We start from the raw sequence: 72,089 nt of genomic DNA on the forward strand, positions 1-72,089 counted from the left end.
GGGGAAAAGTATGCGTTTTTGTGACTCATACACTAGTGATGTCCAAATGAAGCTTCATGAACCACCAGTTGTATTTGCTGAACCCACTAGATGGCGCTCTTGGTGTAATGAAAAAGGCTCAAGGGATGGCAATGCAGTTTGGTTTCACCCCTTTGTTGAGCAAAGAGTGCCAGAGTGGACCCAAAACATAAAGAAAATGGTTCATGAAGCTTCATTTGGCCATCACTAGTTGAAACCAAACTGCATTGCCATCCCTTGAGCCTTTTTCATTACACCAAGAGCGCCATCTAGTGGGTTCAGCAAATACAACTGGTGGTTCATGAAGCTTCATTTGAACATCACTAGTTTCAACTAGCAACGGCCAAATGAAGCTTCATGAACCATATTCTTTATTTTTTGGGTCCACTGTGGCACTCTTTCTTCAGCGAACCCACAAGTTCCATCACTTATATCAAATTACATTAATTAAGTTCAGCCCACTGAGCAGCAGCAGGAGCTCTGATTGGCCAGCTGTTAAGTAGTAGCAGGGTCTGGCCTATCAGAGCTCCTGCTGCTCCTGCTGCTGGGTTGGACTTAATTGTCTTTATAAGTGGTTCATTTTAAGATTCAATTAACGTGTAACCTGGGTTCATGAAGCTTCATTTGGACATCACTACTCACTAGATGGCGCTCTTGGTGTAATGAAAAAGGCTCAAGGGATGGCAGTGCAGTTTGGTTTCAGCCCTTTGTTCAGCAAAGAGTGCCAGAGTGAACCCAAAAAATAAAGACAAAGGTTCATGAAGCTTCATTTGGACATCACTAGTTGAAACCAAACTGCATTGCCATCCCTTGAGCCTGTTTCATTACACCAAGAGCGCCATCTAGTGGGTTCGGCAAATACAACTGGTGGTTCATGAAGCTTCATTTGGGCATCACTACCATCCACCACCCCAACCTGCCTCCTTACAAGAACACTCTAGGTGCTTCCTGGATTACTCCAGTCAGCGCATTGGTCATATGATCTTTCAAAACATGTGGGATATGTACGAATTTACGTATTAACGCTTTTTGAGAACAGCCTGGTTTAGTTGCCATGTCATATCCCGCCTAAGGTAAGAGTCAAACGAACCACAGTCATATCGCTCAGTGTGTTTTCTCCTCTGTGAGGCAACAGTAAGCATATAGCATATGTTTGCTCTCTACACTATATCCAAGATTATGAGGGCTAAAATATAAAAATCTCTCCCAACTGTCTTGAATCTTAAAAAGCCAATGTGAGATCAGTGCTGCTGCCAGACAGATAATAGCACACTGGAAACGTATTTGATTTCTATGATTGGCTCAGAGTGTTCCTTTTTCATTTGGCTTGAGTTTATCTCCACTTTATTTTAATGTCATCGGCGGATTAAAATCAGACATGGACTCATGAGAGCTGTTGCATCATAGTCAGTTTTTTATGTGATTGTCTTCACTTTGGCCTCTAAACCTAACCTTTAAAACCCAACATAAGTCGATGTCCCAGACATGAGATGTGGTTGAGAGTGTGAAACAATATATTTTTTTGATATTCAGATTTTGATTTCAAAAGGGAACGCTCCAAATTGAGTTTATTGCCTTCATTAAGCGTGTCACCTCTCCAGCCAGAGCGAGTCAATGAGAACTGAGAATGTGGGCCTTAATTTCTCTCTGGCCTGTGGCCTCATTGCGAAAGCACTAATTATGTGTGCCCCATTCACAGCTTCAGTTTACACGCCGAGTTCGGGAGGAGTTCATTTGGTGTGGCAGGACCTCATCTGTGTGGACGCTGCTTATTATTATGTTGTTGCTGTTTCAGTGAAATGTGAGATTATGGGAAGCACGTTATTCATCTGAGAAACTACTACAGAATAATTAAAACATCATCGACAGTAACTCCAGCTTATTGGCTTTAATTCTGTACCAACTCAAATAAGACTTGTGTTTGTCGACAGGTTAATGTGCTCTCTGCAAGTCGGAAAGTAATATCAAGATAATTAGATTCACTCAGGAATTCAAAAAGATTCACATCTTATAAACGCTTTTCTCTGCTCGTCTAGTCAAAGTAGACTTTTGCCAGGATGTGCTGATAGAAGAGAGTGAGAAATAAATTACAGCTTGTCTGGAAAGCTGACACATGTTGATGTTTGGAAATAGGACAGTGGCGTATCTTGATGCATTGACGCGTGTCATCCTGGGCTCGACATAGAAAACAATGGGCGTGGGTGTTTTGACACATGTCAGACATCTAAAAAAAAATAAAGCTGCATTAACATCTTTCGGAACAACAGAATAAGCCAGTATCTTGCATCGTGACCGTAAAGATGTATTGCTAAACAGTTTGCTCCTGTCTGGCACAAGGTGATGAGAGCAGAGTTTGTGGGCCACAAGCCAAAACAAGGAGCTCAAAGAGGCTAAAACGTTGCAGACCAAGGACCCCCCCCTCATTTTTTTCTCAAATTTCCCAACAGTACTCCCCAATGGCAGTGGCCCAAAAACTGTTTAGAAATGCCCTGTGGAGCGTGACAAAAAGCTCAAGGTGTCGACCTGGCTTCTAAATTTCCCAGGTCCCAATCTGCTCAAGGATTCTTGTGATGTGCTGGTACCCCAGATGTACCCCTAATCCAAGGTGGGGCCTCTTTGGATGGGACTTGACCCTTGACACAGGATCTCTGGGAGTGTCCTGCTGTGTCTGGCACCAGTGCACTGGCGGCAGATCCATTTAGTCCAGTGGGTTGTGAGGTGGGTTAATGGCACGTGCCACAGATGCTCATTCAGATTGGGATCTGGGGACTTTGGAGGCCAGGTTGACACTTTGAGGTCCAAGTCACATTTCTTGGGCCATTCCTGAGCGATGTTTGCAGTGTGGGGGGGTACTTGGTCTGTAGAAAATCCACATACTATACAGCTGGGACAGACAATATACTCAATTTTTATGTCATACTTAGTATCAGCAGTGTGTAGTATATGATTTTGAGCAGAGCCTGAGACTTTTTCTTACCTCCTGATTGTGCGCATTTCCTGTCACAGAGGCCTTCTGGGAAGTATCCCCCCATATTACCATCATGTCTCTGCCGCCACTCCTGCAAATCCACCTTGAAAGCACTTCATGAGGCATTCATTAGCTGACTATTGGAGCCGTGCAGCTCCACAGTCCTAACTGTCATCACTTAGAGCCAGACTTGCAGGGACTCCAGACAAAACATGACTCACTTCTCCACTGTAAACACAATAACTCGCCATGAAACACAACGCTCAGCACATTCACACCAGTCCCACCTCTGGATTCCGGAAATTGATGGAGGAAATAAAAGCTCATAGGGTTTACCAAAATCCATGCAAATTACCGCATTAAATTGTGATTAGACTTAAAGAGATACAGATGAAAACAGCCACACCTCTGTTGGAAAATAACTGGGAAGTGCCACGTCAGGGGTTTCCACATGAGGTGGTTAACCAAAGAGAAACCACCAACACCTTGCTGTTGTCGAAGAGCTTAATTATTACCAAGCATTCTTAATATCAACCATCTGAGCATTTTTTTTTAAATCACCAAAAAGACAATGTCACACTTTGGCAGCCCCACAAGGCAATGAGAGGAACTGCAGCACACTGGAGGATGGCTGTCATGTCTCAGTCTTTTCAAATATGAACAGCTCATGGTGACCTCCCCATCGACCACATGCAGAGGCGTTCTGTGGTGGATGCCATTCCTGAGGAACTTATTCACTAATGAAGTGTCTCCTTATTCATGCAAGAGGAAAAACAGTGACCTCCTGGAGTCGTCGGTGAGTCACGCCCACTCACAAGTTCTGGGAACTGAATACTTTCTTTAAAGGTCAAATGTGCAGGATTTAGGGGGATATATAGTCACAGATGGAATATAATATAAGTAGTGATGGCCAAATGAAGCTTCATGAACCACCAGTTGTATTTGCTGAACCCACTAGATGGCGCTCTTGGTGTAACGAAAAAGGCTCAAGGGATGGCAATGCAGTTTGGTTTCAACTAGCAATGGCCAAATGAAGCTTCATGAATCTTTATTTTTTGGGTCCACTCTGGCACTCTTTGTTCAACAAAGGGTTGAAACCAAACTGCATTGCCATCCCTTGAGCCTTTTTCATTACACCAAGAGCGCCATCTAGTGGGTTCAGCAAATACAACTGGTGCTTCATGAAGCTTCATTTGGCCATTGCTAGTTGAAACCAAACTGCATTGCCATCCCTTGAGCCTTTTTCACTACACCAAGAGCGCCATCTAGTGGGTTCAGCAAATACAACTGGTGCTTCATGAAGCTTCATTTGGCCATCACTAATAATAAGTATAAAAATAATCATTGTTTTGGATAAGAAGAGGCCTCTGTGGATAATGCAGATAAAAATCTCCTCAACAATGAACACTGAAGGAATTCTAACCAGGAGCAGTTTCAGCTGGTTGCAATTTCCAGTTCTCACCACTAGATGCCACTAAATTCCCCAAAATCTTACACTGAATCTTACTTTTTTACCTCTTCCACAGAACTGACTGAAGTTTATATGAATTCTCAACTTGAGACATCATATATTTTCATGGAAACAGAAACACTACATAACCTGTCAATCAGCACGACTAATTAATCACGGCAGTATATTTTATTTCGGTGGCTGGCAATGAAGATCCTGTGTTAACTGCAGTTTGTCACATACAGTTACATTCACAGTGACTGGACCTGTGTCTTGGCCCTGTGACTCGCCTACTCTGCCTCTTGCCCAGTGCATGCTGGGATACTTTCCAGTCACCTGTGACCCTGAACAGGAAAGGCTTGATTACCAAGTGGGTGGACCCCTGGCCAGTAAAGCTTTATTTTATGGCTCTGTAATGTCCAAATTATTTTCAACAAGTTTCCTGGAAAGAAGTCTGTAATTTGGTATGAAATATGTACGGGGAATAAGAAACTGTTCATTAACTCCATGAATCTGTCGTGTTGCTTCAACAGTGCAGTGAGCACAGCAGGTCAGCTGAACGTGCAACATGACGTACAAGTCAACACGTATGAAGAATCAAGTGTCCAATAACACTTAAGACTCATTAACAGGCTTCAAATCTTTCAAAACTCTGCTGCCTGGATCATCACCTGCACCAAATCATCCCACCACATCGCCACCACTCTCATCTAGCTACACTGGCTCCCTGTTGATTACAAAAACCTTCAAAGCCCTCCACAACCAAGCCCCCAGCTATCTCTCTGACCTCCTCCAGGACCATTCCCACCTTATGCCTCAGCACCATGGGCGCCAGGGCTCCCAGCTGCACTGCCCTCAGGCTCTGGAACTCCCTACCTTGACACATTCGACAGTCCGACAGCAAAACATCCTTCAAATCCCATCCCAAAACCCACCTTTAACATGTACCCTCTGGTTTGAATACTTCAGCACTCTAACATGATGTTTGCTGCTCCAATAAAAAATGCTGATGTGATCATTCCATGGTCACTTCGTATCAATAGAGATAAAAAGGACTGTGCAGCCACACAAAGTTGTGTGCAGAGAGAACCAGTGCATGTTGTCATGAAAACCTGAACTAGCTTTAAACATCACAGAAATGAAGAGCTCATTTCCTAAATGTCAGATTTCCATTTTTATAAATGTGACAGTTTCGCGTGACCACACAGGCCCGCAGCTGGCCTTCAGAGTGACACCTGCCAGCAGCTGTTGAGTGATGGGAGGATGCAGAAAGTGTGAGGAGGACAGGAAGGACCAGGCAGGACAAGAGAAGAGAAAAGAGAATTTTTATCACTTTCAGACATTTCCAAAGACTCTTCGGTCTTGGCATCAACATGTGCCATTGCCTAAAGTTTCGTGACTAAGGATATACACCGATCAGGCAAAACATTAAAACCACTGACAGGTGAAGTGAACAACATTAATTATCTTGTTACAATGCAATGTTCTGTTGGGAAACCTTTGGGTTCTGAAACGCTTCACCCACCTGAGCACCAGTGCAAATCTCTCTGTCTGTGGACAGATTTTGCCACCGTGATAGTATCACAACTGTGCAAGATGCAGTCATGAAATCTCACAGGTGTGTACTTAAGATCAAAATAAAGGGTTCGAAGACGGGTGTGGTCTGAGGAAGGGGGACAGAAGTATGGGGGTAGGAAGTCAGACTATCACAGGGCTGACACAGAGACAGACAACCATTCACACTCACATTCACACCTACGGACAATTTAAAGTCACCAATTAAGCTGCATGTCTTTGGACTGTGGGAGGAAGCTGGAGCACCTGGAGAAAACCCATGCTGACACAGGGAGAACATGCAAACTCCACACAGAAGGGCTCCCCCACAATAAGATGAACCAGGAATACCAATTGAATTGCCAGTAAGATCCAAAGTTTGTGTTTGTGTTGTTCTGGACAAGTTTATTTCAGCTGTAAAGTATCCCACTTAGCACATATCTTTGTACAACCCAATTTACATGATCCTACTTCAAACATCATGTCATGGGTGTCTGTGTTACAAGATACTGGTCAATGTGTCACATAGTGACACTGCCCTGAAATATGCAGTGTCGACCCTGCTGTTCAGAGGGATTCACTCCTCCTCTAGAACACTTTGTCTGCCACGTGAACGCAAATGCATCTGTAGGAGAGCCTTTGTTTTTCACTTGGTGGTGATGAATGAGGTTAAAATGTGTGAATGAGGATGAACATGGTGTGATGGGGGTAGAGTTTACTTCTGTACAGTCAGACAACACACAAAGGACAGATAAGACAGCGAACTGTGAGTTGCGCTGATGTGAACTGTGTATCGAAACAATACTCAGGCTGAAACCAGTGAGAGACTCGCAGTTACAAAATGTCCTCAAACCTTGCTGAAAATAACAGTAGTGATCTGTTCAGTGACAAAATGCAGCTTCCTCATTATTAAGTGTGAAGGCAAAGCGGGGGTCGTGACGCAGGGTTGTCTGGCAAGAAAGCTGGAACGAGATCAAATTGCCATTGCCATTGCCATTGTTAACCAAGGCGATGCCTTGGCCAGTCGTTACCTGCAGGGAGTCCATACCTGGGGCCTGTTTCACCAACTTTCCAAAATGAGATCATCTCCCTCTCACACATCTTAAAGTTTTACCAAAACTGCCTTGTGGCTATATGCCTCGGCAAACCAGTCAAGACGCAGCTCCTTGTCTGTGCAAACGTGAAAGCTTTACACACACCTTGACCTGACCGTTGACCACCAAACTCTCACCAGTTCATCCTTGAGTCAAAATGGAAATGTGTGCCAAATTTAATGCAGTTCCCTCTAGGTGTTCTTGAGATATTGTGTTAAGGAGAAAGCAATGGACAAGGTCACAGTGACAATGACCTTTGACCACCGAAATCTACTCAGTTCATCCTTGAGTCCAACAACATTGGTGCCATTATTTTTAAAATTCCCCTCGAGGCATTTTTAACATATGGTGTTCATGAGAATGAGACAGACAAGTGACCTTGACCTTTGATCACCAAAATCCAAGCAGTTCATTTTTGAGTGAAAGTAAACATTTGTGCCAAATTTAAAATATAAATACATATTCTCATAAGACTTTTTGAGATATTGTTTTCATGAGAAGCAACAGAAGAGGTCACAGTGACATTGACCTTTGACCAAAGAAATCCAATCAGTAATTCACTGAGTCCAAGTGAACATTGGTGCCAAATTTTAAGAAATTCCTTTAAGGTGTTCACAGACAGCATTGGACGAGGTCACACTGACCTTGATCTTTGACCAACAAAATCTACTCAGTTCATCCTTCAATCCAAGTAGACGTTGTGCCAAATTTTTCAAAAATTCCCTCAAGGCATTCTTAAGATATCTTGTACATGCAAATGAGACCAACAAGATCACAGTGACCTTGACATTTGGCCATGAAAATCTATGCAGTTCATCCTTATGTCCAAGTGGACCTTTCTGCCATTTTCAAACATTCCCTTGAGGGATTCTTGAGATATCGTGTTTATGAGAATGAGACAGACAAGGTCACAGTGACCTTGACCTTTGACCTATGTACACCAAAATCCAATCACAACTGTGCCAAATTTGAAGAAATTCCTTCAAGGTGTTCTTGAGATATTGAATTCACGGAAAGCAGTGGACAAGGTCACACTGACTACCAAAATCTACTCAGTTCATCCTTGAGTCCAAATACATGTTGTGCCAAATTTTTAAAAAATTTCCTCATGGCATTCTTAAGATATCTTGTACATGAGAATGAGACCAACAAGGTCACAGTGACCTTGACCCTTGACCAACAAAATCTATGCAGTTCATCCTTAAGTCCAAGTGGACCTATTTATGCCCAATTGTTCAAACATTCCCTCAAGGGATTCTTGAGAAATTGGGTTTATGAGATTGAGAAAAACAAGGTCACAGTGACCTTGACCTTTAACCTATGACCACTAATTTATCTACAATCTGAGCATTTGTAAACATGACAAAGAGCAACAAAAGATGTATTCTAGTAAACCCTAATTTTATTCTCTGCCTTGTATTTCATTGCCTAGCATTCTGTATACACAGGCCCAAGCAAACAGCTAACGGTAATGACGACCTTGAAGCATCTTGTCATGCTTTAAAGGTATGTCTTCGTTGCATGTTACTACAGTGTATTATTCTCTGATCGCTGCCAGTAATACTGGGCCTGTGTAGACAGTGATGAGGACAGAAGCTGCTGTGGTGCTGACACGGGGCGACCAGCACCTGCAGCTAGTGATGGCCAAATGAAGCTTCATGAAGCACCAGTTGAATTTGCTGAACCCAGTAGATGGCGATCTTGGTGTAATGAAAAAGGCTCAAGGGATGGGAATGCAGTTTGGTTTCAACTAGCAATGGCCAAATGAAGCTTCATGAAGCATTTTCTTTATTTTTTGGGTCCACTCTGGCACTCTTTGTTCAACAAAGGGTTGAAACCAAACTGCATTGCCATCCCTTGAGCCTTTTTGATCACACCAAGAGCGCCATCTAGTGGGTTCAGCAAATACATTCATTTGGACATCACTACCGGCAGCAACACAGCTCCTTTAGCTTTTTGACCCACAGAACATGAAGGGTGAGGCACACAGACCACATCATCACTTGGATTTTAATGGTAGCGAACAAAATCACACGGAGTTCATTTTAAAGGCCAGTGTTGTCCCAAAATACTAACTAAAGCCTTGTGCACATTAAACTGAGCCACTGATGAATACTGACCGGGTCAACTTAGATGTAGCTCTACAGAGTGACAGGTTAAACATTGATACCTCACAACCCAGCACCTTTTTACCGCACACGACTCGGTTTTAAAAGCATGACAACAATGATAATGATAATAATGATAAGTGTAGTGAATGAGCACAAAGTGCCATGGGAAAGTCCGCGACTGTTGGGTAATAACAAAGTCATTTGGCTGTGAATAAACCATCAACAGGGAGCTGGGAGAAGGAAACTTTACAGTGGGACACATGGCAGCCCATTCTCACATGTTCTGAGAGTCCTATCGTTACTGCACGGAGCGCTGACAGCTGACACAAGCATTATTTCAAGTGACCTTTCTGTAATTATGAGACATCATGCCCATCAAACTGTGATGTAAGGCACCTTTTTACAAGTGCTACGCATTTTGAAATAAAGTGGCTGACTCATGATTACATACGATATAATAAGTTTAAAACCGCACAGTAATGACTACTGGCCAGCTGACAGTTACAGCACCAGTCTGGAGTCACATTAAGTATAACTACATAAACATTTTTAAAAAGAGGTAAAATATAAAACATGATAATATAAAAAAAGACCTGATTATTTTTTTCTTTTAAAACCTAGAAAGTAACAGTCTTTTGGTTTCAAACGAACCACTTTTTTTTTGCATATGAGCAGGCTCAGAGAAAAAACTGATAAAAAAAATGAAAACAGCAAAAAGGTTTGACTTTAGTCAGATAAATAAAAATATAAAAAGCAACTCATCTCTGTGGTGTGATACATGTCACAGCATCGATCATTTGGAGGCTGTCTTCAGGGAGGCCACAATGACACTCCCGGCTTTGATAAATAAGCTTTTTCTCCATGATCGTACCTGTGACAGGAACTTTACAATATGTTGTGTCAAATCTCAGGATATTCCATCAATAAATAAGCCGGGCTCAGTGATCAGAAGTTCTTGAAGATCTCTAAGTCCTTCTGAGGCACAGGAGGGTCTTTCTTCCAGTCATCCTCTGGATAAACATCAAAGTTAGAGGTGTCGCCTTCATGGGAAACTTTAGGAAGTATGGGAGGCTGTGGAGACAATGGGACATTCAGTACAAGTTCAAGTGCAGGTCTGAAACAATCAAGCTAACTGAGCTACGGCGTAAGCTCCACGTTGACGTAGAGCTTAGAAGTACAGATGTTTTGAATGGACGATGTAACTGGTGTTTGACATGAACTGTTGTGTTCATTTCCAATCACAAACTACGGCAAGAGAAACAGAGCGAGTCAAATGGAAGCAGCTCTCACCTTGAGTTTCCTCAGAGGAACCGCCTCCCAGTCGACTGTCTTAAACCATCGATGCTTCTTCACATCGTCTGCTCCGTTCTGAAACACGAAACATGGCTGTAAGCAGTTGTACTGTACAACACAGCTGGACATCCTCTGAAACCATTGCTTTTATTTTAAATTCTTACATGTACTGTGACTTCTGAAGGATGGTAGTGATCATCCATAATGATACACGTTAATTGAATCTTAAAATCAACCACTTCTAAAGACAATTAAGTCCAACCCAGCAGCAGGAGCAGCAGGGGCTCTGATAGGCCAGACCCTGCTACTACTTAACAGCTGGCCAATCAGAGCCCCTGCTGCTGCTCAGTGGGCTGAACTTAATTAATGTCATTTGATGTAAGTGAAGGAAGCTGTGGGTTTGTTGAACAAAGAGTGGCAGAGTGGACCCAAAAAATAAAGAAAATGGTTCATGAAGCTTCATTTGGCCGTTGATAGTTGCAACCAAACTGCATTGCCATCCCTTGAGCCTTTTTCATTACACCAAGAGCGCCATCTAGTGGGTTCAGCAAATACAACTGGTGGTTCATGAAGCTTCATTTGGCCATCACTATGAGCAAGCTCACGCTAAAGCTGAGTACACGCTACACGATATCAGCCCAATCATAGCCCGAGACAGCGACGTACGGTGTCAGCTCGGATTGTGAACGACAATGAGTATCGTACGTGATAATCCATTGTTTCATCTCGCGTAGTGTGTCATAAGCTATGTTTCCATCCAAAAGTTATTCGAATCATTGGGAAATGCGCATTAAAAGAAATATGAATCCTGTGTGTTTCCATTAAATGTACGGACTTTGATGAAAACTACGAACTCGTGTGAGTTTTCCGCAGAACTGGAAACAAAACAAGTCTCGCATTCTTCTTCTTCTACGTTTTCTGGTGGTTGGCAACCAGCTTGTAAATGCATTACCGCCTTCCCGACCCAAAGTGTGGATATCACCATGGAGAGAGGTGCGCTACGTCAGACGTAATTAGAACATAACTGTTTCCATCCCCTGTTTTGCGAATCAACGTTTTTTCGAATCAACCAAAACCCGGCTAAAGCGAGCGTATTTTAGTTTGTACGAATCAGGGGATTTAAATTTGAATTTTGGCGTTTCCATCACAATTTTCTGATGCGATACTTCTAGATGCGCATCTAAACACGCTGATGGAAACATGGCTATAGTCGACGACAACCGACGTTTCAACGGAAAGTCTAGCATGTTTTATTTTCTTTTTGTCATTCAACTGCTCCTGTCACAGTTGTCACTTTAACCAATAGGAACACAGAGCGATCTGCTGCCGTGGACAACTGTACGACAAAAACACCCCAGGGTTTTTGTTATTTCCTCTTGGGATGTTACCACACAGAGTAAAAAAGGAAAATGATGGCGTGAAACAGGAGAAGCACTTCAGTAACACGCTGAGTACTGCCGTTAGCATCAAGCTAGCAAACAATGTTATTTCTTCATAATGGAGACGGACATAAAGTAAGAAACATTTGAAAGAGACTACATTATAAACGGGCCGTTATTTATTATTCCCTCTGTATCTTTATATTTTTACTTTTTATCCGCTCCTGTTTGCCTTGATAAAGTTAATGCATCGTGCCGTCATTTCAAACTCAACACTTCCTGTATCTGTTTCAAATTAAAAGCCTTCATCATCCCTTCATTTTCTAAACAGGCTTTTATTGTGAAACATTTGCAGGAACTTGTTGTGGAGGCTTCAGTGACTTGCATGTTTGCGTACGGTACTTCAAATGTAGCTCCTGCCATCTGGTGGCAATTTTTACGTTACTACAACATTCCAGCTGGCACATGAACCAGAGATGACTTGAAAATATTGAATGCAGAATTTTAAAATCTTTTTTGATTCCAGTGTATTAATGTGTCATTTTAAATGCCAAACAGATTAAAACATTTATAATAGCATTTCAGAAGGTCTATCATAATTATATTGGCACAGTTGGGCCTCCGTACACGAGGACAGACAGCCTGTGACTTACAGCAGCATCAGTGTTGTGTTAATGAGCGATGATGTGACTGCTCCGCAGAGGAATATTGGCAGACACAAATCAATATCATCTTGTCTGGGATTATGCGAGTTAATCACTGGGCTTAGAGAAGTATTTGTTTTATTGAGAGCAGCTCTCAGTCTCTGCTCCTTTCACTAATGTTAATTGAAACGCTCCAGTCCTCCGGTCTTTTTCATTGGGAATCTTCACAGCTCCCACTGATGAGTGGTGACGCGGCAGGCATCCAGTAAAATGTACACACTATTTGTCCTGTGGAGCTGTTTGGGAGGTAAGTGATCTTTAATCCCTCTGTTATAATCAGGGGACAAACTCAATATGAGGATGTCAGGGAGATTCATTCACTCCAGACACACAACATGTAACTTTGCTGAAGGACGATCACTGCGCGTGAAGCAGCAGCTGGGGCTCCAACAGCTGGGGGACATGATTTATGGGACATGTACTCTGACGCCCTGAGACCTTCTTACCCAGCCCTGTTTGAGGTCAACTCTAAAGAAGTTCTTCAATAACTCAACTATGAACCGCACTGTGCCTTTTTATTGTTGCCAGGCAGCCACCCCATCACCCCCTTACCCTAACTTTTCTGTGTAATCAATCTACGGTTGATTTTTTTTTTATTCTTCTCAGACTCTTTTAGCGACTTACTGCTCGTTCAACGGTTCCTCTGGCAGCAGCACAGCATCTCTCCCTTTTGTTTTCTCACCATGCCCACAAGAAATCGACGTCGTCAAGCGTCGTCATAAACCTTTGGTGATATAAACCTCGCAGCTCGACAAAAAACTACATATATGTGAATGTGCGATAGTTACGGTATCATAACTGCCTGTCACAGATTACAGCGTGATGATTAGAGTAGAAATGGCAGAGCATAAAGGTCCAAAGGTTCTGGTTTCATGGGGGAAATGAACGGCAGGCTCCTGAGTGAAAGTCCAGTGTTTGTTTGACCAGTCTATCTCCACCCTCACCGTCCCTCTACAGACTTTCTCTATGGCAAGCTGTTTTAACATTTAATCGCTAAGTTTGACTATCTGGAATTACCATTATAGATATCAACAACATCATTTTGACTAGTCGTAATGTCATTGTGACTAGTATGCAATTTAATTGAAGATATCTATGACGTCATTCTGACTAGTCAAAACTACAGTTAGAGGTATCTGTAATTTAGTTTTTACTAGTAACATTCAAACTATTTTTGCCATTCATGTGTATGGGGTTTGTCATTATAGATATCTCCAATGTAGTTGCAGATATCTGCAATTCTTATTGTGGATATCCGCAACTGAATTGGAGATATCTGTAATTCAACTGCAGATATCTACAACGTCATTTTGACTAGTCATAATTCAGTTGCGGATATCTACAACGTCATTTTGATGAGTCATAATTCAAGTTCAAGATATCTACAACGTCATTCTGACAATCTGAAACTTAATTCAAGATATCTAGAAAGGACCATGTAGATATTAGGGCTGTCCTGAATACCATTTTTTAACATTCGGCCCTTCGGCAGAATTTATAACGAATATTCGTTCACGGCGGGGGAGGGGGGGCACTCCGGGGTTTTTTTCGGACCTAATTGTATTGCGGAGTTTTGCACAGTGGGGACCAGATCTTTGCTCTCAAACCACAAAAAAATGCGATGGCACAACAGTCTCCTTCAGTACATTATTCTATGCTTCCTTTTGATTTTCACATTGGTTAGTCATCCTGTTTAATTTGTCTTCTGATTAAATCGGAACCGTTGAAACAAGTTGTAGGAAGCCTCTGCAAGTAATTGGTTGCTGGCAGACACTCTGTGCCGTGCACTGTAGAGCCGATGCGCTGCTGGTTCTGCCGGCCTGAATAGAATATAATGTCTATAGCCTTACTGTTGTGTGCACAGCCATTATAGACTGAGCTGAGTAGCGATGCGCGGGTCGACCCGTAACCCGCGGGACCCGCAAATGGACCTGCGGGTCAGGCAGCAGTGATCGTCTGTTAAATCGGTCTGTAAATGATATTTTGACATTATTGGCTATTACTGTCATGGCATCCGAAGATACTGATGCGTTGAGCAGGTGACAGTCCGCGGACGTTTTCAAAACACACTTGTGTCACGCACTCCAAAAGAAACTTGTTGAAACTTTAAACAATAATTTATTGTACAAAACGGGGGAAAAAAACGTTGACAAAAATGGTTCCATAATTCATATTAAATTCAAAAGATAACGACAAAACAGCTACAAGTTAGAGAGAATAGTGATAAGGTGGTAAAACTTGGCATTGATCCACAGCCTACCATGCGCACAAGCTCAGTTGGTAGTAAATAAAACGAATATTGAATACCAAATTTTCATAAGGAACACCTACCTATAGAAACGAATATTCAAATATCCGAATATTTGGGTACAGCCCTAGTAGATATCTTCAATTGATGATAATTAAAGATATCTTGAACTTGAATTATGACTAGTCAAAATTAAATTGTAGATATGTCAAACTGGAATTACAGATATCTCCAATTCAGTTGCAGATATCCACAATAAGAATTGCAGATATCCGCAACTACATTGGAGATATCTACAATGACAAACCCCATACACATGAATGGCAAAAGTAGTCTGAATCTTACTAGTCAAAATTGAATTACATATATCTTGAATAAGAGTTTTGACTAGGCAAAATTATGTTGCAGATATCAGTAATGAATATCCAGTCTAGCTATTAAATGTTAAAACGGCTTGCCATACTTTCTCGCTCTTTATACAATGACAGCCGCCCCCCGGTGTGTATCGTACCACCACAAAAGGTGCCTCTGTGCATCGGTATCTGAGGCAGAGATCACTGATGGTACTTTTGTATGATGGGCAGGACCACTTCTTCTCCTTCTTTACTTTATGTATTGAATGAGAAAACTTAGAGACTTCATATTGGGCGGAACGACTTTGCACAAGTCTGAAAACGTACATCCCAATTAAATACTCCAGGGCAACTGAATGTTTATCTTGAAGTAAGGTATTACCCTAACAGTCAGTTACAGTTTAAGTCTTTGGAGGACAGATTTTAAATTTGTATTCCTGAGAGGAGTGACGCTGTGGCTTTCATTAGCATCTAACAATATTTAGATTACAAGTGAGACATTACAAACAGAGCCACCCCCAGACGGGCATTACTCCTGCTGGATGTGAAAACCCTGGAACAGTCCAAACACACCTTCTGTACGTCTCTCTCCATGCAGAGTAAGTGAAAGCATGTGGAGCTCCAGTCACACTGCAGCCACTTCCCTGCCATGTCCTGCTCCTCACACTGCTGACGTCAAACTACCTACTGAAGGTATGAAATGTGGTCGAGCTGCCATGTGGTTCAGGGAGCCTGGAAGTCTAACCAACTCACCTTCATGTTGCCTAGCCGTCTGGCTCGGTCAATGACCAGAAATTTCTTGATGAGGTCTCTGGGGGAAAAAGAAACAGTGAGTGAATCCAATGCTGTACAGTCGTCCTCTCTCTCTCTCTCTCTCTCTCTCTCTCTCACACATACACACAAGGAAAAACTGTCTGCTTCTCCCAGCACTGTCAAAATGACAAATGCATCCTAAGCAAAGGCAGCCTGACAGCCTGAGAGAGGTGGCGAGGGCTGCTGAACAGAGCTGTGTCCCTTTGACAATCTTTTAATTGAAGAAGGTAAGCACTTTTTTCGCAGACAGGAACTTTCCGAGTGTATATATACTTGTGCACGGGATGTAGACATCCATGTGAGGGGAATGATGATGATTCACACGGGGCTTAAAATGGCAGAGTGTAGGCTTTCTGATGAAATGTGATAGCTGCTGACGAACAGAGATAAAGGTGCCGCATCTCACAGCCGACGAGCTCCTGACAGCCTCATAAATACAGTGGCTGGATGTTGACAAGTCAGCGATTCCTCAGTTTTTGTCTAAATCCTTCCTATGCTTAAAGACAGGCCTTTGGAGCGATATGTCACAGAGAAATATCTTAATCAGCTCCCGGGGAAAATGTTTGTATTTATGCCTTTTTTCGTGGATTTCATGACGGAGAATTCATGTGGAAAGAAGACGTGAAGACGTGAGAGAGGCTACTAAACAACACAATAAGGCAACCTTTGATTTGTGGATCATTTCTCCACGTCAGGATGTTTGGTTTTCCTTTTCCCCTCAAAGCAACACTGATTACTTTGTCATAACACCAAGAGGTTCAATGGCTTTGGGTAATATAAAAGAGTTGCTCGTAATGATGAACCCACAGAGAACAATCCCCCGTCTTTAAGCTCATTGTTTTGGTTTCACGGCACATTTCCTGTAAGATCAAGTCTCGGCGCTCTCATCAGAAGCTACAGCAGCAAACAGCAGTGCACACAAAAAACTGAACAAGCACAACAGGCCACAATTTGCACTAAACAAACTAGTCTCTTTGCTAAAGCAAAATGATGACTAGAATTTCCACCCTGCGGTTGTAGGCCTCCACACAAGAGTCATATTTCTCTTACAGTTTAAATCCATGTCTGTGAAAACATGGATGCTTCACACACTTCTTCCCCCCGGCAGCACAGATGATCTTTACAATCAGCACAGTTTCAAGATGGACACCAAAGATGAATGTCTGTTCCTGAGATATGACGTTGAATGACTGAAAAGTGTTTTATGCAGAACATTATGATGTCACAGTGAAGTTGACCTTTGACCTACTGAATATAAAATGTCATCACGTCATCGTTTCATCCTGTTAGACATTTGTGTGAACTTTTATTATAGTAGTATAAGTGTGAGAATTCTTCAGGCACGGCCAAAAACATGTTTTTTGAGGTCACACTGACCTTGACCATTAATTACATCACGTTTATTCTTAAGTCCAAGTGGACGTTTGTGCCAATCTGCCAAAAATTCCCTCAAGGTGTTTTTGAGATATTATGTTCACGAGCATGAGACGGATGCAAGGTCACATTTACCTTGACCTTTGACCTTTAATTACAAAATTCTTATCACGTTTATTCTTAAATCCAAGTGAACGTTTGTGTCACATCTGCAGAAATTCCCTCAAGGTGTGTTTGAGATATTACGTTTATGAGAATGAGACAGATGCAAGGTCACATTTACCTTGGCCTTTGACCTTTAATTACAAAATTCCTCATCATGTTTATTCTTTAGTCCAAGTGGACGTTTCTGTCAAATCTGCAGAAATTCCCTCAAGGTATTTTTGAGATATCGCGTTTATGAGAGAGAGAGAAAGACTGATGTGAGGTCGCATTGACCTTGACCATTGACCTTTAATTACAAAATTCTCATCACGTTTATTCTTAAATCCAAATGGATGTTTGTGCCAAATCTGCAGGAATTCCAAGGTGTTTTTGAGATATTATGTTCACGAGAATGAGACAGATGCAAGGTCACATTTACCTTGGCCTTTGACCTTTAATTACAAATTCTGTTCGCGTTTATTCTTCAGTCCAAATGGATGTTTGTATCAAATCTGAAGAAATTCCAAGGTGTTTTTGAGATATTATGTTCATGAGAATGAGACGGATGCAAGGTCACATTTACCTTGACCTTTGACCTTTAAATACATCATGTTTATTCTTAAGTCCAAGTGGATGTTTGTGACAAAACTGCAGAAAGTCCACGACGTTTTTGAGATGTTATGTTTACAAGAATGAGACGGATGCAAGGTCACATCTACCTTGACCTTTGACCACAAAAATCTAATCGGTTCATCACTGGGTCCAAGAGAACGTTTGTGCCAAATCTGAAGAAATACCCTCTAGATATTATTTTGACAAGAATGCGACAGACAAGGTCACAATGACCTTTACATTTGACCACCGAAATCTAATCAGTTCATTGTTTCGTGTCAGAACTGAAGATATTCCCTCAAGGTGTTCAGAGATATTGCGTTCGCGAGAAAGGGACAGATGGACGGACAGCTTGAAAACATAATGCCTCCGATTTGACACCATAGATCAAGTTCATGGATCAAGTTAAGCTTACAGTTTTGCTGTAATACCAGATCATTTTGTTCCGGCTGCCATTGTGTCAAACAGATTCACCAGCCGGAGCATTTAGTGGTCCGATGTGGTGCAGTGCATTCTGGTAGTTTCTACCTCTTGGGCAAAATCCAATTCCACATCCCTTTTTCTCTGTTTTCTGTGGTCATGTAAAACCAATTTCAAAAGTAGCTGCAGCTTTCTACTGCAGAGACGGCCCAGTCTTAGAAAATCTTTCCTGCAGTGAAATACTTGTGTGTAGGGAAAGTGGAGCATTTACAGTAGCAGTTATCAGAGAGCAAAGCGGAGCCGAAAGGAGAGTAAATACTGGACTCTAGTGGAATGATGATGCTACTTTAGAAAAAGATAAATGTCAGATGGCATGTTTTTTTTTTTTGTTGCACCATCCCCAAGTGGACAAAAAAATCAATTAATTCTGCTTATACTTCACACAGAGCGGTTCCATTTTGATAACAGGAAGACATGGAGGAGGTGCAGAGAGTGTAAGGTCAGGTGAACACAATGTCAACATGTCCATAACACCTAACTAGTTTAGTGACTAATGACCAGACTTTTCCTTCTGGGGTCACCCTAGGACAGCTCTATAGTCTTTCTGCTGGTCTCTGCTCGGCAGCAGCTGCTCCTGGAGTCACAGCAGTCTGCTTGCAGTCCTCTGCAAGGCCTTTCACTCCTTGATGGATGGGAGCGTGTGACACGGAACTGTGTAAGAGTGATATAAATGGTGGAAATATTAAATATCCTTCTGTCTGCCGGCCGCAAGATAGATGGCTTAACAGTGGGAAGCTGCGGGTTCTCTGAATTATCAGGGGAAGCAGTGTGTGTCTGGCCTCTCCGGGGCCACTGTGTCAGGACTGATTGAGTGAATGTACACGCACTCACACACACACACACACATACACACAGATGTACACACCCAGAGTGCACTGAGCCTGTAATCTTGCACATTCCAGCACCCTCCAGCTGGTCTAATAGCTAGTGTGAACCGCGGAGGGATCGGTCCAAATCAGCTGGGTGTGTCATTAGTGACTGCAGGTCCACCTGAAGCCCCTCTTTAGCTCCAGAAAGCTCGTTGACCTTCGTGTTAAAGGGCCGCTGCAGCACTTAGAGACCCCGTCTACAGCCAATATGGCCCACACGTTCATTTGAAGTATTATGCTGACCATTTCAGCATAATACTTCATTTGAAGTATTATGCTGAAATGGTCATTTGAATGGTGGGGGTCAGGTGGGGTGACCCTGGGTGGGAAGAGGATCACTTCCTGTCTGTCACAGCTCATGAACGTGTCCTGCTACAGGCCAGGTTTTAGTTACAGGTGAGCATCAGTGTAGCTAAAGAACTGGTCCCAGGTCCTCGGACATTCTTGAGTGAAAATATATCGATATATTATAAAAAATCGATATACTGCCCACCCAGACACCACATAAAATGAACATCGCACAACACCTCGTGGCATAGTGCAGCGGTATGACGCCATACAGGGACTAAACTAAATGTTAAGTTCCAGTACATACAAAGACATTCAGGACACACACACATTCCTGGCTTGTGTAATCTTACTTGACGTAGAAATCCAGATGGCGTGGGAATTCCAGTTTTCCGGCCAGAATCTTCTGATAGATTCCAAATGGATTGTCATCAAAGAACGGCGGGTACCTGCGGAGAGAGGTACATGTCATCTGCAGCCTGCCCCTCTGAAGCCGCGCACACACTGTCACAGCGTGCTAACTCAATTTGTACTCGGCAAAAAACAGCATGATGCAAGGAGCAGGTAAGCTAGGTAAGAGCTTACATCGCCTCTCCAGTATCAGTTTGAACTAAATGGTGAGTGAACAGATGGAGAGGTCACCATTTAGTGTGTGTGTGTGTGTGTGTGTGTGTGTGTATGTGTGTGTGTGTGTGTGTGTGTGATAACTTTGCGCTGTAGACAGAGCAGCCTTTGTTCACAGTTATGATGATGATTCTGTTTGTATTCCTACCACCCACAGGCCTTCTGCTGCTGCTGCACTCCACTGAACGCTTTCCCAGCTCTCCTGTTCTTCCCTCTGCTCCGGCCTGGACAAGTCATTACCCACAAATTACATAATGGGACCAGCCTCTAAACGCATTACGCAGGGAGCAGACAGGCGAATAATCGCACCAGTTTGTCACACGCCGTTTGCCTTCCCAGTGCAAAGCCCCAGAGTCAGGAGACTGTGGGATGGGGGTGTCTGGGAGCCGGCTGTGCACCACAGACTCCACTCATGTTTTTTGTTTTTTTCTTTCCTCTAAACTGGTGCTGTCATAGGTGGAGAATTTGGGTCACTGTGGTAAAATGGACGGAGAACAACATGATGTGATCATTTTCTGACCTAAATTTATGGTTTTATAATGTTATATATGACATATATATCACACAAAGAGTGATCACCTCTGGATTTGTTATTAAATGTATGATAAAAGTTTTACTAATGACATCACAGTCTGTCGAAGAGGAACAACAACACTGCTTCTAGATCCTTTTACATTTCAATCCACAGTTTGAATGAAGTTGTGATAGCGCTGTGTAGATGAGACGAGACCATCAGGTAAAATTGCAAACACATTGATGTAATGAAAAGAAGCATAACGCACGGATTGCCTTTCACACCTATGCAACTAGATGAGATGGTGTATCATCGCTATGCAACAACTTTCCGTACTTCTGTTCTGATTTGCAGCTTTTCAGACTTATTTTGTGGCTGAATATAATTTGTAGCTTCTTAAAATATGAATGAGGATAGTGATAGTGAGATACTGGCTACAGCTGCATTTGTAGGAGTGATGAAACGGCAAAAACAGAAACAAAACGAGCATCAGACGGACTGTGTTTATAATAAATATGCCGCTATCATCAGTCAGTGAGAATGTGTGTGTGGGCGGGGCATAAGCACACACAGCAAGCAGCAGCAGTGACCCACTGTCTGACACCGTCACATTGTGAGGACAGAAACAGAGGGCTTGGTGGGAAAGGAGCACCTGCCAAGCAGGCAAACACGCCACTGGCGCTCATTTTGACTTGACCAGTGGACTTCACTACAAGCCGATTGGCTGTGAAACAGGTGACATACCTGTGATTTGACCAGCTGAGTTGCAGGTGACACCATCAGCCGGCTTGAGTCGAGCTCAGACCGGCCAGTTCCCACTGCTGCAACTTTTCTCTGCAACCCTTGAAAACGGTTTCGTCTCGTCATGAATCGTAGGTCTGAACTGGGCTTTATATCACGAGTGTTACGAACACTGCAGGAACTTGCTGCTACTTCCTGTTTCATGGTGCCTATCCAAAACAGACACTTACATATAGAGATGTACCGATACCACTTTTTCCTTCCCGATACCGATTCCGATCCCTGACCCTTAGGTATCTAACGATACCGAGTACAGATCCGATACCAGCGCGTAAAATAAAAATGGATTGGATATGAATTGTTGCATGTCTCAACTCCTAAAACTCTATGTAAAATATTAAGAAATAAATACATAATAGTAGAATGAATGCCATAAAACTTTTTTATTATTATTATCCAGTGTTATCCAAGACATTATAAAGGCTACAGTAGAATGCTTTTTAAACTCCGTTTCCGTTTCGTTTGCCTGTAGCGTGCGTATGCGTAATGACGTGAGGCATTACGTGGTATCGGATTGGTCATAGGCTGTACTCGCCGATACTCGATACCGCATTTTAGGCAGTATTGGAGGCATTTCCGATACTGGTATCGGTACAACTCTACTTCCATACTAACGCTTTTTACCCTTTCAAGATAATTTGAACCACATCTAAAACGGATTTTTAGACGAATCGTCTTTTCTTCTTCAAGCGTTGCAGGGAAGTATAAAGGTTAACATCAGGAATGTGGACGTTTGTGCAGAACAGCTCAGCTCATTTTGACAAAAAGAAATCAAAAGATGGAGAAATCAAACTGGATAACATGTCTGTTGCAACAAGGAACGTGTAGTGACTTATTCATGTTGTTGAATCTAACTCATTTTCAGACTTCTTACGAACCAATTTCAAGGAGTCTTCTCAGGTGTGATGTATGCTAAAAGGTACTATGGATGTTCGCCGTTAACTGTGTGCCCTCAGTCAAAACTCTTCCAGCTCCGTGACAATCTGACATTGTGGGTGACGGGCTGGTGTAAGAGGAAAGAGCGTTTCTCCATCTTTAATCACTAGGCTGACGCTCCACTGAACTGAGGTGGACGAGGTCTGACTGGGGAACAAGGAGAACTGAGAGACGGGAAGGGGGTCAATTTAATTTGTATGCAGTCAGTCCTGAAAACTGAGGCTGAGAACAGACACACTTTGATTAAAGTTCCAAAAATGGGATTCATTTTTGCATGAAAACGCTTTCTGATGCAGCTTATATAATGAAGATGGAAGTGACCCTGAGACAAACTCTCACACCACTGGGACTGAGTCACTTTGCTGCCTTGACTGAAGCAGGCCTTCGTCTGAGGAAGGGCAGATTGGAAGTGTGAGAGAAGTCAGATCTCATATACACAGCCACATGTTGCACTGCATGAACACACAGGATGATTGGTTTCGATTAGGTGCAGAAATCAGGCCCTGGAGGCAGGATTAAGGAGGGAAGAGCCATTCCTTTTTCTTCCACTCTCTTGGCTCCTCTCTTGGGGGCCCTGACCCTTCCCTGAATGTTTTTTCAACTTGCGCTTCACCCCAGAGGAGCATGATCGACCAAGGCCAACTTTTCAGAAGCAGCCGCTACATTCTTGGATCGGGACCTCTGACGAACAGCCGCACAATGCTGCGAGATGAAGAGAGCTCTTTGTGCGAGGGGTCTTACAGTAGAGACCCTCGGCGGACTCATCGGGTGAGCGTCCAGTCTTCAAAGCCTGCCTTGATGAATGCTGGGAGAAGGTCACATTCTCTCTGCAAATTCAAAGCCAAGTAGTTTGTCCTACCAGGGTATACAGAAGATGGATGCAGGGGTGGGGGGTTGGTGACCTTTCAGTAGGGTTGGAGGAAGGTGCTCCATACTTGTAGCACTTGAAAGCAAAATTACAAGCCAGTGCTCGTGTCGTGTTTCTATTAACTAACTGTTGTGTTATCGAATATCACCGGCTGTGTGCCTGAAACACGTCTCAGTCGATGTTAAAGTCAATCTCAACCTTCAGGCCTGTTCTCTTGGAATACCAACGAGGCGCAGACATTATTATTCACGGTGACTGACAGAGAACAAACCCGAGCTCTTTCTAAAGGGGATCAACGTCATTGTTCCCCATCAACGACAATGATTCCCATTCACAGATTAATTTGTCACAGCTGTGCGGTTACCAATAAGCACAAAATGAATGGATTTATGACACTGGGACAATAACGGCAGCGCGATTAATTGAATAATTCCTCTGTTCCGTGTACACAGGCTCCTTCGCCGCGCTGTTCTCTCGCTCTCTCTGTCTTGCGCAGGTGTTATGATGCATTGCATCACTAGTGTACAGATGTTTGTGTTATTGTGTCCACCCTCTTTGTGTCTATTCAAATGTTTTGAGAGAGGATCATCAAGTTTATTCCAGGCACGAGTTGCTCAAAGCGTTCACTGTCTGGGATTTTTCACCTGAGTGTGTGTGTGTGTGTGTGTGTGTGTGTGTGTGTGTGTGTGTGTGTGTGTGTGTGTGAGAGGGAGGTTAGAACAGACATTTCTCTGATCTCTCACACAGGGCTAACTTCTCAGAGATGTTTTGCACAGCAGCAGATCTCACCCGTGTTATCCTCCACACAGCCACATTGTTCTACATTAACTGTGTCTTTACTTGTCAAAGTGAAACCCAGCTGCTGTTTCACAGAGGTGTTGACTTCACCTCAGCTGCTCTGGTGGAGGAGAGTGCCCCCTGGTGGCGAGTGGCGAGTATACCGCACACTGCAGCACTTACCCAGCAAGCATCTCAAAGACAAGGATGCCCAGAGCCCACCAGTCCACCGCTCGACCGTGACCTTTGCTTTGGATGACTTCAGGAGCCAGGTACTCGGGAGTGCCGCACAGAGTCCACGTCCTGGTCGCACAGAGAGGGACAGAAGATGTGGAAAAACATTTAAAAAACAGCCAAAGGTTAAATGTGTTATAGATAATGATGTGTGGGATGAGATCCTGCGGCTGAGGCTGTGAATCTGGACAAAATAGGACATTGTACTGATGGGAGGACACTTCTGCAGAAGTGGAAGAAACCATTGGAATCACTTGGGCTTCAATATAATATGGATTTACATGGATAAAAATTAGGTAAACATCTGTATTAGGGACAGAAGATATGAATCTCACACAATAGTTACTTAACCTCACATTTTTGTGCGTCTTTTTTTGTTTTCTGGACCAGTCTGGTGATGTAATGTTATGTGATGTTACGGTTTGTAAAATTGGAAAAATCTGAATAAAAACAAAAAAAAACAAATCTGGGTGTACTCACTGGATAAGGGTTGCAGCAATATGGGATTTTCACGGAGCCAAAAAATAGAAACAGAGGGGTTATTGTTGGTTGAATGTTTTGTCACTATAACTGAACCTCGAAACCAATTTTTTAATGCAAGTATGTGTAAAAAGTTTCCTCTCTGAAAACTTTTATACCGCAGTATACCTTAAAGTGGTATATCGCTGCAACACACATCCATGCTCTCTGCTCTCTTTTTCTTTAATAGAATCCAATGAACATTAAACAAGTTTCTTCTTCAATGATCTTGTAAGATTAATTAGTAATTAGTGACTTTTGGGACGCCTCAAGATGTTCCAACAGGGAGTCTAGCATACTTGATTTTTGTTGTTCACGATTTCTCCTGTCACAGCCGTCACTTTGACCAACGAAACACAGCGATCTGCTGCCGTGGACAACTGTGCGACAACAACACCCCAGGGTTTTTGATATTTCCTCTAGGGACGTTACATTACAACAGCACATATCGACTGTAATCATGGATGTGTCATCAACAGAGGGCACTGCACAACGCACAACAGAAGCGAATCACATTGACTACCTGTAAACTTCTGCTCTGTTATTGAAGATATTTAAAATACATGCATAAACCAACAATTAATAAACTGCAAGGTCTTTATTTCTGATGATTTCTCCCTTGACTTCTCCACTGTTGCTCCCTCCTATAGAATATACGGAATATAACCTACTGATCAGCCATCGTTTGCACTTCATAGATGGACCTGCACTTGTGTAGCGCCTTTCTAGTCATTCGACCACTCAAAGTGCTTCTTTTTACACTACAAGTCACATTCACCCATTCACACAGCTACTCAGTTTTTAACACACACTGTTGGAACAGCCATCGGGAGCAATTTGGGGTTCAGTATCTTGATCAAGGATGCTTCAACATGTAGGCTGGAGGAGCCGGGGATCGAAGTGCTGACCTTCCGATTGGTGGACGACCCGCTCTACCTCTTAGCCATGTCACAGAAGACCTTTTTTTGGTACCAGCTGAGAACCAGCTTTTTGGGTTCTGAATCAACTTAATTTGGGGTCGAGAATGCTCTGAACAGTTGAAAATTAGGTGCGGGAACTGAGGTGAAACCAGTTCCATGTTGGTGGAGACAACTTCGGACAAAGACAAGCAGGGCATTCTCTCATTTGAGAAACTGGAGTCATGAAATGTTTGGCATTTTTTAACGAAACATTACTTGTAAAACACTGTAAAACATTTGCTGACTAATGTTCTATCGACTAACCGTTTCAGCAGGCCAACATGTCATTTTCTTTTCTAGTTCAGTGATATGTCTTTTGCTCTTTTGTTTTTAAGATACTGACAGGAACAAGTCCAGTTATCTCAGAACGACTTGTTAGGACAGGTCATTTTTAGACATGCATCACTACTGTTAAAAGTAGGTTGTTCACATTAAGATGTAATGTTAGAACTTCCCTCCTACCTGAGTAAAAACACTGCACATTGTTAGTTACCGTCAGCGTGTTGAGTGGCCCTCAGTGTGTGACAGGTGAGAAGCGATAGCCTCTGATCATTACACACAGTGTGTAAACAGAGAGACTCCAGCTGCATGGGAAAGACAACACCCATGGGTAAAGTGATCTCCCGCCGCCACCTGACCCAGCTGTGTCATCCCTTATAGTACTATAAGGATATGTGTGGATACAGGAGTGATAGATGTGGAAGTGTCACTCAGGGTGGGCTGGAAGTGTAATAAGGGCGAGAGTCCAAATATAAGCTGTGGACTATGTGAAGCAGGAACAATAACAGGAAGTGTAAAGCAGATTATTTGCCTCTGGCTCTCCGTCGCGCTGGGTGACAGAGCAGCTGATTGACACTGTGTAACAAACACGCACAGTGTTCCCTGCGAAAGCCACTTGTCCTCTGATGAAGAGCACTTGGCCCGGCGCCAGCCTTTCATCGTCTGTCACCGATATCACCTGGGTAATGACCTCTTTCGGCCAGTTGCCATGGCGACGGTAATTTGTATGGAAATGATGTTGGTCCTGCCGGAGAATGGGGAGGCGAGTGATGTCGGGGGAATAAAGCGTCGGGGCTACGGAGGAGACGTGACCACGGTGGGAAAGGAGACGCGTGTTGTTGCTCTCCGGGGCGTCGTGTGTCATCGTGCGCGGCTTCGTGTTTAGATGGGGGTGTCCGCCAGCAGGGGACACTGTGGCAGCACGGGGAGGAGCGGGGAGGAGCGGGGCTGTGATGGCGCTCCATCACATCCTGAACATGGAAAAGTACAAAAGAGCTGGAGGCAATGAGGCAGTTGGCTTCCTATCCCAGGCAATTCTGCTGCCCTCCATTTATATAAGTGGGTCACTTGCACATCAGAGAGGTATCTAGTCCCCATCTGTTTTGCTCTCCCAGTCTGGGGGAAAATGTAATCTTACTCCATTATGTTTACATGTCAGCGGGGGTCAACGCAGTGCCGGGTGAAATGCTCGGGACAAACACTGCAGTAGTGAGGCTGCAGTGCAGATATAAAGCCGTCTCTTCTCCTCTACGGAGCATCTTTTCAATTCTGCCGAGGTCGCCAGGAGGCCTCACTCACTGTATATCTAATTCAGACTAAATGACATCGGTTGGGGGAAGTTTGTCCTTCAGTGGCGGTGCCGTGGGTGTTTTGGAATTGGGAGGATTCCCTCAAATTCCCTGAAGAAAATATGAGCTTTCACTGTGCACACACAGGACATGAGCAAGATGGCTTTTCCTCATCCCCCTGCAGCCGAACACTGTATCTCCCTACAGTAGGTGAATGTCGACTCGGGATGTTCCTGGTGACTAATTTCCCTGTCGATAATTTCCACCACATTCACACCACACGCACACACAAGCTAAATCTAAGTGTAGCTTCCTAAGCACCGCCTGAGAGGGAATGTACAGTACGAGCTCAGACATACAGTGAGGAGTGACAGCTGCTTTGTCATTCTCTTTCGACTGACAATCAATCAAGCATCAAACACCGCGAGCTGAGGGTGGAGTATCCCCGACTGTCATTCAGCAGCTGCCGCACACACTGCAGGGTGAAGTGAAGAAGAAGGGAACTATACCACAAAAACTCGACTAAGTTTCTGTTTCATGTGTGCGAAAGATGCCACTGTGAGCCACCCAAAGCGCACTGGTCTGATTATGTCACCCGGAACACAGTAGCTAACTAAAAGCTTTCGGTCAACCGTTGGCTCTTAGTTCATCCAGGTCATGGTAGTCATCAGTGCTATATTGTAGGCAACTGGACTTGCTTGAGTTTCTTGAAGATGTTTTGCCTCTCATCCAAGAAGCTTCTTCAGTTTTGACTGGTGCAGAGTGGCAGGCTTTAAACTCTGTGTAGGTGTGAACCCTTGCAGAGTCATTGAGGTCACATGTGAGTTGTTGACCCACCCGGCCATCTTGTGTGCTCTTAGGGTCAGATGGGTCCAGGTGAAAATGGGTGTGAAGTTGTCTGGGAAGGGATCGCAAGACTAGAGCCCATTTTAGATAGGAATTGTGCAAATTTGCAGGAAAGCCCAATCAGTCTTTTTTCAGCATTGGCAGTATAAAAACAAAATCGGGGAGTGCGGCAAAATGCCGCCTACCTACTTTTGTTTATACAGAATTCGCCTTTTTCGGGGCAATGGGGGGCGTGAGCAAGTAACAAAACGTGTAGCTCAGCGTGTGACGTAAACAGTGACGTGGGAGGGAAGCCACGGCTGGTCAGTCCTTCGCGATTCTCTTGTAAGTCGGCCCGTTCTTCTGACGGTTAATGGCCTCTTCGTTTGCGAGGGCAAGGAGGGCGCGCAATTCCTTGTCTCCCCAGTTGCTCATCTTTACAGTGTCTGTCAGGTTTGTGTTTCCCTCTTGCTACTAGCTGCTCGCTAATTCCTGCTATCAGCTGTTTCCTGTTTATCCACCACTAGCGGCTCGCACGTGTGGCGTCATCAACAGCCCCTCCCGTTGGGGAAGGCCGCCTCGGTCTGTTTAAACTAAAAGGGTTCCGCCAATATGTCTACCCAACGAGGCGGAAAATTGGGCACCACGGATCAACTCGCCAATCCGGCTCTGTGTGTCTAAACGCTCGCAGCTTGCCGGCAAAACGGCCCAACATTCGTGGAAAATCTGGCAGCGTAAAAGGGGCTTAAATGGTGCCGTCGGCCACTTCCTGTTTAACAATGGTCGTTCCAGCTTGACATAGATGGCTTCTTTCACACCTCTTTCAAACCATCTTTCTTTGGCCAAGATGTGAACCTTGCTGTCCTCGAAGGAGTGTTCCTTCTTCTTCAGATGATGTCCTTAGGGTGGACAAGCTTCTGCCTCAGGGTGTTACTGGGTCTGAAGTGCACAGGGATGTGGTGTTTGTTGAAGATCATCCTGAGTTTCTCAGATACTCCTGCGACATAAGGAATGATGATTCGTTTTTGTGTCTCTTCCTTTCCTCTTCCGTTCTGGGTGTTTTCAAGATGAACACACACCTCACATGCTCAGTGGTCTGGGTGGGTCGGGGGTGTGTTTTTGACAGGTAGAGAGCCATAAGAGAGAGCTAGAGAACCAAACACCAAAGCGAGCCTCATGCCGGGGGGCTTAAAAACTGACTGTGACAATTTATAACTAATGTTCAGGGTAGAGTAATTCTCTCCATCCAAAGTGGAACGAGTTGTAATTTTCCACAAAACTACCTGAAACTAAAACAGTAAAGCTGCATGTACAAAAGAAACGTCTGATATGAGGTGAATTCAAATGTGTGCAAGATCATTGATTGACATTGGTAGTAACAGGGTAAAGGTAGGTTTTAAAATACTTTCTTCCCTTTTTGCTGCATTCACTGTCAATTTGATTTGTTTCAGGTTTGTGGTTGCCAGAATGAATACTGATGTCGCTACTGTCACCTGTCAGAGAGCTTCTTAGCGAAGCCGAAGTCGGTCAGGCGGATGTGTCCTTCACTGTCCAGCAGGATGTTCTCGGGCTTCAGGTCACGGTACACGATTTCTTTGGAGTGGAGGTACTCGATGGCGCAGACGATCTCGGAGGTATAGAAGAGGCCAGTGGCGTTGCTGAAGCGCCCGCGGCTGCGCAGGTAGCTGAACAGCTCGCCACCTGCCACGTAATCCATCAGCATGTAGAGGAAGCGCTCGTCGTGGTGGGTCCAGAACCTTCGAAGTAAAAAGAACACAGGTCAAAAAACATGACAGTCTTTTAAATAAATGCTGAACACAGAGTAACGTCTTCCTCGGCCCACAACTGTCCTGTGCATCCATCGGAGGGCAGAAGTGTTAAAGTGTCCTCGGACGAGTTGAGGAAATCAGATAAAATAAGAGGCGTATCAGTCTCAGACTCTTTTATCCCCCAGTGTGGTTTGCAGCAGTGTGCTACAACTATTTCAGCTGGAAGGGCACTTCAGAGGAATAAAAACAAGAGAGCACTGTCACTGATGAAGATGGAGGAGGCTCCAGTGTTTTCCATAAGTGCTGGCTGCTGGCCACAAAGACGATTACTGGCTCTTTCCTCGGCTGCCATTTTATCTCCACACTTCCTTTGGCTTTTTCTGCTTTCTGAGGCTGCAGTTACCTCCGTCTGCAATCACCTTTGATTCCAGATATACAATACTGCAATAGATAAACATGATATTTCTATGCCATACTTCACTTTTCTAAGAAGAAAATGGTGTGTTGATTAGACATTCAAGTGATTAGGGGTTCTCATACATTTGCATAGCTCATAGGTATGCTATTCTTGAATATATGAGGATTTCTATCTAAAATTTTTCAAACATATTTGATGCTATTTTCATGAATACAGTGTTAAAATGATCCCTTTCTTGGGAATGTATATTTTGCCATGAGCAAAATTTGATTTTAAACACAGGACTGCAGATAATCAATCGTAAAACGGCATTTGATTCAAATTTTGAATGTTGCTGATCATTTTCTAATATTTTTTTGTACAGAAAGAATTCCTCTCAACTATTTATCTAAAGGAGATACACACCAGGTAAACATGGTAAAAATTTTAACTAATATTTTCTTTTTTTTTCTATAACAGGTTTTCTGAAATTGTAGGTTTAAACATGCAAATTTAACTTTTGACTTATGGATATCTCTCTCTCTCTCTCTCACTCCATTAATCACAAAATACTGTTAACAGCCATAATACCAATCCATTTTCACCATGTTTTTAGGAATAAAATGTTCTATACATCAGGCCATGAAGGATATATAAAATAGGATATAAAATCAGCTAGGATGCCATAAGTCAAAGTGTTCCACCATTACTTGTGGTGTCCCACAAGGGTCTATTTTGGGACCTAAATTATTTATATTATATATTAATGACATCTGTAAGGTTTATGACTTAATGGAGTTCTTTGAAATTGAAAATGTACAAATTCAAAAAGTGTATGAGATCAAGTCTTGTTTTTTTTTTGGATATATGCTTCATATTATGTTAAATTTGGAGTGTGTCTGTTATTTTTTTTTTGTAATGAAAGTACAGTAGGATAGTGTAAAAAAAGGGGCAGGACATGATAAGCTCTGCTTCCTCCTGTCCCCACTTTTTAATTTATTCTATTTTTATTGTATTTGAATGAACTATTTTGCTTTATTAATGCATTTATTGTATTGTTTTCATTCGAGAAAAATAAAGATCAAATTCAGATCAAAGATCAAAGTTACAGATAAAAGAGGAGCTTCTCAATAATACGGCCATTCATAACTAAGAGCCGTGGCTTGTTTACTACCGGCAGAATTAAAAGATCAATCTCAGATTTTACGAATTGATATAGAGTCATTCCAGTGAAGATCGATTTGAATCAGATGGATTTTTGTATTATATGTTGTATTATGTTTTGATTGGCTCCCTCGGTCAGGTCTCTCTTGTAAAAGAGATTTTCAGTCTCACTGGGTTAAATAAATTAAATAAAGGTAAAATGAATGAATAAAATAAGCTCCATGATAACCTTATCTTCTGCTGTGTTGATTCTATGAATAACAGAATGATACTGTAGTGCAGACATGTATTTATAATTTGAACCAATGTGTCAGGATGCAAAAGCAGACACAGAACTTTGACCTTTCTTTATCAGAAATGTTCACCCAGTGGGCCGTGAGCCCTGCCTCCGCCTCCACCCGCCGTGTTTGTGGCTAAGACCAGGGAGCAGACTCACAGTCGGATGAGGAAAGGGTGGTTGACCTCTGCCAGCACCTCCTTCTCGTTGTGGACATGCTGCTCTTGCTTCAGTCGGATCACGTCCGGGATCTTCATCTGCTTTAGGGCGTAGAAGGCCCTGCTCTTCTTGTCCTTGACCAGGAAGACTCGGCCAAAAGTCCCCGTGCCTGAGGTGGGGGGGAGACACGGGGGGAGGTGGGGGTTGAGGATTAACCAACATGACAGGAATTCACAGCACACAGGGGAACTAGACCATGATAAATAACCGCTTATCTAACACTCTCATGTATTGATTGTGTTTGGTGCTGTGTTGCACTACACTGATGTTCACACCTGTAATTGATCATAAATGCATGCAAGAAACATTCGGCAACGTCAAGCACGAAAGTGCGGACGTTCTTAGCTTTAAAGACTCAAAGTTCTTAGATTTCAGTCATTGGACAAACTGACGTGATGCTCTAAACACACACACACACATAAACAGACGTATATGGCTGTTACTACGATGAGTCTTTGAGATCACAGCGACCTTGACCTTTGACCATCGAATTCTAATCAGTTTATTCTTGAGTCCGAGTAGACGTTTGTGTCAAATTTGAGGAAGTTCCCTTGAAAGTGTTCTTGAGATTTCATTTTCACTAGATTGAGACACACAAGGTCATAGTGACCTTTATTTTGACCTTCTACTAACAAATTCAATCAGTTCAATCTTGAGTCTAAGTGGACATTTGTGCCAAATTTGAGAAAGCTCCCTTGAGATACTGCATTCACGAGAATAAGACAGATACAAGGTCACAGTGACCTTTGACCACCAAAATCTTCAAATTCAAAATTTTTAAAATGAATATCTTCATGTTTTGGATTGTTGCTTGGATTAGGGATGTTCCTGGCTACTAATTTCCATGTCGACTAAACGGAAATTTTAATTAAGACTAGTCGACCAGTCTAAAAAAGGGAAAACACTCAGAAAACAGTCACAATTTATTGTTAAGTATTTAAAACATGTCAGAAATTAAATGCTGCTTAAGTACGAGACAATTTGCACCGACGTCACCTTGGGCTCGAAAAATTGTGATGGCCGTTTTGTCACTATTTTGTTTGTTAAGCAAACTACTAATCAATTAACCAAAATTAATAAGTAGAATTGCTACCCCTGAACCTGTTTGTGTTTATAGACAGTCTCATCTCAAGACTTAAATCTGGACTGGTTATAGTGGGACAGAGAGACTGAATGAACTGGTCACAAACTCAGACAATGACGTTGAGAACAACACCCTGTCTTGTTCTTAGTGAGTCAGTGTGCAGATAAGGACGTCAACAACCGCAGCATTAGCACCACCGTGCGCTTGTGTTGTAATACTATTAGACATATTTGTTGTCATATTCTCATCTGATTTTTTTTTTATGCTCAAACATGGATATTGGCATCAGCCTTAAAACTCCAGCACGCGTCAGTGATGAAATGGTGACAGGCTGTTATTATCAGTCTAAACCATGCATGGAAGAGCACTGACTTGCAGTAAACTGTCTGCCTCCGGGGCACAACATGTAAGTTTACTTTCACTTCAGTCTCTCCCTCTGTCTTTGACAAGTTGTGTTGTCGGTTGCATGTCTTTTGTGTAAGTGTCAGTAATAGTCAGCGATGGCGAGGCAGTGGAGTGGGCAGTAACTGATGAAAATCCTGCAGGAGCAGGCGGAGTTGAGGCAGAATGACTCCACGTTCTGTGGCCTCGTATTGCCCTGGGTGCTGTGCTGCTGCTGCTGCTGTTGTTGTTTTCTCCCTAAAAACCAGGAGAGGCATTTGGCATTTTATTCCCGCCGTGCTGATGAGCAGTGAGGGAGACAATAAATGGCTGATGACAATATGTGATACAACAGCCACTCTGAGTCAGACACGAAACTGCTGCAACTTCCAGACGAAATGCTGGGTAGTGCTGTCTCGTTCCTCTGCTCCACCAACAGTGAACCTTTGTCTCCCACCTATTGGGGTTGCCATGGCAACAAAAACACAGGAGCACACCGCTACTGTCAGGTGAAACCTCGTATCACCACTTTGTCAAACTTTTTAAGGGATAAAGAAAAACAATCAGGATATTCTGATGGTTACATTTCAGACTTCTTCAGATCTCCTATATGGATATATTGTAAAAAGCCCCGGCTCAAACTTGGAACCCTCTTGTCCAGAGATGATGTGAATTATGTAAAATATTTGGGTCCAAACAATATACAAAAAAAACCACAACTACAACCCCATCCAAGGGATAACAGCGGTGGCACATCAGTTTCCTCTGATCAACAGATGAAAATGACCTAAAGTTGGAGTTCCCCAACAAGAATGCACAAGTAAAAGAAGCCATGAGATAGGATGAACTGTCAACTCCACTGCCTCTGCATAACAATTGGTTAAACATTTCACCTTCACTGCACAAGGCCTGCATTGTTCGAGTGAACACACACATACCGGGGAGAGGAAAACAAAATGACGCCTGAGTGATGTCAGAAATCAAAGGGCTGCTTCAGAGTTGTCATCAGAAACCAAGCAGGGCCAAAGAACGCATTCACACTGGCACTATTTGGTCCACTTTAAACAAACCCCGGTCCGCTTCCACGGATAGTTCGGTCCGTTTGGAGTGGTGTGAACGCTCAATCGAACCAAACAAGTGAAGCCTGGTCTGCTTGAAAACTGAGGCCAATCGATGAGCCGGGTTTTCTTGTTCCTCAAGCTTTTTGTCTTCCTGGTCTGTGGTCGTTTTGGGCAATACCGCCCCCAAACGAGCAGCTGTTGTAACTGCGTGACTTTGTCCAGGCGGTTTGGTCCACTTTAAAAAAGTGCTGTGTGAAAGTGAACCGGACCAAATGAAGGTGTCCCCCGGACTATCCTGGTGTGAATGTGCCCTTGAACGCAACCAAGAAACGGCCGGTTGATTTCAGAGAGTAACGTACTGTAACTGATATTTACCACCCTAGAAACTGGGTCATCCCTGACTCAACTTCCACCTGCTCTGTTTCTGGGGCACGCAATTCTATGAGTCACAGCCTCACATGAAAAAGATCGACAACTCCCAAAACATCATGTTAAGGACAGGGATACTGCTGACAAATTCATGTGCTCCGACTAAACTGCTGTTGGTACCTTGGAGTGATATTCTCTGGGCCATACCGGTGACCGCAGCATGTGGCAGTAGCAAATAAATCTGGTGGCACTAGAGAGTTTCCTCATGATTTCAATGACAATTAAACAACAGCCTGCAGATAAAAAGCTTTAGTTGATTTGTTTTAGGCAGCAAATCCTTCTCATCAGACAAAATGGCAAATGGCAAATTGGATTTCTGCACGGGGCTCATAAGCTTGAAGCTCGCTCCCAACAGCACAGGATGAATGCCCTTCGCTGCTGCACACCTCCCTGACAGGCATTAAGCCCGGGCTTTGTTGCTCGCATGTAGCTTAATGCATATTATTGAGCTCGATGTCTTTCATAAATACGCAGCATGAGATGATAAATCACAATGTATGTTCAATCTGCCTGCAGAATCAAACTATTACTATTAATGAAAAGGGTTTACGGGTGCGGTGTCATCACTCTGTGGTGTTTGCTATCAATTCATTCCCCATCTGGCCCTTTATGATCAGTCTGCACTGCCGTTACACTGTCAACTGTAAAACACAGCAGTGTGGCTGATGCAGGAGACTAAAGACTGCAGAAATGGGTCTGTGTTTTCATGCAGGGAAGTCATTTGGTTTGATTTATTATGGACTGATTTACTGTTTACTGCACCTGACTGACAAAAAATCATGTAACTGAGAGCAGCTCAGGTGCAAGAAGGGTTACAGTCATGTCAAGTTTGCATTTCCTGTCAATAAATTGACAAAGAGCATGGGCAAAGAGCATTTTTTTCAACTAGCTTTGGAGGTCTCAGTCAGTGGCATTTGGCAGGAAGTTCATCAAAACAAAGATGGAGGCACTGGAGAAAGAAATCAGAAATGTGCCGTCGATCTGAAAATCAAACGTCTGCACTTATTTGGGATTCTTCAACACGGAAGGAAAGAAGGACTTGGATATGACACATACAATTTGTAAGCAGTGTCATGTGAGAATAAAATACTATGGGAATACTACGAACATGAGGGCTCACCTCATATTCCACCATCTAGAGACAGGGTTAGCCGCTGACGGCCAAACTAACAATCAACCAACACTGGACACACTGAGCTCGACAAAACCACCATCCAAATGTGAGAGAGCCAAGAAAGTAACGCAGTCCATCGTCTACTTCCTGTGCAAAGATCTGCACCCATACAGCTTTGTTGGAAACGAAGGCTTTTGTTACAGCTAAAAACAGTGGTCCCCAGGTATGCGACACCGTCCAAATGTTTTTTCACAGACGCAGCCGTACTCAAGCTCTACATATCATACATCTCTACATGAAGTTAAGGGATCTTTGAGTACAGCAGGAAGGGTGGCGTTAACTTGTGACACCTGGACTTCAAGGGCACATCAACTAGAGCAGAACAGGAAAGTCACACTAGAGCAAACACTGCTGGCCTGATATCTGATGTTAGCATCGAATTGTTTTTGGTATTCTATTGACTAAAGTATTGATGATTAAGGACGTGGTCTTGTCTTGCGTGCAAGGCTTTCTCTTAGGACAAATGACTCTTATTCTTGTAATGAGGAGTCATAAATGGGAGTTCCCTGGGTAACTTTATGTGCAATTCCATGATGAAGGTGTGACTCAAACATTTATCATTTGGACAAGTCAAACAGCCATGATTAACACCCTGTAGGGCAGGTTGTAGCCTGAACATCGATGAACTTTGGTATGTGAACTAGCCAGTGTATACACCTCTGACTTCTGAACATAACTTTAGCCTGTTTCTCAACAGTCATTATCGTTCAGGCTAATAACTAACCCATCAAGCTTTGACAGTAAATCTATGGATTGATTATACAAATTGTGGCGGGCCAACCCGAGCCAGCTTTGTACAAACAAAGTGTACAGAAAAGAGGAAAAGATAAGAGGATAAAGTAGGTCAGCCATGACTGGATGACATATTGATAAAGTGCTGATATCCTGATATGAGACTATCAGCTCAGATTTTTGCTAATGCAGCAGGGGTAGACGATGTGAAATCTGTATCATAAGCAGCTCTCACATTATCTCAATATCACCAAGCACAAAACATGATGTGTGAGTTCATCAGAGTATGACCCAGTTTCAGATCCTGTTTTTGACTTGACTGTTGACAAACTGGTTGGTTGAATGTCTCGTCATGTGTCACTGGTTGTTATAGTTTTTAGGATTCACACACTGTTGCCAAAAACTTTGATAAGAGTAGATTTAGGTCAGTAAGCAAGTCACAAAATACTCATGTACAAGGCTGGGAGTTATTAGAGCAGTGCAACACCAGAGTTTTTATACTGATGCCAAACTGACGCATGAATATTTTCCATTTGATAGAATATTCCAAACACTTTTGGGAGATTTCTACTGTGAGAGGTCTCCTCCTCTCCAAAACAAACAGACCTGGTGAAAACCAGTAAAAACACAGAATAAAGCAGTTTCACGTTTAAAATCTGTGTTTTTCCGACACCGCCTGTCGCAGAGGGGCTGCTAGCTACGCGGCCGATGCTAATTGGCGAGATGGGAATACATGAATGGCGTTATTTAGAGCAACACAACGAATCTCTAACACTAAAATACTGTATTGGTGTAAAACAGTTTGGTACAGTAGATCACAATTTTGACCTCCCCTAAGTTTCTATTGCTCATTACACATAATTTTCATATAAGAGCATATTTTAAGACATCTGTAGCCCGGAGAATAAAAAAGTTCTAATGTTAATTGCATTGAAGACGGTATTTTAAATCATCTTTAAAGTGCTTAAATAAGACATCGCATTATCAATTGTGCTTGTCTGCTTTAACTGTTTAAAGTAATGCCTGGTTCACACACGTCGTACGGTGTCGGCTCGGATCGTGAACGACAATGAGTGTCGTATGCGATAATCCATCGTTTCATCTCGTGTAGCGTGTCATAGTAGACGACAACCGACGCCACGTCTGGGACGCCTCACGACGTTCCAACATAAAGTCTTCCGTGATTGATTTTCTTTTTGTCGTTTATGACTTCTCCCGTCACAGCCGTCACTTTGACCTTTAGGAACACAGAGCGATCTGCTGCCGTAGACAACTGTATGACAACAACACACGGTTTTTGATATTTCCTGTAGGGATGTTACCACACAGAGTAAAAGGGGGAAATGATGGTGTGAAACAGCAGAGGCACTTTGTCAACCAGCTGAGTACTGCCATTAGCATCAAGCTAGCAACAATGTTACCTCTTCATAATGGAGACATGAAGTAAGAAAATTTAAAAATAGTGGCTTTTACTTCCCACAACTGCAGAGGGTTATATTTTACTTTTAATCCACTCCTGTTTGCAACATTTCAAACGAAACACTTCCTGTATCTGTATAAAATTAACAGCCCATTATAACTTTGGTTGAGAGAATCCCTTCATTTTCTAAAAAGGCTTTTATTGTGAAACATTGCCTAATGTGACATATACCCCTTTACACCATGCATTTACGTGTGGTTTCTGTGATCGGATTGCAATCGAATTGACCACATGACAGTACAGACACTCGAAACGCATTGAGGATGGATTGTTATCCGTTCTGCCAAACCACTTCTGAAGGTGGTCAGTGCAAGTGTAAATGCAAATATGCGTCTCCAATCCACATGCAACAACTCCGTGGGCGAAAATACGTACGCACGGTGCGCCAGCTGGACACAGGAAGAAGGAAGAGGACAACAACAATAAGCCTCACCGGGCAGCAACTGCCAAGAAAAAGACAGCCGAGGATGGAGTCACGGTGAGACAAAAGTGTCCATACCAATAACGCGCCTTCACGGGCGGCTAACATCTTGTTGTTGTTATTGCGGCGCACAGGATATGACGTTGTAGTCTGCTGCTGGAAATGTTTGCAGAAGAAGAAGAAGAGGAGGATGTGACGTCAGCAGAACGGAGCGTGACCGGAAAGCAAACGGATCTGGATGTGGACACCAGAGACGCATATTAATACCAGGTATAAATGTAGCTATATGGTCAAGCCCTGTCCGATTGCAAAAAACGCATGTTGATTCCAGGTGTAAACGGGGCCGTAGTGTCAGAACGAACAGAAGTGTTGTGCAGTGTGAACCAGGCATTACTGTGAATCCAAATAATCACAGAAATATGCTGGGTTTCATTTTTACAGTAACAGGCTGTGAAAAAACAGTATGGATACTGTAAAATTACGGTATATTCCTGGTGTCTGTGTTGCCAGTGTTTTACTGTATGACGAAATATACTGTATCTGTTTTACAGTAAAAGGTTGTAAAGTCATTTTACAGTATAAATACTGTAAAATTACAGTGTATTGCTGGTGTCTGCGTTGCCAGTGTTTTGCTGTATATATATGACGAAATATACTGTATCTCTGTTTTACAGTAATAGGTTGTAAAGTCATTTTACAATATGAATATTGTAAAATTACAGTGTATTGCTGGTGTCTGTGTTGCCAGTTTTATTTTAATGTATATATATAGAAATACAAATATATACAGTATCTCTGTTTTACAGTAAAAGGTTGTAAAGTCATTTTACAGTTAGAATACTGTAAAATTACAGTGTATTGCTTGTGTCTGTGTCGCCAGTGTTTTACATATGTCGAAATATACAGTATCTCTGTTTTACAGTAATTAGGGCTGCCACGATTAGTCGACTAATCGATGACTAATCGACTATTAAAATAATCGGTGACTATTTTAGTAGTCGACTAATTGGTTTGAGTCATTTTTCATAGAAAAGTACTATAAAAGTACCCCAAAATACTCTTACTGCAGCTTTTTACGTTCAGATATTGGCAGCTTTACACACTCTCCTGTGACAGTGAACTAAAACCCTTTGGCGTGAGTACGAAACAAGACATTAGATGACACAATTTTGGGGTTTGGGCGAGACAGACCGACATTTTTCAACATTTTAACACATTTTTCGATGAAATGATTAGTCGACTAATCGAAGAAATAATCCACAGATTAGTCGACAATGAAAATAATCGCCCAGTAATACAGTAATAGGTTGTAAAGTCACTTTACAGTAGGACACTGTTAGAATACTGTGAAATTACAGTGTATTGCTGGTGTCTGTGTTGCCAGTGTTTATAGAAATACAGATACTTTATGTCTGTTTTACAGTAACAGGTTGTAAAGTAATTTTTACAGTATGAATACTGTAAAATTACAGTGTATTGCTGCCAGATCTTTACTGTGATTTTACAGTGAAATTACGGTTTCAACACTCATTGCTGCAGTAACTACTGCCTATCCTGGAGTTTAGGAAGTGTGTGTTACACTGTGGCCACTTCAACAACAGTCCAGCACAGGGCATCAGTGTGTGTGTGTGTGTGTGTGTGTGTGTGTGTGTGTGTGTGAGACATGTCCTTGCATCTCACCAACTGTGGCAATGGTCTCCAGGTCATCAAGGCAATATATCCGGTTATTTGGTGATGCTTCTCCACCTGAACAGCTAGCGTTGCTTCTGCTTTCCTTCAGGGAGTTGGTCTCAGTGTTGACTGGAACCTTTGCTTTGGAGGACGCCATTTTTAAATTTCGGAACGAGCTGATTATTTGGGTTTGTAACAATCCAACGGGACGCATGCAGAGTTCATATCATACATCTCTGACCGCAGGGAGTTCAAGTTGGTCCATCTTCTTTGTCTGACGAGCCGTGGCAGCACCGCTTGTTCTCGGTTACAGTCGCCTTCTGGATGAGCAGCCGACGTTTATGTTGTGTTGACTAGTTGAGTGGATTGACAGACAATAGGAGGTGAAGCCGCCGACACGATGAGACAAAGAAGCAGGTGACAGGTGCACTGCGTTGGCAAGTAGCGTTAGCGACTTTGGTTAGCAGCTAACAGTCCATGGTGAGCTAAACGGGAGATGCACCGCAGCACCGGGGAGCTGAAGGAGAAGCCCCGGGATAGAGTGTGTTAGTCCGGGATGAAAGCAGGATGTACAGCGGTGCTAACTCGATGAAGACTCTGCCTTTTCTGCCTCAACTTTACTGCTTATCTCCATTATTTACTCCGCTTCAGCAGCAGACCTCACCCAGCGGCAGCTCTTCCCTGTCCACATCAACCAGGAAGGGATACGGTGTCGGTGTCCGGATCATTTCCGGTCGCGACTTTCAAAATAAAAAGCTACTTTCCAGAGTGGCGACGTTCACGACACTAAGCAAAGCCCCCGAGAGAATGTCGTTGTTTTTCTAGAGTCAAATACCTATAATACTCAATAACATTGCTCTCACAAAGTAACGGAACACCTATTTTAATGTAAGTTACACATACATTTTGTGCTTAACCACACAACTTCCGGTATTCCTCACCTGACTGCGTGTAACTTGACACGGCTGACAGACAGCGACCGCGTGTTGACAAAATGCAGCCAATGAAAACGAAGCTGTGCTGGGACACCAGCCAATCATATGTGAGGAAGGGTGTGGTGATAGAGATAAGTGTGATTAACTCAACCATCCCGGGTGCAAAAATACATGTAAATACATTTTTAAAAAACAACAGAAATCAGTGTTTTTATTTTGAATATAGCTGGATTAAAAGTTATGTTACTTCCAAAAGGTGATGTCATATGTGTTTAAGTCAAACAACCTGATCAGTGTATCTTCACAGTTATTAAGCCCCCCAAAAGTGCTGTTGCATGCAGTATGCACACATCAGGACATACTGCTGTCTTAAAATATTAGACCCTGAACTTTGACCCCTATTGGTTTTATATGCATTACTTCTGCTGTCGTTACGTTGGTGCAGTATAAAAACAAAATCAGGGAGTGCAGCAAAATGCGGCCTACCTACTTTTGTTTATACAGAATGTGCCTTTTTCGGGGCAATGGGGGGCGTGAGCAAGTAACAAAACGTGTAGCTCAGCGTGTGACGTAAACAGTGGCGTGGGAGGGAAGCCACGGCTTGTCAGTCCTTCGGCGATTCTCTCGTTAGTCGGCCCGTTCTTCACCGTCCCCGTCATCTGACGGTTAATGGCCTCTTCGTTTGCGAGGGCAAGGAGGGCGCGCAATTCCTTGTCTCCCCAGTTGCTCATCTTTACAGTGTCTGTCAGGTTTGCGTTTCCCTCTTGCTACTAGCTGCTCGCTAATTCCTGCTATCAGCTGTTTCAGTGGGTCGCACATGCACAGGGCTGCCCCTGACCAAATTGGGGCCCTAAGCGAAATTTTATTTGGAGGCCCCCATCCCAAATGTATCATAGGTACAAAATGACCGTACCACAACTCGCCATTTAACTTGACAACCTTCACTGGCAATAACAAATGTACTGTAGATACAGTAGTTTGGCTGTATGAGTCAAATAAAATAAAAAATTCAAACTGAAATAAATAAATAAACAAATCTGAGTCACAAATAGCCATCAATTACTCATCAAAAGAAAGTAACTTCCACCACCTCAACCCCCCACCCTTGATTAAACACTGAAAATAAAATAAAAGAGGGAGACAGGTTTTTCCTATTTAATCTCATTTTGTTATATTTCTCCCTCTCCCCTCTCTGGAGGCGTCCGATCTCCCTCAGCCCTCCGCCTCTCCCATCTTAATTAAACACTGAAAACAGAAATAAAATACAGAGACATTCTTTTCTATTTTCATCTTATTTAGCTATATTTCTCCCTCTCCCCTCTCTGGGAGCATCCGACCTCCCGGCCCCGTACATACCCCCGAGGCTCGGGTCTCCCCCTCCGTGGAGCCCGCCCACCCTCCCAACCCCGCACATACTCCTGAGGCTCTTTTGGACGACATGTCGACAGCTCTTCACCTGCTGCAGCTCTGCAAGTGCCTGCCAGCGCACCCCTCTTATTGTTCAGATGTCGAGTGCTGTCAATCATTGCAGCGAGGCATGGGCGGTCAGGTCTCTTCTCTCCTTCCTCGAGCTGATTCTATGCGCACCTCACGGTAGCGCATGTGCGCATCCATTGCGCATATGCGCAAATGCGTCCCCTCGCGCAAAATGTGGCCACCCATTGAAGATGAGGCCCTACGCACAGCGCGTGTTCTGCGTTTAGGGAGTGGCGGCCCTGCACATGCAGCGTCATCAACAGCTCCTCCCACAAGTCATCAACAGCCCCTCCCACAAGTCATCAACAGCTCCTCCCACAAGTCATCAACAGCCCCTCCCGTTGCGGAAGGCCGCCTCGGTCTGTTTAAACTAAAAGGGTTCCACCAATATGTCTACCCTACAAGGCGGAAAATTGGGCACCTCGGATCAACTCGCCAATCCAGCTCTGTGTGTCTAAACGCTTGCAGCTTGCCAGCAAAACGGCCCAACATTCGTGGAAAATCTGGCAGTGTAAAAGGGGCTATACGTTGTCTTGGGCAGGTGAGTGCTGTCCATGCAACCTGCAGGCTTTACTGTAAATCTAAATAATCAGAAATATGCTGCGTTTAAGTTTGACAGTAATAGATCGTGAAAACACATACTATACTGTAAAATTACAGTATATTGTTGGTGTTTGTGTTGCCAGTGTTTTACTGTATATATATTTGACGAAATATACTGTATCTCTGTTTTACAGTAAAAGGTTGTAAAGCCATTTTACAGTACAAATACTGTAAAATTACAGCTGTCTTCATACGTCATGTTGTCACATCAACTAACTAATCAACACGGACACATTGGTAATTAAACGACGCCTGAATTTAATGATTTCAATCCAACATTATTTTGCTGACACCCAAATGGGTGCAAGTCTCCTTTAAATAGCTTCTAGCTGTGTGGGCTGTATCTGGATACAGGGTTCAAGGTGTCACAGGGGTAAAAGAGGAAACTCAAGACATGAGCGCCACTAACACAGACTTAAAATACTCCACACTGAGTCAGCTGCCCTCAGTGTTCTGCTCACTTCGCAGTCATACTTAGCAGAAGAGAAGTGAAGTTGGACACTGTGACTACTTTGGGTCTTATTCATTTGAATATGTCTTGAGGTGTAGCAGCTCTGCTTGCTTTGAAGTCCTGTCTGTCCTACAAATTTGTATTTGGCACTGACATAACTCTGCTTCAGCATGGCATTTATCCTCCTCTGGACTATATAAATCAGCACAATTTTGCATATCAGAGCTATTTAAAAGGCAGAGAATGTGTAATACGAGCACATTAATTTTAATCAAACATAATTTCAATTTCCTTATTTGCACATTCTGTGATTCCATAGTTTTAAAGTTTTCGGACCACATTAGCAATGCAAAGCAGAGCGGCTGCTACTATTAGTATTCAAGCTGCGGCCTGAGGTTTTTTTTTTTTTTTTTTCAGACTGTCTGCTGCATGAATGGAATAAAGATGTGTTTGATTTAGACAGAGGTGGCCTAACATTTGCACTTGCGTCCTCAAGCTGTGAAACTATTTGGCACTCCACTATGATACCGCTGCTCCTCTGAAGCTGCCTGTCAAACACAGAGAAAGGCAGGGAGGCTTTAAATAGGATTTCGGCCTGAAAGATAAGGTTTTGTGGAGTGCTTCTGATTCACCTGATGTGATTGAATGACTTATCTTGATCAGTGAGACTTTAAGTAATTATGTTAACAAAGAATGTGTTTAATGATATCAGCTGACGGTGTGTTATCGTGGACTAAGTTTATTAAAATGACTTCAGTGATCAGGAGAACGAAGGGATTCAGACACTTCATTATGATATGACACTCCAAATTCCAAACTTTTTTGGAATATTAAATATCTGCTACCTCTCTATCCCTTCTTGTTTTTTGTTTTTGCATCAAATGGCCTCCTTGAGGATTCCTTTCATTTACTCTGTGCAAGTTCCTTCTGATCGTTTCCTGATCTGAATTTAAATCTACCTGAAACACTCTTGGAACTTAATAAAAGACAACGCAGACATTCTCAGATAATCACGTTAAGTCCCCAGAGGCTGCAATTTTTATTACATCCCACAATACATAAAAGATATATGAAATTTTCACTTTGGGGCTTTGCCAAAAATGGTATAAAAGATTAAATGTGTCCTACAGGAAGTGACTGAATCACATCTCTGCTTTTTGCAGATGATGTGGCTCTGTTGGCCTCCAGCATGCACTGGGGTGGTTTGCAGCCAAGTGTGAAGTGGTCGGGATGAGAGGCAGCACCTCCGATTCAAAGGTCATGGTTCTCTGCCGGAAAATGGTGGAGTCCCCCCCCTCAGTGTTGAGAGTGAGCTGCTGCCCCAAGCAAAGGAGTTGAAGTATCCTGGGGTCTTGTTCACGAGTGAGGGTAAATTGGAGCATGAGATGGATTGGTGGTTTGGAGTGAAGAGGGAGCTGAGCCAGAAGGCAAGGCTTTCAATTTACTGGTCCACCTCTCACCTGTGGTCATGAGCTCTGGGTAGTGACTGAAAGATTGAGATCATGGATACAAGCAGCTGAAATGAGCTCAATGGCGGTTTTAGGGGAGGGCCAGCAGGGGCCAGTGCCCCTGTAACTCGGATTCCGGCACCCCCTGTGGCCCCCCTGCCGAAGAGTCGGAGGGGCAACGTGGAACGCGGAACTAAATCATCTCAACCAGTTGCCAGTCGGACCACTTAAAGCGGCGCACCCACCGAAAACATCAGTAGAGAATTGTGTGGCTGTATTTAAGACAACTCTTAACCTGCACAGCAACACACAGCACCATTGAAGTAAGCTCTGAAAACTTTCTCGCTCTCATTTGGCTCATGGTAGTTGCATGTCACATCATGTTGATGTAGCCATGTGAAATACGATCCAGAGTTTTCATGGGTGTTTTATTGCGAAAATTGACCGGATACTCTCATCTTTTCTGCACCTGACTTCCTGTTTGACTCATCTGGTCTGTGCAAATTGACGTGCCGTCACGCGGCGTCCATCAGAAATAGACCCGGCGCGTGTTTTTAGCGGAGCGGAGCGCCGAGCCGCTTCTAGGCCACGGCTGGTGGATCTTACAGCTTACGTGGACTTGAATGGCCACTATTAGCTTCGGCACCCGCACCTCGGCCGGATTGCGCACACCCCGGATCCAGTGGGTTCCTGGGCGCCTCCTGCTGGAGGTGTTTCGGGCACGTCCCACTGGTAGGAGGCCCCGGGGCAGACCCAGAACACGCTGGAGGGTTTACATATCGCATCTGGCCTGGGAATGCCTCGGGATAAGTGGATGAAAATGGATGGATGAATTGAATCAGAAGACTAAAAAGGCACTATACAAGCTGCTCTGAGCAACTGCCATAGTATAAAGAGTAGATAAAGAGAGTCTGAGTGGGCTGGTGTATGGTAAAACAAATACAGGACTTTCACCCAGGAGACCTCTGTTTGCATTCCGTGTAAAACCAAAGCAAAGGAATATGTCGCACATCTATTTTCAAACAGGTGCATAGGAGAGGGATGTAAAGAACTGTTTGCCTGGTGAGGGTCTAGTCACCGAAACATTGCAGCAGCATTAAAATCATTATTTTTGCAAGTTAGACAGTGTGCGGAAGTCTTTTCTACAAGTTTTAATCTTCCCGTGTAAATCCAAAAGTCAACAGTGAGTTATTTTAAGATCGTAGTGTATGTCATGTATGTGACATGTGGAGGTAGTAACAGCACAGGATCCTAGTCTGTATAAAAGGGACAGTCAGAAGGATGGGACGGGTGTGACATTTTCAAGAAGTCTCATGTGTGTGTCCCACCACTGTGAGATTTAAAAAGTAGCAGTTAGCAGCTAACTCAGAGAAGAGGGACAGTGACCGAAAATGTCAGCAAACTGGGGAGACAGTGAAGTCTGGGAGTTCCTTACCCCCTGAGCAAAGGACGAGATCAGCCACCATATAACAGAGATGGTAAATGATTGTGTGACGATTATTGCCATGTTATTCCATTGTTATTGTTTGGAGAGCGCCGCCGATGTGGTTCGTGTTGACGAGTCGCTGGCCAAAAGTGGGTCACGGGTCGTTGTTGTTTGTAAACTGTAAAGGCGGCGTAAAGAAGGAAAGTCGACAAGCTGTGAGTGAGAATGTGTTGGTCATAAGGTTACTAAAATCATCGAAAATGATCTTGCAGTTTGGTCCAGCTTCTCGGGACTGATGCCTTTCACAGACATGACTGTGTGCACTGATATCTGAAGCATGCGCAGCAGTAGATTTAAATGTTAACATTGTGGCCATTAAAGTCACACTGTGCTCTTGACCAAAAAGTACTCCTCTAACATAAGTGATGTAGCGCACAAATGCGATTCCTCTCGGTGTGCTTCACTGTGCTGCCACCACCATTATCTGTCTCGTAAATGCTTCTCCCATCTGCTGAAGTCAGTCAGACTGTAATATGGTCAGCCAGCTATGTAATTTGCCTTTGCAGACTGACCTCCACACACATTTCCCACCTCATTTCGCATCTGACCCTCCTATTCTCAAAGTTTTCCTCCTGCTCTTGATGTTGCCTCCTGGCTGGTGTTTGAGCAGCTGCAGTGTTATCAGGATGATGACGGGGGCACTGACAAGTGAAGACCGTGTTGGTGGGGATGTGGGCTTAAGCTGCTTGATATTATAATGGTCTGCCTTCTCACAAATCTGCCCAGTGGTAATCATTCCTGCTGTTTTTTTAAAAAAGTATTCTCTTTGTCGATGTCCTTACATGACCTTTCGCTGTATTCAAAGAGGAATCAAAGACAGGAAGGGGATATAAGAGGGACTTAAATATTAAATGCTACTGCATAATTTAAAATTTCAGTAGAGTGAGAGCATATCAGTAGGGGTTAGAGATATAATCATAAATGGAGAAGTAAATAAGAAGACAGTAGCTGTCTTAAATCTGAAATAATGTAGGCGCTAAGAGACAATGGAGAAAAAGTGGACAATGGATTCATATACAAAGGCGCATATGTGATGAATATTTATATTGCAAGAATGTGAAGTTTTCTGAACAAGACACAGAGGCCTTATTCACGGCAGGGTGTTTGACCCTGCATTCATGATTCGGCGAAACTTTTCAGTCGCCTCCAAGGTAACCATAGCTATCGTCCAACCAACCTGTTTAGATAGATTGTATCATCCCGTTACACCGATCTGAACACCATTTGAAACATGTGACATCTAGTATCCAAGGAAGGTTTGTGGCAATTGTGGTTGCATTTAGTCGAATACTTTTGGGGATATAGATGTTAATTAATTTGCATGTTCTTAAAATAAAGAGTGACGGACTTCTGGATTGACGATAGGTTGCAGCGCGGCAAAGTTTTGTCACTTGAACCCCTAATAATGATGATAAAACAGAACAAAAACAACAGGGTTTCTGACAGGAGTGTGATGATGTAGGGGTTGAGACGGGTCAGATTCATCAGTGTGTGAAATTCAAGTAGCAACCTCCAGGGCTGACAAGAGAAGCCCATGCAAAAGTGCCAAAAACTGCAATACATCGAGTGGCCACTAGTGGTTGGTTGCAGAACAGAGCAAATCCCCAAAGGATCCCATGTTAAAATGCCCAACTTTACAGCTAAAATAAACATATCTGTTCTTGCTTTCAATGTCCGATCGTCCACCACGAACATTTTCATCACGTCTCGTCTCTTGTTAGTTTTTACTATCAAGATCTGTTTTTAATATGAAGCTCAGAGTAAGTTCAATCAGGAAGACCTTTCTCGTGCTCACCCTTTCACATTTTTCTCCATCCCACTCTCCACTACTCCCTCTAATCAGCTGACTATGGGTGTTCACTCCTCTTGTTATCCAATCACACTTTGCCACGATCTCTCAGCCAGTCAGGATGCCACTGCAAAATTTTTAAATCTGCTCTCTTTCTGACTGCTGTCAGTCATCATTTAGGCACAATCTTCGCACCCTCCTCCACCCATCGTATCCAGAGTCCAGAACAAGCTCTCAAAGACTCATTCCTCTACTCACCCAGATCATCGGCACTTCTCCATCTTCCTCTCATCTCATCTTCAACACCTCTACCACCACCAGCGTCTAGACCCCGGGGGGGGTTTCCCAATTCGACCATGGATTCATCACCCTCCTTAAATCAAACCATCGCTACAGTGTCTAATCGCCAAAGACTTTCCACATTCTTATTCATTCGTTCACATGTAAATAAATATTCTTTTACCATAAAAATGTGTCTCTCCTGATTGAAATGTCATTGCCTGGTTTTCATCATGGAAAAAAGGTTGTTGACAAAAAATGTTGTCACAGTTTAAATGAACACTGATTTTAAACTTCCTTTTACCGAGAAAACAATGGTAGTTCAAGAAAAAATGGTGGTCAGCGCGTTCATTGAACCCAAACAGTCTACACAAATACCCCAGATTGTCAAAATGACATAAAAACTTTATGTTCCCTTAACACAAAAACTCAAGCCTTGTGAGCTTGACATACTTGTTTTATGCTAAGTCAACAATGTTTGATTTTTGAATTAATTTGACTAGAATTCATAAAACTAATTTGGCCTAATTAGTTTAAGGCCAATAAACGACACTGTCATTGTGCACTTAACATATTGTGACGTGTGGGGACTAAATGGCTGCAGTGTCTCAACATGCCATGTGATTATGGCCATAAGCCGAAGAAAACTTGTTTGTTTCTGTCAAACTGACCAAGTGTCAATCTTACAAATGGAGATTAGAAAGGTATCTATTACTCCAAACAATACTACCATTAATAAAACAGTGATAAATCATGGAGTAATATAGAGTTACTAAACTGTTTGCGAATGATCCCCAGCGACTCGATAGTTCTGTTACAAATAATGTGTTTTCTCTGATTTAATTTCTCATCAACTAAAATGCCAAAGAAGAAATTAGTTCAGGAAACTTGAGAAATTTCTGCTCCATCTACTGACACCATATCACACTACCCAGCATACCTCCTGCCCTGCCCTGCAAATATTGGGAAATTTGACTTTTTAATATTTAATGACAGCTTATTAGGTTAAAAGCATCATCTAGATCTCTCTGATTCCTCAGTAGTATTCTTGGCTGGACCACAGCAAAGCAGGGGCAGCCCTTTAAACACAAAGGTCTGTCCCTCAGTGAGTGGGTGAGGGATTGAGTGAGGAAGTTACACCATAGGTTGGTCAAGTGTTGGGCGTCCTCTTTGGCATGTGCCTTTTCATAAACAAGTTACTGATGTTTTGTGTGAAGCAAACTATTTTAGCTTGTACGAACATTGTGGCCACATTTTGTCCCCCAAACTAATTTCAGCGAGACTGCATTAGTCAAGTTAGTCGACCTGGCTTCTAAATTTCCCAGGTCCCAATCTGCTCAAGGATTCTTGTGATGTACCGGTACCCCAGATGTACGTCTAATCCAAGGTGGGGCCTCCTTGGATTGGATTTGACCCTTGACACAGGATCTCTGGGAGCGTCCTGCGGTGTCTGGCACCAGTGGGTTGGCGGCAGATCCATTTAGTCCAGTGGGTTGTGAGGTGGGTTAATGGCACGTGCCGCAGATGCTCATTCAGATTGGGATCTGGGGAATTTGGAGGCCAGGTTGACACTTTAAGGTCTTTGTCACATTCCTTGGGCCATTCCTGAGCGACGTTTGCAGTGTGGCATGGTGCATTATCCTGCTGGGGGGCCACTGCCATTGGGGAGTACTGTTGCTATGAGGGGGGGTACTTGGTCTGCAACGGTGTTTGAGTGGGTGGAACATGTCAGGTGGTATCCACATGAATGCCAGAACCAAAGGTTTCCCAGCAGAACATGCATTGGAACAAGACGATCTTTGACCTGGAAGTCAAATAGCATTAAACTCAGAACATTAGAAGAAGCTGGTAACAACATGGCAAAATCTACCTCAGTGTGCCTATATGATAAAACGCTAGCGTCCCACTGACTTCCAAAACAGCGCCAGTGATCTGAACTATGAGGTTAGAGTGAATTAGATTAATAACTGCTTTTTGCAATTACCATCTCATTAGTTAATAACGACTTTATTTGGATCATCATTATAAACTAATGGTAAATTAGTTCCTATGAATACTTACTCACTTGCATGCTTTCATTAGATAATTACTGACTCATCTGGCATCCTTGCATGACTTTTCTTAGGGGGCACAAAACTAGTAATTCAGCATCACTTACTGAGTGCTTAATTATTGTTCACTGAGGCCCGCTCATGTATGCAGAGCATGAGACAGGATACCATTTGAATGTGTAGCAGCAGCAGCAGCAGCAGCAGTGTATCTAGACGCTGTGCTGCAGAGAGCTGGAGGATATGACATCAAATAAACCTGAAAGAGCCTTCTGCCTGAGGTGAGTGTAAGCAGAGTGTCCGCTCTCTGGAGGTGCAGAACGAGCATGTGTGGGCTTAACTTGAATGTGATTGTATGTTGAGCATAAATTGATGACGTTAGAATGTGGGGGAGGCGTCCGAGCCGTGTTCCCCCCTCACATGTTTAATTGGGTCAACCAGGGTTGTAGAATGTGTTCGGCATTTTCCTTAGTCCAATGCACTGGATCGGTGCGATTTGTTTGAAATGTTTGTTCGTCAATTTTGGTAAGGGAGTCGAATCTGGCTCGGATACTTGTATTTAATTCCTCAATTAATGATTGCTGATTGGCTGGTAATCGGTCGGAATAATGTATGAGGGGGACATGGATAGATGCTAAAGGAAACATGGATGCTCCGAACTACCTGAGGTTGGATGTTGATTTTCTTTCTTTGTCGCCCCTGGAAATCTGTCAATTTGGAGTATGGGATCTGGGCCAGATTCGAGTTCTAAGTCCAATCCTGGGCCTTATGATGTGCGGAGGCAGTGATGGGAAGGAGAATGGCTGGAGATGGAGGTCAGTCCCATCAGTCCTGCGTCCAGCTCTTGACAAGTATGCCACCATCTGCTGACAGATCGGATGTCAGTGAGCACTGACACTTATTGGTTCATGATACATGTACAGTATGTCACACTTAGTTTAATGGAGTCATGCATTCATGATGCGCTCATTGCTGATGGGTCATGTAACCAAAGTGACACCAACACACACAAACACACATTCATACAACCTTTTTCCAATGAAAGCTCTAATTACATCTTAACCCGGAGCTAACCCACAACCTGAGCTTTTAGGACCTGCGTGAGGCTTCGGTACGATCTCTCTGTGTTTCCACTGTCTTTTACAAGCAGGATATTACAGCTATCAATCTCTGTAAAAACCGTCAGGATATAGACAGGAATAAAACTGGAAACAGTCCTTTTGAGAAAACAGCCTTTAAAGACATGTATTTATAGACAAAAAATGAAACACTAGGGTGAAAAATTTAACCAAGTGATGTCCCCATGAAACTTTTCCAGTTGATTATGACACGACTCACTTCCTGTTTTGTTTTGTTACTCACCTATGTTTCCTGTCTCCTCAGATTCAGTCAGACCCCAGTGGTGCAGCTTGACGTCCTTCCCCGCTTCCTGTGTCACAGCTGTGTCTTGTTTCCCCTGATTACCTCTGTATATATCCCCAGTCTGTCTTTGCTCTTGTTGCCAGTTCGTCGTGTGCTCCCTCATGTCACCTTTCTTCTAGCATTATTTGTTCCATGAGTTTTTCTTGTGATCTTTTACCCCAGCCTGTTTTTGCCTGCTGATTTGTTTTGCTGATTCGGACTGTTATAAAGACTTGTTTTTACTGATCTGCCCTGATGAGAACCTGCATTTTTGAGTCTGTGCCTCTGTGAAACTCACCCTAATCCTTTGGGGTGGAGGTTGCTGTGCAGGAAAAGGATATCGTCCACAGTCCCTGGTTTAAGTTGAGTTCTCCATTCTTGAATAACAAATCCAACGGAGGAAACTGGCTGCACTCGATGCCAGGATAGCGAAAACATTCCGCGCAGTCACTGGCAGGTTAGGAGACATTTTGGCTTGCTCCTTTTACCACCAAAAAAACATCAAAAGGATCTTTCTTAGGTGTCTTGAACTCAATGTATGCTGACACCTCATCTTCTGGCTGCAAATTTTCACCACTGGAGTCCTCCACATCGGCCAAATCATCAGCTGTTGGTCCCAGACAGGGTCTCTTCGCAGGGGGCTTTCGCGTTTCTCCTGGAGTTCTTGAAAATAATATAAAAGTGACTCACAAAATCAATGTTTGTCTGACATCCTCCGCATATTTTGTGAGTCTGCCGGAGACAATTGTTGGGGCAGGAGCTGCTTAGCGTCCACACAACCAGCTCGTGCCCCAATGTCAATTAAGCCCTGCGCCAGTTCACTAACTCGATCGCCACACACAGTCTCGAATGATCCAATGTCCTGGGACACAAACTTCACAGCTGACTGTGTTATGGCCTCCTTGTTGTCCCATTTTGGTGGTCAAAAAGTCATGTTTCTGGCAAAGTATCTGTCAAGTGTCGCAGCACCCATGCTCCTGCAGGTATCAGTGTGTTTCCTCAGTGACGATGTGCCAATCTTTCAGCTATCTTGCGGCTTTATGGCACTTTCTCCAAGCAGCAAAGCCATTGATAATAACGTTCTCATCGTCTCTTATCATACCAAATGTCTCCTAAATGTCCGACTTAAGCAAGGTTTATGCATCTGCTTACCTACGACGCAGAGGGCTTTGTGGAGGCGTTGCGTCCCTCTGCAACCGACGCAGAGACGCAACGTGCACCTCCAAAAAATTGCAACCATGCGTCGAGGCAACGCAGACCGCAAGAGCTATGATTGGTCCTTCAAACTACATAATTTCTGGCATTTCGCAATTGGCCCAGTCGCCTCTCTCTTCGTCGTCAGCGTAACATTTGTAATAACAGCATTTGTTGTTCAGTGTCGATCATTTCAAGCTCCAGCAACAGTCTTTCTCTCTCGGTTGCCATCTTCACTGTGACTAGAGCAAAGCTGGAAGATAAACAAACAATGAACAAGCATCGACCATAGACGTCACAGAGTCTAGGTAGGTATATAAAAGAACACAGCGCCCCCAAGGGCTTTGTCGGGGAATTGCGTAGCGACATAGACCAACAGGACACAGAACTATGATAGGCACACGGCAACTGCGGAGCAACTGCGTGCACGTTGCGTCGAGTGTACGCATGAATAAACTTTTAGCCCTCGACAATGTGTTATCCACAAGCTCGTATTCTCCACTGGCTAATTTTTCCTTCATGCCGTTTGCTGTAACGTTAACACTACGAACTACGATCGCTGTCGCATTGTTAATGACGGTGTCAAAGGTTGAACTTTTGTCATTAACTTTCAAAATAAGAGCCAGTGGTTAAGATGTCAAAATACCACACCAGGACTGCACATATTTACCCACAGTAGCTTGACATGGAGGTAAAGCAATAAGGCAAACATTCACATAAACTCTACAGGTCTGTCAGTGAGGTTAATTAAGCCAAGATTGACTATGTGTTCACGAGATCCAGATGTTGACTTTATAGCCTCTGATGAAATGTGAAGAAATGAGTGCTGGCTTCAGAGGTAAAGGATGAGGCTTTAGCAGGTGTCCACTGGAAGTGTCAGAAACCTCCCATTCACTGTGCATTCACCTGTGCCCACAACCAGCTACTATCTGGATGCTTTTATGATCTCCTCGCTGTATGTGCGTGGGTGGCAAACTGCTCAGCGCTCATTTATACACACAGTTAACCTCATTTACATCGACAAAGTGTAGATCTGTGAGGGCAGCATCACTAATAACTTTCTATCAAGAATATTTAACAGCAAATGATTATAGTGTTCTTTTAGCACCCTCAAAAGAACACAGGCATAATACTAAGCCGTATCCTGAGTTGACTTGAATTGGACAGACTTGACTTGATCTCCAGCAAACCGATTAGATCTTTTCTTGCTCTCATCTCCACCAGCAAACACAGCAGGACAGAGTTGTCAGGGTTACAGAAAAATAAAGAGCAGTCCTGACAGCTGAAGGATCCAGACTGACAGAGCCCGAGGCCAGCCAGCAATTCTCATTATCCATCTGCCTCAATTTGACCAAAAACAACATTTCTGTAACACTTCCCTCTTTTTACAAGCAGAGAAGGAACAAGAGATGTAAGCTAATAGAGGCAACTCCTGAGAAGTGAAAACCCTCCTGTTCCAGATGTAATATGCATCTCTTGAGCATGATGATAATAACTGCATTTATCATCAACAAATACACCCATCTGTAGATGAAGCGCTTGCACAAGGTCAACATTTCTGTAGCTGCTTATCCTCTTGAGGGTCGCGGGGGGGCTGGAGCCAATCCCAGCTGACACAAAGCGAGAGGCGGGGTACACTCTGGACAGGTTGCCAGACTATCACGGGGCTAACATAGGGACAGACAACCATTCACACCCACAGCCAATTTAAAGTCACCAATTAACTAATCTCTCAAGACAGATTGTTGGGGGGGCTTTGAACTTTGAGTTTGAACGATGCTGCGCTTTTGCCAATCACAATGGAGGGGGCGTGGCCGACACGTGCAGGTGTCCCCAGGAAATGTGTACCTGCAGAAACAGCAAGCTCCGCGTCCATAGCGACCGCTCCAACGTGAATTTTTTTTTTTTTTTTCCAGCGGCTGTCAGAGTTACAACATGATTGAGCTAACTGGAGTAGTTTCATGTCATATCTGACAACAGGAGGCTTTTAACAGATGACGTCCTGATGTTAGCTTTGCTAACTGTCCCTGTCAGCTGCAGCCACTGATGCTTTCTAGACATCGTGATTTCCCAAAACTGAATAAATACCACACATAGCAACACAAAAATGCTTTGCTAGCTCAATCATGTCGTAACTAAGATATCCGCTGGAAAAAATATTTTATTCACGGACCGTTTATTGAGTTATTACGTTATTGTTATACAGTCTATGGTTATTACAGACACCGCTAACGGCTAATGTTAACAGCTAACGGTTAGCCCAGCTAATCTACGATAACCATGTTATTATATACAAAACGTGCACATGGAAATAGTAACGTTTGTTCAATCATTGTGTTTATTGACTTAACAAACATCAGATTAGTCTACACGGTGATATAGTGACGTGAAAAATGTGATATATAGCTAAACTCTGCTGGTTTTCTACCCGAAGTATTTGTAAACAACACAGCGATTCCCTGGGGGCACCGCCGGAAGTGAAGGGCGTGAGCGATTGCCGAGGCCCCTGCACTTCCGTTAGTCGAAAAACTCCGGGCTGTGCCTCCAGAGGTAAAGGAAGAAAAAAAAAGTTTTTTTGTTTTTTTTTACCGATGGATTTCCAAATTGCCGATTAACCTATCCCCGACCTGCATGTCTTTGGACTGTGGGAGGAAGCCGGAGTACCCGGAGAAAACCCACAATGACATGGGGCAAACTCCGTGCAGAAGGGCTCCCTGGAACCAGGAACCCTCTTGCTGTGAGGCAACAGTGCTAACCACTACACCACCACCATGCCACCGTGGGCCCCACATGGGTCCGTAGTGATCCAATTGTCCTGAAGCCCCGACGAGCAGTATGGAGATATTTTGTGGTTTCAATTATGTGTTTTTGGACATTTGAATCTGTGGCGCTGTCAGCCTCCATTAGGTGGAGTTGTGTTGCTACCTCCTCTCTCTTTGGACCTCCACAAGTGATGTGAGGACTCTAAAACTTCACCTGAGCCTCCCTCGGCATATGGGTGAGTAGATAATGGCTGAATTTTTATTTTTGGGTGCACTATCCCTTTAAGGCCCGTTTTCCAGCTCATTTACCAAACACATGGGCCTCACATACAAATGTTGGTTATATATGATATCATAAGATCACGCAAGAACCCTGGGATATCGGGATCACATAAAAATTAATCCTCTTCTCAGTCTAACGTTGTGACTCAGCTTGAGTCAGTTGGTCTCTCTCTCTCAGCAGGCAACCGGATCTTCATCTCTCCATCCCAACTCAACTGGGGTGAAGGAGTGGTGGCAGTTTTTGCCAGATCTTGCCAAATTAAAGGGTTTGTTTCTGGACCCAGAATCCACCTAGGCCAGCCGCATAAGCATTGGGTCATAAGAGCAGCAGGGAAAAAGATTTGAAGAGTCGGCACAAGGAGTGGACAAGAGATCGGCTTTTGCGTTTCTTCTTGTATTAAAGTCCACTGTCCAGGGCGTCTGTTGTCCACCCACCAAGAAAACTTTCCAGTTTGATTTTTTCCTTTAAACTTTTACAGATTTAATATTTGCTTCCCATATACCTAATTCTTCCAGTTGCAGAATGATACCAAACACCTGATATCACCCATTGAATGAAACCTGATTGGATCAGAAGATTAAAACAAATTTCCCAGGTCCCAGTCTGCTCAAGGATTCTTGTGATGAGCGACCATATTTCCATCAGTGGTAATTGCCGAATGAGTGGTGCTGCCAACTTCCACCCAACCTGGGTGAAGCGCAATGCAGAGCGGCCAAGGAAGTTATAGGTCAATGGCTGGTGGCATATCAAAAATCTAAATGAACCAAAATGGACATCCCTAGTATCAGTTTTTGTTCTTAGCGACAGTTGAGGATAAACATTTCAAGGCTTTGAGTATTTCCATTCACACCAGCATACACAGTGGCTCACAAGTGTATTAAGGCTCATTGTTCCACTGGGAAATGATCCTTCTGCACTCAACTGAAAGCCAGAGGGGAAAGACAAACCAGTACAACAGCAAGTGTCACTTTTCTTAATATGGACACTGTAAAAGTCACCAAGGCCAGGAACAGTGGGACGTAGTGACACGAGAATGTATCCGCCCACACGTCACTCTGGAGGATTTATGCGCCGTTGTACTAATAATAGTCAAAGCTGATCTTTTATGAACCTTTGCACAGTCTGGGAAGTTTTGTTTCAGTCTTAAATCCTGTCTTGTGTATTCCCATTCATATGCTGGGACATTTGTTCTGCTCTCAGGGAAACAGTTTGTCCCCGAACTGCTTTGCTAAACTCTTTTGTTACAAACAACTGACAGAGAAGCAACAACAAGAGGTTTTTTTTTTATCCATTGTAGACCGAATGCACACACTGTAAGGACAGTTTGTACGTGATGTACAGTGACGAGGTGGCTGCAGATTCTTCCCGAAAAAGTTCTCTTATCAAATCTGCAGAGATAACAAGTAGATGTAAATAAAGAGAGGCGCCGATACAGCCGGGGGGGGGGGGGATCGTCCAAAAGAGGCTGCGTCTCAGTTTCAGCAGGATGTCCCTGATACAGGTCTCTCTGAAGCTGATTCATCCTGAACACAATCTGTCTCTAAGGAGAGACCAACCAGAGTCGAAATAGAAACAGAAAATATCGACACTGTAAAACTGTTTGTTCTCTTGTTGTCTGCAGCTGCAGAAAATTAAAACCCAATGCACTTAAGAAAGTCAATGCAGGTGAACCTCTCCGGTGTGAAAACAAAAATCTACAAAGGGGCAGGGAGCTTAGTGTATCATGGTGTGATGGAGAAAGTATTATAAGTCGACCAGTGGTCCCAAGTTCGGGGTTAGAGCCCTTCAAAGGTCACCATTTTTATGCATCTATGGAAAGTAAAGAAGCCCAAAGTCCACACCATGGGGGCTCTCGTTTCCCACAGACAGATTTGAGATTCCTTGTAAACCATTAGTCTTATTGATTATTAATACGATTCCACAAGTATGTAAAAGGACACTTACGGGGTTTTTACACTGTGTGCGCTTGGAAACTATAATTGCAGGTCACCTCCTACTGGCACTGTGCAAAGCCACACTCACGCCACGCCATCTTCTGGGGGCTTATGTGCCTGAAATGTCTGTGTGTGTATTTATGGATAGCATTAAGACTGTTATGCAGAAGGCAGGAGTTTGTTTCCTGTCACAAACCTGCAAAACGTGCAATTAATCTTCCCAGTTTTATTCATATAACCATTCTTTCTCTGTATTCCACTCCGTTGAAAGGGTTGAATAAAATACTGGGGATGCAGCAGCAAAAAAAAAAGAAAATAAATGAAGTAATTAAAATATTTCAAAAACAATAATAATCTTGCAAAGTGCTTCACAAGAGGAAATAAAACCAGACAAGCGAAATAAAATGAGAATAAGGCCAAAGGACATGAGAGGAAGTGAAGACAACAAAATGAATACAATCAAATGAATAACAGTGGAAACAGTGTAAATAAAAACATATAAACAATAAAAGTTTGAAGACGAGATATGAAAGGAGATAAAGATTTAGGCCCTGATCACACAGACAGCATTTTAGCAGCTGGAGGCAGCTTTCTGTGAACTTCAACTTGGAGGAAAAGCGCCACACGTCATCTCCGCTTTTTTCAGGCGGGCCTTCTGTGGTAGTCATGACAACACGTTTACAGCTGATAAACAATGGAGGAGAAACTGGTTGCTCGGCAGGACCAATTGTCTCCTTGTAGTTAGTGTTCATTTTTTATTATGCTCTGGCTCTAAATATCCTGAAATATGCCTGGAAACAAACATCATGGATGTGAAGCTCCTGGACCAACTGGTGGTACTTCCCATGACCCACCCTCTTTTTTGGGTCTTATGTACCAACACAGATATCTGTTTCAACATGTCAGGAACTAGCTACTAAATATTCATTCATTTCTGTAACCTGTTGGGGGTCGTGGGGGGGCTGGAGCCTATCCCAGCTGTCACTGGGCAAGAGGTGGGGTACACCCTGGACAGGTCGCCAGTAGTGATGGGCAAAGCAATTCTTTAGATGTTACTGAATCAATAGAATCAGTTCATTAAAAAAAAGATTCGTTCAAAAGATTCGTTCACCGATGTGGCTTGACTCCTGGCTACATTAGCCGTTAGCTTGGAGAAAAAGGTCTCGATGAAAGTGTATCGCTGAGAGGAAATTATTTGAATCACACAGGGATCGGGGTTACGTCGTTCACCAAGTGATTTGTTCACCGAGTGATTCGTCATGCGGTAGGCAGTCCCTCCCTGCACCCTGGCTGCCTCGCAACTCGCGAGTGATTCATCGTTCACACGGACCGAATTGGCAGTTCCACTCCCGGCCTGCACGCTCGCTGCTGAGCTCAACTGAACTGACAAATGAAAAAATCAGTTCGGTACGTTCACTCAACAGATTCGTTCTTTTGAACGATTCGTTCGCGAACAACACAACACTAGGCGCCAGACTATCGCAGGACTTACACAGAGACAGACAACCATTCACACCTTTGAGCAATTTAGAGTCACCAATTAACCTGCGTGTCTTTGGACTGCGGGAGGAAGCTAGAGTACCCGGAGAAAACGCATGCTGACACAGGGAGAGCATGCAAACTCCACACAAGAGGGCTCCCCCACCCTGGGTTTGAACCAGGAGATTAAAAGATGTAGATTGATTACTGGGAAAGTTAGGGCAAGAAGGTGATCAAAAGGTTTGTTTTCTTACTACTGACATTCAGTTAGAAAAAAAAAGCAGTGTGGTGCACCCCGTGTTTTGTAATCTGCAAAATGCTTTCTGTGTGATCGGAAGTTGAGAAGGCAGAGAGTTCAACGTGTGGGGGCTCTAAAAGCATAAGCGAGAAAATAAAAGATCTAACTAACCTGTTTTCAGCATTACAGGTCATTTAGTTCAAAAGAGGTGTTCTTACTGTGGCTACTGTTGCATTTTAGCCACAGCACCCTGGCTTTACATAATGAGAGCTTTCTGTCATTTTAAGGGCAATTTGAGTCGGCCTATTTCCGACGAGCACCACTTGATCGCTCTGTCGCAAAGTGGCCCTTGTTTCAGTAACACAGTGATTGTCTGGCCATCTGTCGCTGCAACAGAGCCAACGTCACCCCTGATGTTTAATGAATAAGTGCGGTTCTCCAGCAGGGACTGAGCCATACTGAATGCATCTCCCCTCACTTGAACAGTCAAACAGCCAGGATGGCTCTGGGGTCAGACGTGCTCTTCAGAGCGTACCCACTATCCGACCACCTCTCGAGACAAGCGTTGCAGATAAGCCCCAAGTGTTTGATGGGAAAAACTGTCTCCCTTCCTTTATCAATCTCAAACAGAGAGCTTTTTTGCACCATTATTCTGTGCTCTAACTGATAAGGTGTGGAGAGCCCAGGGTGGCATGAAAGACATATTGTGAAGGCCTGTGGTTTGCAAAGATAAAATGAGACTGAAGCACAAAGGTCAAAGGCATCCCAGAACATGCTGAATGAGTCTGTCTTCTGTTCAAGCTGCTCAATGGAACATTCAAGGATCATGTTTAATTTGAAACCTTTATCAGGAAAATGTTCTGTGGAGACATGTTCCTGGGTAATACAGCAATGTTGCTGGTAGTTTCAGTAGTAATAGAGGACATCCAACAATGGTGGAAAAGAGAAGGTAAGTATTTAAAAAAAACTTAAGGCAACTACTGAGTTCACAGAATCTGACAGTTTGTAGTGGTAGTGTCACCCACCAGCACATTCTCATCCAAGCACATTGTGTCTTTTCTAAATACATTAATTTTTTCACCAGAAATGTACAGTTTCTGCTTATTAGATGCACACGGTCTCTTTCAAAATACACTTATAACTTTGGTAAAACACTTCGTATTTACGTTTATTTCCTTGTGCAACACAAGCATGCTCTTAGGTTAAGACAACAAAAGCAGGTTTAGGCAACAAAAGCATGTGGTTAGGTTTAGGCAACAAAAGCACTAGGTTAAGTTAAGCCAACAAAAACAAGTGGTTGGGTTTAGGCAACAAATGCACATGGTTAGGTTTAGGCAACAAAAACAAGTGGTTGGGTTTAGGCAACAAATGCACGTAATTAGGTTTATGCAACACAAGCATATGGCTAAGTTTAGGCAACAAAAGCACATGTTTAGGTTTAAGCAACAAAAAAACATGTTTAGGTTTAGGCAACAAAAGCACTAGGTTAAGTTAAGCCAACAAAAACAAGTGGTTAGGTTTAGGCAACAAAAGCACTAGGTTAAGTTAAGCCAACAAAAACATGTGGTTCAATTTAGGCAACACAAGCACATGGCTAAGTTTAGGCAACAAAAGCATATGGTTAGGTTCAAGCAACAAAAGCATGTGGTTAGGTTTAGGCAACACAAGCACATGGCTAAGTTTAGGCAACAAAAGCACGTGGTTAGGTTTAGGCAACACAAGCACATGGCTAAGTTTAGGCAACAAAAGCATATGGTTAGGTTTAGTCAACAAAAGCACATGGATGGGTTTAAGCAACAAAAGCACATGGTTAGGTTTAAGCAACAAAAAAACATGTTTAGGTTTTGGCAACAAAAACGTGATTAGGTTTAGGCAACAAAAACATGGTTGGATTTAGGCAACAAAAAAACACGGTTAGGTTTAGGCAACAAAAGCACGTGGTTAGGTTAAGGCAACAAAAAAACATGGTTAGGTTTGGGCAACAAAAGTACTAGGTTAGATTTAGGCAACAAAAAAACATGGTTAGGTTTAGGCAACAAAAGCATGTGGTTAGGTTAAGGCAAAAAAAAAAAAAACATGGTTAGAATTAGGCAACAAAAAAAATGGTTGGGTTTAGGCAACAAAAAAACGCAGTTGGGTTTAGGCAACAAAAGCATGCGGGTTGGTTTAGGCAACAAAAAAAAAACATGGTTGGGTTTAGGCAACAAAAAACCGTAGTTGGGTTTAGGCAACAAAAGCATGCGGGTCGGTTTAGGCAACAAAAAAAAACATGGTTAGGTTTAGGCAACAAAAGCATGTGGTTAGGTTAAGGCAAAAAAAAAAAAAACATGGTTAGAATTAGGCAACAAAAAAAATGGTTGGGTTTAGGCAACAAAAAAACGCAGTTGGGTTTAGGCAACAAAAGCATGCGGGTTGGTTTAGGCAACAAAAAAAAAACATGGTTGGGTTTAGGCAACAAAAAACCGTAGTTGGGTTTAGGCAACAAAAGCATGCGGGTCGGTTTAGGCAACAAAAAAAAACATGGTTGGGTTTAGGCAACAAAAGCATGCGGGTCGGTTTAGGCAACAAAAAAAAAGACATGGTAAGGTTTAGGCAACAAAAGCACGTGGTTAGGCTTAGGCAACAAAAAAAACATTGTGTGAGATATTTAATGTTTGTAACGATATGTTTTATGTCACATCTTCAGCCCCAAGGTAACTTCTATAGTATCCAGTTTGTCAGATTTTTCTCATCAGTCCTGTTTTACACTTGGTGGTGAGTCGGACTCACTCGAGCAGGTCAATTAGTGTTAAATGTGCACGGTTTATTTTCAGAGATTATCAGAGATCACCGCTCAGGGCATTCCACTTGTCTGAATATAGAGTTAACTTGCCCTGGGCAAATGTTAATGTCGATCCCTGTGACAAGAAAAAACTGCTTTAGTGGACACACAGCACCAGGTTGTGCAGTGAGTGCAACGCCGCAATTAAGTTAATCTGAAGATTTTTTTCCCCCATTGACCAATTGACTGGTTGTTGAGTAGGTAGAGTTTCATTCGACCAAGATTTTCTTTGGTTGATTACAGCCCTGTGTAGTATGTATGTCCTTATTAACATACAGGTACATAATAAAGCTACTGTGGTTACATTTAGGAAACAAAACATGGCAGTAGATGGGCGGTAAACTTCAAATAGAGCTGTGTATGCTGAAGAAATCTGTGGTGGCCCAGCCTGGACCGCTGGGACTTAGCAAAAGAAAACATCGGAGGCTTCAACTATATGGAGTCACCACCCAAAGGAAATGAGTGTTGGAAGGTGGAAGTGGCATCATGCAACTGAGTAAACCTAATAGCCAAGCTGACAGAGCATCACTATAAATATCAGCTCAGTCACTTGGAAAATATCAGGGGATAGCTACAGTAGCATCAGGTCCTGTCTGTGTGTGAGACCCTGACTGATGTGGATGTTGACATGAGGCAGAGCAGGAGCGCAGCGATTGGTGCGAGTGCTAAACAAGCTTTACTCATTTACAGTGTCTACCCAGGAGAGCGGAGGGGCTGCCTGGCTGCCTGACCTGAATCTGCCGTCTGATGCCCGCAGCTACACTGTAGGGGAAGCGTCAGAAGGTGTTTGTCTTTTTTACTTTAAAGAGCTGTTTTTAAAATCAGCTCTGTGCTTCTGTGTGGCATCTGGGAAGGTGTTACAGTGGAGTTTCTCAGGTCAGAATTCAGTCAGCTCAGACTGACCAAAACTGAAGTGTTGCATTATTTTTTAAACTGAAAAAAGGACCATCATTGAATTACGAGCTCCAAAAGGGAACCGGATCGCCTGTAGCAGGGATGCACAAAATAAAGAAATCATTAAACACAGTCAACAATTATCACCGCACTTAGCTGAACGTTTACTTATTCCCCATGTCTTAGAGACACGAAACTATCACAGCCTTCTGGCCGACTGGCACTGGCACTACTCCTCTCTCATACCCTCACTGATGAAGGGATGATGGAGATGGAGATAAGCTGCATGCTGAAAAAATAGAGAGGGTAAAAACACAAAACAAAGGGCGGGCTCTGATCACAGGCACGTAACAATCATAAAAGGTGTTTTGGTGTGTGGAGAATAAACAAATTACACCAATATCAAATTTCAAATCAAATTTATTCATAAAGCCCAATATCACAAATCACAGTTTGCCTCAGAGGGCTTTACAGCAGACGACACCTCTTTGTCCTTTGGACCCTCACAGCAGATAAGACAAAATGGTAAAAACCTCAGGAAGAGCAACTGAGGAAGGATCCCTCTTCCAGAACGGACAGATGTACAATAGATTTTGTGTGTAAAATAAGCTAGCAATGGTAGGAGGCATCAGGCAGGACCACAGCAGCAGTGCAACCACGACCCACGATCCAGGCGTAGCCGTGATTCGAGGGAACCTGCGAGACAGTAGAGCACAAGCCTCCGATTAAGAAGAAGCCGAGTTAGTGATAGGCAGTACTAGGACATCAACGATAGCAAATGAAGAAGAACTACCTTTCCAGAATCTGAGAACAAGAGAGGATAGAAGGAGCTCAGTGTATAATAGGAGTTCCCCCAGCAGACTAGGTCTAATCAGCCTTACTAGGGGCTGGTCCAAGGCAGGCCTGAGCCAGCCCTGACTAAAAGCTTTATCAGAAAGGAAAGTCTTACGTCTGGTCAGATCAGCACAACTGTACGGTCTGCTGAGTATTTTGTTTTAGTTTATTATTTAGTTATTTTTGGTGATATATTTGCCTTTGTTTAATGGTGGACAGAAGCTGCCCAGCTGGAACTGAACCAGGGGTGTAGTGATCACAGTATCCCGCATGCTCTAACAGCTAGACCACCTTGACGCCACTGCTGAGTGTTTTTCTCTCATTTAGTTTGGTGTATGCCTACAATGAAACAATGACTAAAAAAATGAGATCTCCCACTTTAAAAGCAGAGCGTTTACAAGTAGAGTTGCCCCCACATCCTGCCCTGATCTGTTTCAGGTTATGCAAGGCCACAGCGCAGATGAAAGCGCCCTCCAGCAACTTTGTACTCCAAGCCTTTCGGCACTTTAACGGCCCAGTGTCTCAACCACCTGTGGACAAACGCCTGCTAATGATGCAAATATTTTGTTCTCACACATTTCCTTGTTGCTTCTGTACAACTGGTCTCAAAGAAAAGAGACACACAAGGAGCACAGACCTGGGCTTCCCGTGGAGAGCAGAGGATAGAGATATCCAAGTGTTCTTTGCGAAAACGAGTTAATCCGCTGCAGTGCGGCTCAATACAGGAAGCTGTCAGAGTCCGCTGCAGATGATTAAGATAGGGAGCTGTTGCTTGGATGTTTTTTATCCACTTTTCTGCTGCTGCTGCTGCTGCTGTTGCTGATACACAATAAGGTGATGAATGTGCGACTGTTTAGGAAGCATGTTTTCCTCTGTGGCTGCATTTTCAAATGAACAGCATTAATTGTAATTTCTTGCAATCACAAGAATCCCACAGTTTTTTTTATCACTGCAGTTAAAAATAATTCCTACACTATAAGTTTTTGTTTCCATCTTTGCTGCAAAGGATTCTTTGTCATGGTACTTCCTGCAGTGTCTCCTATGCAGGTGAATTTAAGGTTTTGTATGAGGCACCAGGGCCAGCTTTACGTTTCTGAGGCTTAATATGAGATGTTATCCTCAGGCCCCCCCAGCATCCTAACCTGCCATTATTTCTCCAGTGAATTAATTATTCACTACTTCAATTTTACAATGCTTATACTTTTATGGACTCTATGTCAAAGAAAAAGAAACTGAAGTTACTACCTGACGGTTGTATGCCTCTGAATACCAGTCACGTTGCAGGTATAGTTTACATCCATGTCTATACAATCAGCACGGTTTCAAGGTGGACACCCAAGGTTAGTGTCACCAAGTCAGTATCTGGTGTTGAATAACAGCCAGAAAATTGTTTTATGCAGAACATTGTGATGTCGCAATAAAGTTGACCTTTGATCTTTTGGATATATAATGCCATCACTTCAAAATTTCAGCGTATTAGATATTTCTGGGACCTTTTTACTGACCTTGACCACCAAATTCTTATCAGTTCATCATTGAGTCAAAGAGGACGTTTGTGCCAAATTTGAGGAAATTACATCATAGGTCAAAGGTCATAGTGACCTTGACCTTCGACCTATGACCACCAAATTTGAAGCAGTTCATCGCTGAGTCGAAGGGAATGTTTGTGCCAAATTTGAAGACATTTCCAAAAGGTGTTCTTGAGACTGCGTTCACAAGAATGAGATGTACACAAAATGACGGTGACCTTGACTTTCACCTTTGATCTTTGACCACCAAAATCTTATCGGTTCATTCTTGAGTCAAAGAGGACGTTTGTGCCAAATTTAAAAAAAAAATCCCTCAAGGTAGTTCTTGAGATATCATGTTCACAAGAATTGGACAGACGTATGTATATACAGATGTACGTATAGACAACCTGAAAACATAATGAATAAAATAATCATTGACCATAAACTGTAGTGATGATGAGGTCATATTGTATATTGGATGAAGTGTTTTGTGTAGTTAAACAGGTGGATGCACAGTATTTATGGCACATAACAGCTCTCTTCTCTGTTAAATTATTCTGAGTCTGGTAATAAACTGTATAGGCATCTGTTGCTGTATGTTCCAGGATTTACTTGCTAACATCACGTATTCAGCCAATGCGAACACTTCATAAACCTTGGTTAATACTGTGTTGTATTTATGTGTAAGTATTAATTTACCCTGTATTCAACAAGGTTAGTCTCATTAAGACTAAAGCCAGCAGTATGCTGTGGGTAAACCTGCAGGCAGTCCTGAATATCAGTATTCTCTCTGTGGTTTAATGATCCAGTGTGCAAGATTTAGGGGGGTTTAGTGGAGTGTAGTGGTGAGAACTGCAGATAATAAAACAGCCGAAACTTCTCCTGGTTAGAATTCCTTCAGCGTTCATTGTTCAGGAGGTTTTTACCAGGAGCTGAATTATCCACAGAGGTCTCTTCCTCTCCGAACAAACAGACCCTGTGATGAAAGCCAGTGAAAACACTGTATAAAGCAGTTCCATGTTAAAAAATCTGCTAACTGCAGTGGCTGATGTGAAAATGTGAATGGCCCTATCTAGAGCCAATGTTTGGTTTGTCCATTTTGGACTACTGTAAAAACGGGAAGCTAAACAGCTCATTCGGAAGTAACGAAAAACACAACAATTCTGATTTTCAGGTGATTATACACTAAAGCAGTGGTTCCCAACTGGTCCAGCCAGGGTATCAAGTAGTGATGGCCAAATGAAGCTTCATGAACCACCAGTTGTATTTGCTGAACCCACTAGATGGCGCTCTTGGTGTAGTGAAAAAGGCTCAAGGGATGGAAATGTAGTTTGGTTTCAACTAGCAATGGCCAAATGAAGCTTCATGAACTATTTTCTTTATTTTTTGGGTCCACTCTGGCACTCTTTGTTCAACTTTGTTGACTTCCCGTAAGACTTCCCAGCCACGTGCTTTTGTTGCCTAAACCTAACCACGTGTGTGTTGGCAAAATGTAACCACTAGTGATGTCCAAATGAAGCGTCATAAACCATTTTCTTTAATTTTTGGGTCTACTCTTTGTTCAACAAAGGGTTGAAACCAAACTGCATTGCCATCCCTTGAGCCTTTGTCATTACACCAAGACCGCCATCTAGTGGGTTCAGCAAATACAACTGGTGGTTCATGAAGCTTCATTTGGCCATCACTAGTTGAAACCAAACTGCATTGCCATCCCTTGAGGCTTTTTCATTACACCAAGAGCACCATCTAGTGGGTTCAGCAAATACAACTGGTGGTTCATGAAGCTTCCTTTGGCCATCACTACCTGTGACCCACTTTTGGGCCGTGACCCACCAGTTGCGAACAACCGCACTAAAGAAAACATACTCATTATATTCCATTTCTGCAAACATTACCCCCTAAATCCTATACACTAGACAATTTACAATAATTTGGAAGCGGGGTTGTTTTAGGTTCTTATCCAGAGCATGTTAAATCTGTGCCACTGGGTGTTGTTGTCAAAGGCCTTCACGCATGCGTATTGTTGTTTTCCCACACTCTGGGCACTTCACATCATGAGCGTGGGGTTGTCCCACATCACGGACTCTCAAGCCAAGCGCAATTAAAACATCATTTTCAGCCGCTGACCTTAAATTCTAGAATAATGATCATCATTAACCAGGTATTTTTTTATGTCATGAATTATATAAATGTCTAAGTTACTCAGCTCTACAAAGACCTCCCTTTTTGCGCTTCGCCCACCCGTCACCTCTGCATCCTCTGAAGCTGATATGGCAAGTAGTAAGCCGTTGCCTGTTGACTTATCCTGCAAACACAGAGCAGCATTAGCATTCATTCAGAGTCTGTCTCTGTAGCTGCTAAATGCACCACTACGTTCACCAGCCAGTCTGTGTTTGTCTGCTGTGTACAGTGGCTTTATCAGGGCTCTTTTTTTTTTTTTTTTTGCTGAAAACAACTGCGGCTGCTGCTTTAAACCAGGTTCATGAGAGCAGAGCTCGTGGGCCATAAAACCAAAACAATGAGTTAGACAGTAAAAAGCTCTGTAAAGCAGAGGGAAGCTGCAGAGACGGCGATGGTTCTCTGTGAGTTCGTCACTGCGGCCGACACGTTGCGGCTGTAAGCGAAGATAACTTATTACTGAGTCTGCCCCCATTTAAGACTGTCAGTCCAATCCTGCCAAGGGAGACTGATGCAACACTAATAATGATGTTGTCAATGAGGACGGATGAAAGGAGCGTGAAATCCATCTAAGAGTCGGCTGCATGGTGTGTGGGGGGTCCTTGTCAGCCTCAGCCTTCAGAGGCCTCAGTATCTGTCTGCAGGGATGTCTATAAGCATACCTGTGACGCTTCCCTCCCCCTCCTCTTCCTCCCCTCTTCCCTCCATACAAATTCATGCCAGCTGTCTATCACAGGAGAAGAATGGGGGAGGGGAGGGCTGGAGAGTGCGTAATGACAACTTACAGAATGGCTCCCTGACTAAACATAGCAAAGCCCCTCTGGCTATGGCTGAACTGCGCCTGCTGCGCCTTACACCTCCTTAGCAAACAGGAAGCTTGTCTCTTTTCCATGTCTAGCCATGGGGGAGGGGTCATCCCCTCCGCCGCCATGTGGGGGTGCTGTGGAACTTCGCCTGTGCCAGGTGCGACACACTCTTGTTGATTCTGCTCTGCACTGGAGGTTTAAATTAAACATTAAACACTGAGGAAAATGAGAAGAGAGGAGCGGCAGGATGACAGGAATGGAAGGAGGGAGGAAAGGAAAGAGAGAGAGAGATTCTATTCATGAAATGTCTACTTTCTTTCTTTGCAAAATCTGACATAACACAGTGGGTGGATGATTCATTGCTCATGAGGGACGAACTAGCTCCACAAAGGATGAATATTTTGGCGCCTTGAGACCTTTTACCAACAGCCCCTCCTGTGTTGTAAATATATGAGGTCCTGAGGGACTGGTGTGAAATTCTGCTGGATTATCAAATCACAAAATATAGAAATTTAATATAAAATTCACCCACCATTAACCAATCAATTAAGCATATTCACAAGAGTAGGAAGTCTCCAAAGGAGTGGTTTGAGGTTAGGGTTCAATATGTTGGAGATTTCTCATGAATTTTGTAGGGTTAATCTTCCAGTGTTGTCACTGATGACAAATGCAACGGTGTGCATGCTCTCTTTCCCATTTGAAGGGCCAGATGTGATGTAATCGAGTGGCTGAAATGTCAAAAGTGAGCGCAGGCAGGCGGAGTGAGAGGATTAATGCAGTGGCTCTGAGCCATGCAGCCAGTTTTGCTATCATGACCTTGTCGACTAACTGCCAGTCAACTCAGACCTCCGAGGGGTTTCTGCTTCCTTAGCCGAGGCCGGCGCCGTGTCTGTCACGCCAAAAATCCTCCTTCCTCGCAGCCCCCCCGGAGACGCCACATGGCAGGTAGGCAGCAGTATGGAAAGATGGTTTTTCTCTGAACTTTAAGGCGCAACCGCCCCCCCAACGCCCCCACCCACACTGAAAGCAAAAGGAGGTTAGACACCCAACTCAGTCAACCTCGGTTTGAATCTTCCCTCTGAATTAAGAAATCTGCCGGGGACAATTGGAGGACTTACTCAAAGACACACACAAAAAAATGACTTTATCATTGTGTAGCCAGAGGTTTTTGTGTCTACACGAAAGTGAATAAATTAAATCACATTAGATAGCGCGTAAGTACTTGACACCGGTGCCCAATTAAGATCTGTAAGGCCTGGAGCACAGAGCGCTAGAGGAGCCTATAGCTTTTAAATAGCAAATATATGACAAAAGTGCTATGCTTTCGACTTTGATAACCTTGTTTTAATTACGCAATTACATGGCCGTCTTCTAACCCTGCTCTCTTTGGTGCATTTAAAAGCAGCCTCCACTGTTGGGGCCATTTGTTCAGCATAACGACAGCTTTGAACTTGCGGGAAATAATATGCAAAAATCTCTCCTTTGATGCAGAGCAAAGTGCGCTTATTAAACAATTAGCATAGTTATTCTGGTGGTAATCACCCAGAGAGACTTCAAATTGGCAGGAGAGTTTAAAAATAGTCGTGTTTGAAAATTCTGTGCAGTGTTTAATACCTGACTGCATGCCCCACGGCAAAACATTGCCACTGTGTCTCCGGCGTATCTATGGAATACAGATATACATTCATAAAGGCAACAATGTAATGTACATCTTCATAGTTTTATCCCTTTTGAATGTTTCCTGTTAGGATTCTGTCAGAAAGGCTCATTAATGTTGCACAGAGACATGTTTCCTGCAGCACTGTGAAGAGGGAGACAAGACAGCAGCAGCTCACTCTGACTCGGTTATGGATAAAATACTGATGAGGCAGGAGCTTTTATTACCTCGACATGCCTCAGTGATGATCGGAGTGTTTTAGCCTGCATCGCACATGCACAACATTAAAGTGCTAGTCCTTGAGATCACTGTTCTTCGTTGCAGTGTGTCTCCATCTGTGGTGCGAAGATCCCGTCGCTTTGGTGTTCCAACGCCGCACATCTCGGAGATCACCTGTCAGTCAGGAGGTTTGTTCAATACCTGAGGTGCAAATGGACGAGAAAGCTGACAGGTTTGCTTCAAGAAAATGCAGCGATGCATCTCTTATGCAGACATAATAGAACAATGGCAAAATGAGGCAGGATGGGCCGAACATTAGTGTACCTGTGATCTGGCTCTGTGTCTCCTGGCTTAGACAGTTTGAAGAGAAATCACATTAATACACCACACATTGCTGTTTTAGGCAGTAGTGTGTGCTCAGCTTTGTGGAGACTGTCACAGATGTGTGTGGCAGAGCAGATCGAAGCAAATGACTTTACCGAATCAGTGCTCAAAATATAGCCTCAAGCAGCGATTTCAGGTGCAAACCTTTTCTGGTCAACAGAAGCGAGTCGTTCTAATGACCCAAAATAAAGCCGCAAGCGCAATGAGCTGCTCTCAGCCTCCACAAAGTCACTTTAGCTGCTTTTATTCTGTTTAATAAAGGGCTGAGATCTCTGTTTCCAATGGAAATAACTTTTCTAGGATGTCTAGATCTCCAATTACTGTCATCTGACGCTTCATTTGG

General features: G+C 43.3%; 1 protein-coding gene and 1 long non-coding RNA gene across 2 annotated transcripts in view; both read right to left on the reverse strand.

Annotated features, from left to right (window-relative positions):
- Positions 1-65, reverse strand: part of LOC117249845 (uncharacterized) — a 14,135-nt gene extending 14,070 nt beyond the window's left edge. The window contains exon 1 of the long non-coding RNA XR_004501009.2: positions 1-65. This exon is cut by the window's left edge and continues 1,847 nt beyond it. This is a non-coding gene — a long non-coding RNA (uncharacterized LOC117249845).
- Positions 66-9,075: 9,010 nt separating this feature from the next.
- On the reverse strand, positions 9,076-41,332 carry prkx (protein kinase X-linked). Its single transcript, XM_033616182.2, has 8 exons — positions 40,646-41,332; positions 32,144-32,312; positions 29,871-30,134; positions 24,456-24,575; positions 20,106-20,201; positions 15,926-15,983; positions 10,486-10,563; positions 9,076-10,266 (listed from the first exon to the last, which is right to left on the reverse strand). The coding sequence occupies exons 1-8, from the start codon at positions 40,848-40,850 to the stop codon at positions 10,141-10,143; spliced, it is 1,116 nt and encodes a 371-aa protein (XP_033472073.1). The 5' UTR covers positions 40,851-41,332; the 3' UTR covers positions 9,076-10,140.
- Between the last annotated feature and the right edge of the window lie 30,757 nt (positions 41,333-72,089).

The sequence above is a fragment of the Epinephelus lanceolatus genome, chromosome 24, assembly GCF_041903045.1.
Source record: "Epinephelus lanceolatus isolate andai-2023 chromosome 24, ASM4190304v1, whole genome shotgun sequence".
Classification (NCBI taxonomy): Eukaryota; Metazoa; Chordata; class Actinopteri; order Perciformes; family Serranidae; genus Epinephelus; species Epinephelus lanceolatus.

Bases quoted from the DNA above. Each gene is read 5' to 3' on its own strand.
- prkx (XM_033616182.2), bottom strand. From the start codon at position 40,850: ATGCGTCCCGTTGGATTGTTACAAACCCAAATAATCAGCTCGTTCCGA. The intron at 32,313-40,645 runs GTGAGATGCAAG...CCCCCACCTCAG, and splicing joins GGAGACCATTGCCACAGTTG to GCACGGGGACTTTTGGCCGA. The intron at 20,202-24,455 runs GTAAGTGCTGCA...CTCTCTCCGCAG, and splicing joins GTCTTTGAGATGCTTGCTGG to GTACCCGCCGTTCTTTGATG.